The 71,780-nt window shown below is 49.2% G+C and overlaps 1 protein-coding gene and 2 pseudogenes across 5 annotated transcripts; 2 read left to right on the top strand and 1 right to left on the bottom strand.

Annotated features, from left to right (window-relative positions):
* The first annotated feature begins 22,012 nt into the window (after nt 1-22,012).
* LOC4336636 (anthocyanin regulatory Lc protein) lies at nt 22,013-28,102 on the top strand. Of its 5 annotated transcripts, none has more exons than XM_026024593.2 (10): nt 22,013-22,368; nt 22,437-22,496; nt 22,931-23,104; nt 23,441-23,704; nt 25,257-25,353; nt 25,585-25,599; nt 26,006-26,065; nt 26,300-27,037; nt 27,326-27,756; nt 27,866-28,102. In XM_026024593.2, exons 3-10 carry the CDS (start codon nt 22,989-22,991, stop codon nt 27,939-27,941), a joined length of 1,797 nt encoding a protein of 598 aa, XP_025880378.1. In that variant the 5' UTR covers nt 22,013-22,368; nt 22,437-22,496; nt 22,931-22,988; the 3' UTR covers nt 27,942-28,102. The 5 variants fall into 5 exon arrangements, with proteins under 5 accessions (XP_025880378.1, XP_025880377.1, XP_025880379.1 ...); XM_026024592.2 differs by having other exon boundaries at nt 22,437-22,539; XM_026024594.2 differs by having other exon boundaries at nt 22,015-22,368; nt 22,437-22,539; nt 23,441-23,695.
* A 10,108-nt stretch (nt 28,103-38,210) lies between these two features.
* Nucleotides 38,211-62,023, top strand: LOC4336635 (anthocyanin regulatory R-S protein-like; annotated as a pseudogene).
* Nucleotides 54,279-55,675, bottom strand: LOC136356309 (uncharacterized; annotated as a pseudogene).
* Nucleotides 62,024-71,780: the final 9,757 nt, after the last annotated feature.

The following is a 71,780-nucleotide window of genomic DNA, read 5'->3' as shown; positions in this document are numbered from 1 at the left end:
CTTAGACTCGGGTAGTAGCATGAGTAGCCTCCCCGTAGCTAGCCGGCGCCGCCCCGACCGTTGCCGCCGCTCGCCGTGTGCTCGCCGCCGTCGCCGCCCGAGCTCGGAAGCGCCGCTCGTCGCCGGCCTCGCTCGGCGCAGCTCCGCACAATCCAACGCTAGCATCGGATTCCCATAGCCGCGTAGATGCTCTCGCCGCCGGGAATCGGCCCCTCGTGACCTCGTCGCCGTTTCCCCCTTCTCCCGCCGCCGGTTGCCGCCGCCACAATTCGCCGCCGTCAAGCTCCCTCCGGCGAATCCGAGCCGTTGGCTCGTCTCCCCTCGTCCTGAGCAACCACCCGGTGTGCTCGCTTTCGCCTGTATCGCCGTGGTTTGCTCCGCCGCTCGCCGCTGTTGTCCGCCGTCCGTTCCGGCCAGCGTCGTCGTCTACCTCCCGCCGACCCGCGTGGCAGCCACGTAGGCGCCACGTCGGCGCCAGCTCGGCCAAGACCGGGTCGAGCCGACCCCAGTCAGCCCCTCCCCGTGCGCGCGTTCCACCGCGAGCCGTGAGGCTGCGCGTGGGCCCGCCGCATCCGCGTCCACCGCGAACCGCGCGCATGCACCGCGTCCCTCCCCCATCCTAGCGCCGCGCCGCGTGCTCCCTCCGCACGATGAGCCGAGCCGCTGACAAGCGGGTCCCACTCGGGACCACGCGAGGTGAGCCCGGTCCACCAGCTCTCTCTCTCCTCCCCTCCCGCGCGCGCGTGCCTTGTGCCGCCTTGGGCCGGCCGGCCCATTTAGCTCGGCCGAGCCGCCCCTTTTCTCTCGGGCCGCGCCCTAGCCGCCCGAGGAAAGTCTGATTTCCCTCCCTCTTTTCTTTTCTTTTCTTTTCTTTTCTTTTCCAAAAAGGATTTAATTAAATCCTTTTCCTTTAGACCAAAAATCCAATAATCTTAGAAATTCAATATCTTCCCAACCGTAAATCCGTTTGACTCCGTTCAACTTCCAAAATTCCTTAAATCTCGAGATCTATCTAATGGCACACTTAGAGGTCATTAATAGGGCTTTATTTTCGCCGTTTGTTGAGTTGTCCCGTTTTGCGCGTAGTTTCGGAGCCCGAAGACCCGCAGTGCGAGGATTTCGAGGATCAAGCTCAAAATCTCGAGCAAGGCAAGCCACCTTTGAACATCTTGAGCCTATATTTGAACTTAATTATGTTGCTTGAAAAATATTATGCATTGACAGGATCGCACTTAATCTGTTTGTCCCGTCTGCAAGGCAGATTGGCGGACCTACCTAGTTTGTTGCATTTGATCCTTCCTTTGTTAATTGTTATACCATGTTCCCTTGTAACCACCTAGTTGCGCCTCGGAAATCGTGCACTCTGCACGAGTATCGACGGTCGCCTTCAAACTTAAAATCTGAAAAACAACTTGGGTAAAACTTGGGTTTTACAAAAGGCTTGGAAAACCCGACACCTGGGTCGGTGCTTGCGAACTAAATGAATTTCCAAAACCGCGGACCGGGGAACGTACCGGGTGTACGGTTTTCCGCTCTTGCACTTAAGGACCGTTTCCTTGGAATTTCATCCAAACATAAGACAAGTACGACCACATGGGTGAAATGGGACACCCCTGACTGAGTAACTAGCTTATCAGGGGAGCTTTGATACCGAGAGACATGTGGATTCGCCGGGGTGGTGTCGGGGAGGACCCCTGGGCTTCCTGGCACAGTATGGTCTGGGACCTAACCTGTTGCTGGTCTGGGACCCCTCTCGTCGGCATATGGTAAACCTGTGTCGGCTTTGGAAATGCCTTATCATGAAAGCTTGGAGGTCTCCCGACGTGGCTGATCCCCACGGGCTGGGTGATTGTCGTGCCCCGAACTAGTCCCGACCGGAACTAGCCCGTGACGCTCCAAATTAACCTGTTAATCGATACCAGTCCCAGGAAACAGTGCTGGTATCACAGGGAGACAGAATATCACAGCAACAGAGGCCTCTTTATTATAGAGTAAATGTACAGTCATGTTGGGCTGCGGACAGATCCCGAGCTCACAACTGCATTACAAAAAGAAAGCGGAAGCCAGGACTTGGACCAATCAACACAGGCGCGACTTGGGAACTAGGCCAAAACCCTAAAACTCATCGTAGCCGGCTTGCTCCTGGAAGAACTCCTCATCAGCAGGATCCGCTTCATCTTCTTCAGCAACTGGGGTGGGGGGAAATTATTTATATAGAGCAAGGGTGAGTACGGGAGTACTCAGCAAGCCATGGGAAATAAGTGTTTAATGCGGGCTTCAAGGAAAGGCTGGTGTTTTTGCAATTAATTTTATTTGAACTCTTTTCTGAAACAACTAAGTGAGTGCTTCTCAAACGACACGGATGAGACAGTGCGTCTCGTCCGGTCGGAGTATGTGCAATGTATCAGTCTTTAGAATTTAAACAAGGTTGGCACCCGGCCAACAGCTTTTTCAACGGCCACCCGGGCCAACAACTTTTTAAACGGCCACCCGGGCCTAGCTGATCCCATCAGCTGCAGATTTTTCAAACACCGAACCTCTTTTCACACAGCAATTTCACAAGCAGTAGTCAAACCAAACTACGCTAGGAAACACCTCACATCCGCCCATGACCGTGGGCACGGCTGTTCGAACAGTTTGTTAACCTCTGCAGAGGGGGGTACACTTTACCCACACGACATTACTAACCCGGATCACCCAGCCCGTGGGGATCAGCCGCGTCGGGAGACCTCCAAGCTTTCATGACAAGGCATTTCCAAAGCCGACACAGGTTTACCATATGCCGACGAGAGGGGTCCCAGACCAACAACAGGTTAGGTCCTAGACCATACTGTGCCAGGAAGCCCAGGGGTCCTCCCTGACACCACCCCGGCGAATCCACATGTCTCTCGGCATCAAGGCTCCCCTGATAAGCTAGTTACTCAGCCAGGGGTGTCCCATTCCACCCATGTGGTCGTACTTGTCTTATGTTTGGATGAAATTCCAAGGAATCGGTCCTTAAGTGCGAGAGTGGGAAACGGTACACCCGGTACGTTCCCCGGTCTGCGGTTTTGGAAATTCATTTAGTTCGCAAGCACCGACCCAGGTGTCGGGTTTTCCAAGTCTTTTGTAAACCCAAGTTTTACCCAAGTTGTTATTCAGATTTTAAGTTTGAAGGCGACCGTCGATACTCGCACAGAGTGCACGAATATCGAGGCGCAACTGGGTGGTTACAAGGGGACATGATGTAACAATTAACAAGGAAAAGATCAAATGCAACAAATTAGGTAAGTCAGCCAATTTGCCTTGCAGACGGGACAAACAGATTAAGTGCGGTCCTATCAATGCATAATATTTTTCAAGCAACATAATTAAATTTCAAATATAGGCTCAAGATGTTCAAAGGTGGCTTGCCTTGCTCGAGATCTGGAGCTTGATCCTCGAAATCCTCGCACTGCGGGTCTTCGGGCTCCGAAACTATACGCAAAACGGGACAACTCAACAAACGGCGAAAATAAAGCCCTATTAATGACCTCTAAGCGTGCCATTAGATAGATCTCGAGATTTGAGAAATTTTGGAAGTTGAACGGAGTCAAACGGATTTACGGTTGGGAAGATATTGAATTTCTAAGATTATTAGATTTTTGGTCTAAAGGAAAAGGATTTAATTAAATCCTTTTTTTTTGGAAAAGAAAAAGAAAAGAAAAGGGGAGAGGGAGGGAATATAGACTTCCCTCGGGCGGCTAGGGCGCGGCCCGCGAGAAAGGGCGGCTCGGCCGAGCTTAACGGGCCGGCCGGCCCAAGAAGGCGGCCCAGAGCGGCCCAAGACGCGCGCGCGCGGGAGGGAGGAGAGAGAGAGCTCCTGGACCGGGCTCACCATGCGCGGTCCCGGGTGGGACCCGCTTGTCAGCGGCTCGGCTCACCGTGCGGAGGGAGTACGCGGCTCATGCGCGCGGGCGGGGGAGGGACGCGGTGCACGCGCGCGGTTCGCAGTGGACGCGGATGCGGCGGGCCCACGCGCAGCCTCACGGCTCGCGGTGGAACGCGCGCACGGGGAGGGACTGACCAGGGTCGGCCCGACCCGGTCTAGGCTGAGCTGGCGCCGACGTGGCGCCTACATGGCTGCCACGCGGGCCGGCGGGAGGTAGACGACGACCCGGCCGCGAAAGGACGGCGGGCGGCGGCGGCGAGCGGCGGAGCGAACCACGGCGATACGGACAAAAGCGAGCACACCGGGCGGTTGCTCGTGATGAGGGGAGACGAGCCATCGGCTCGGATTTGCCGGAGGAAGCTTGACGGCGGCGAATCGCGGCGGCGACAACCGGCGGGGAGGGAAGAGGGAAACGACGGCGAGGCCACGAGGGGTCGATTCCCGGCGGTGAGAGCATCTACGCGGTTTCGGGAACTCGATGCTAGCGTCGGATTGGACGGAGCTACGCCGAGCGAGGCTGGCGACGTGTGGGTGCTACGGAGCTCGAGCGGCGACGACGGCGAGCACGCGGCGAGCGACGACAACGGTCGGGGCGGCGCCGGCTAACTACGGGGAGTCTACTTGAGCTACTACCGAAAGCTAGGGGGAGGAGATGGAGCGAGAAGGAAGAACGGAGGGAGGCATCACCGAGATGAGGAGGGGCGCTGTGACGAGAGGCCGATGGCGCGGGAGTAATCTCTCCGGCCTCGGGCCGGGGAAGAGGATGGAGAGGGCGCGACCGAAGTCCCCTTCCGCGTCCTTGCTCGTGCAGACTCCTTCGACACGCGCAACAACGAACGGCGACGGCGAACAGAGCACGGGGGCGGCAGCTATGGCGAGGAGGCGAAAACGAGGGAGATTGGAGGGGAAGGAGCTGGGGTTTAAATGGGGCGGCAATGTCGGTTTGGGAACCGACTTAGGGCGGTCAAGGCGCGAGCTGGCGCTCGGCGGTCGCGGCCAAAGCGGCGACAGGGAGGATGACGCCGGCGGTGGAAAAGGGGAAAAAGGAGGGGGAGAAAGGGGCTTGCCCTTTTTCCGATTCGAGAAAAAGGAGGAGGGGAGCGGGGGCGACGCGGCAGAGGGAGGAGGGGCGCTGCCTCCGCCCTTTGGCGGCTTGCGCGCGGAGTGGCGGGGGCCGGGCGGTGACGACGGCGATGACGGCGGGCGGTTTGGAGCGGCGCGACGACACGGGCGACAGACGCGTGCAGAGGCTGACGGCGGCGGTGACCGGGCGGTCGGCCACTCGGCACGCGCGCGCGGCTTGCAACGGGCGGCGTCCGCGCGGGCGTGCGTACGTGAATACGGCGCGCGGGAAGTGGCAACGAGGGAGCGGAGAGGGAGGACTTGGCTCGGCGCGGGCGGCTTACGCAGGCGCGGCAGAGCGAGGAGAGGGGAAGGGGGCGCTCGGCGCGGCGGCTCACGCGCACGCGCGCGGGCGGAGCGGAGGAGGAGGAGCACTCGGCGCGGCTCTTCGCGCACGCGCGCGCGGGCGAGGCGGAGCGGGGGGGGGGGGTGGAGAGCGGAGCGCGCCGGGGAGGGGAGAGGGCCGGGGGAGAGGGAGAGAGAGAGCGAGGGCACCCGGGAGAGAGGGGGCCGGGGGAGAGATGGGCCGAGCGGGTTTCGGCCCATCGACCTCGGGGGAGGCAAAATAGACTTTTGCGGAGGAATTTGATTTGGAAGGATTGGATTCGGGATTGGACTCGACGATAGATCGGGGATTGAGATCTTGAGATGGCACGGACACTAGACAACAAGCAAAGAAACAAATTTCGCAATTAGGGTTTTTAAGAGATAATTTTCCCGCTAGGCGCCACGACGGAACGGGCGCTACAGACCAACCCCCCTAACAAGAATCTCGACCCCGAGATTCAGCACCTAAGGGAGCAGCTCCGGGAACTCGGCGCGGAGAAGATCTTCTTGCTCCCAGGTTGCCTCATCTTCAGAATGATTGCTCCATTGGACTTTGTAAAACTTGATGGTCTTCCTTCGAGTCTGACGTTCTGCCTCTTCAAGAACCTTGATCGGTCTTTTCTTGTAGGTTAGATTCTTTTCCAGCTCGATGTTACCCAGGGGGACTTGCTCTTCTGGAACTCGAAGACATTTCTTTAACTGGGATACGTGGAACACGTTGTGCACATCTGCGAGACCTTCAGGTAGCTCAAGCTGATAAGCCACCTCGCCACGTCTGGCGGTTATGAGGTAGGGGCCGATGTAGCGGGGTGCTAACTTGCCGGACATCCCAAACCTCTTCATACCACGGAGGGGTGATACCCGCAGGTACACATGATCTCCTTTTTCGAACTCAAGGTCACGTCTCCGATTGTCAGCGTAATTTTTCTGACCGTTCTGCGCTGTCTTTAAACGTTCTCGGATTAGCTTAACTTGTTCTTCTGCTGTCTTGAGTATGTCAGGACCGAATACTAGTGCTTCGCCCGCCTCATTCCAGCACAAGGGAGTGCGGCACTTTCTTCCGAACATTGCCTCATTCGGCGACATCTGAATGCTGGCCTGATAGCTGTTGTTGTATGAGAACTCGGCATACGGCAAACAACGATCCCAAGTGCCTTCGAAATCCAAGGCACACGCTCGTAGCATGTCTTCTAGGACTTGGTTTACCCTTTCTGTCTGACCATCGGTCTGCGGATGGTAGGCCGTACTGAAATTTAAATCGGTTCCGAGGGCTTCATGCAACTGCTTCCAGAACCTTGAGGTGAACTGAGTGCCTCGGTCTGACACGATTTTCTTGGGACAGCCAAATCTACATACGACACGGGTCATGTAGAGTTCTGCTAGTTTCTTTCCATCAAAGGTGGTTTTCACTGGCACGAAATGAGCTGATTTCGTGAGTCGGTCCACGATTACCCAAATGGAGTCGTACCCGCTGGGGGTTCTTGGCAAACCGGTGATGAAATCCATTCCGATCTCTTCCCATTTCCACTCGGGAATCGGTAGGGGTTGTAGCAGACCAGCTGGCTTCTGATGTTCTGCCTTGACTCTTTGGCAAACATCACACAGGGCTACGTATTCTGCGACATCTCGCTTCATTCCAGCCCACCAGAAGTATGCCTTGATATCTTGGTACATCTTCGTACTCCCTGGGTGAATGGAGTAGGCGGACTCATGAGCTTCCTTTAGGATGAGATCTCTTAACTCCTTCTTGGCCGGTACACAGATGCGTGGACCGCACCAAACCGTGCCTTGATCGTCTATGGAGAAATTGGTGTCTTTCTTCTCCTGTATTCTTTTTATTAACTCTTTTATCCCTTCGTCGTCTTTCTGGGCTTCCCGGATTTGCGACTCTAGGGTAGGCTGTACTGTCAAGCTGGCAGGGACACCTGACTGTACCACGGTCAGCCTCAACTTCTCCAATTCTCTGCACAGGCGATCTTGGTCAGGCCATATTTGAGCTACGTTGCAATAGACCTTGCGACTTAGCGCATCAGCGACCACGTTAGCTTTACCAGGATGGTAATGGATTCCAAGATCGTAATCCTTGATTAGTTCCAGCCATCTTCTTTGCCTCATATTTAACTCGGTCTGTGTGAAGATATACTTTAGACTTTTGTGATCGGTGTATACTTCACATCTGTTCCCAATTAAATAGTGCCTCCAGATCTTAAGAGCATGAACCACGGCTGCCAACTCAAGATCATGGGTGGGATAATTGACTTCATGAGGCCTGAGCTGCCTGGATGCATAGGCCACAACCTTTCGTTCTTGCATTAGGACACATCCTAAGCCTTGTCTTGATGCATCACAAAAGATCTCGAAATCTTTTCGGATATCTGGCAAGGTGAGAACTGGGGCAGTGGTCAACCTTTTCTTCATTTCTTGAAAGCTGTCTTCACAGGCTACAGACCATTGAAATTTCTTTTCCTTCTTTAACAGCTCGGTCATAGGTCTGGCTAGCTTAGAGAATCCTTCAATGAATCTTCGATAATATCCAGCTAAGCCAAGGAAGCTGCGGATCTCTGACACATTCGTGGGCGGGTTCCAAGCAAGTACAGCTTCAACCTTGCTGGGATCTACTTCGACACCGTTGGAGGAGATCACGTGTCCAAGAAATGCTACTCGGTCTAACCAGAATTCGCATTTCGAGAATTTTGCGAATAGTTGATGATCTCTGAGCTTTTCCATTATCAGCCTCAGGTGTTCAGCATGTTCTTCCTCATTCTTGGAGTATATCAGGATGTCATCGATGAACACCACGACAAACTGGTCCAGGTATTCCATAAAGATTTTGTTCATTAAGTTCATGAAGAACGCTGGAGCATTGGTGAGTCCGAAGGACATTACTGTGAACTCGTATAGACCATAACGCGTTGAGAAAGCGGTCTTCGGGATATCTTCAGATCTGATTTTCAGTTGGTGGTAACCTGACCTCAAGTCAATTTTTGAGAAAACTCTTGCTCCTTTAAGTTGATCGAACAAATCGTCAATCCGTGGCAACGGGTACTTGTTCTTTATAGTTACTTCATTCAGGGCTCTATAGTCGATTACCATTCTCTCAGAGCCATCCTTTTTCTTAACCAGAAGCACTGGGGCTCCCCAAGGGGATGAGCTAGGTCGCACATAACCTTTACTCTCCAATTCTTCGATTTGTCTCTTAACTTCTGCTAACTCATTAGCTGCCATTCGGTAGGGTCTTTTTGCAATTGGTGCGGTGCCTGGCGCCAGTTTTATGGCGAACTCAATCTCTCGGTCTGGTGGCATACTCGTTAATTCTTCTGGGAATACGTCGGGATATTCACAGACTATGGGCACCGACTCCAAGGTGGTGACTTGTAAACAGGTTAGGATAGACCGACTTGTGGTAGGGGTGTTAGAGGTAAAGCGGACTTGCTTTCCTCTAGGTCCTTGCAAGGTGATGGACTTTTTGGCACAATCTATCTGTCCTTTGTGCTTAGCCAACCAATCCATCCCTAGGATAATGTCCAAGCTTTGCGAGTCTAGGACTATCGGTTTGGCTAGGAAGTTAACTTCCTCAATTCTAAGGTTAACTTCCGGGCATATTTGAGTTGCCCTTATATTCCTTCCAGGGGAATGTATTATCATTGGTACACGTAAATTTTGGGTTTTCCAACCATTTCTTTTCACAAAAGCTTGTGATATGATGGAATGGGAAGCTCCTGAATCAAACAGAACTATCGCGGGTACGGAGTTGACAGAGAACATACCCATCACAACGTCTGTAGCATCCTGAGCGGTTTCAGCTTGAATGTGGTTCACCCGGCCTCGACCAAAGTTGTTGGAAACATGTGAACCTTGTCCACTTGCCTGAGAGCTAGGACGAGACTGAGCTGCCGCTGGGGTAGGAGTTCTGGCAGTGCTGCCATTCGCATGCCCTGAGTTGGTGTTGGTAGGGTTCTGAGGGCACTGTCTAGCATAGTGACCCATCTGGTTGCACCGGAAACACTGAACTGCTGACGGTCCCTGCGGTGACTTGAAAGAGGTAACGCTGTTTGGCGCAGTATTGCCACTAGGGGCACGCTGCTGTGGCTGAGGGGCCGGACGGTTCATCTGAGGACGAGGGGCGTAGCCTGGTTGGCGGTTAGCCTGAGTGACCGACTGGTGGTATTGCATGGGTTGTCCGTAGCAAGGGCGAGGTGCGCCTCGGGAAGAATTTCCCTTATGGTTAGACTTGCGTTTCTTGTATTCTTCGGTAGCCTCTTTTCTAGCATCCTCGAGTAGAAGTGCCTTGTTGATCATATGTTGAAAAGTGGGGAAATCATGAGCAATCAACTGGAGTCTCATTCCAACTACGATTCCTTTAAAGAATTTCCTGATCTTCTTCTTGTCTGTGTCCACTTCCTCAGGGGCGTACCGAGCCAACTTGTTGAACATACTTAGGTACTCATTGACACTGCTGTTGCCTTGCTTAAGTCTGTTGAATTCTTCTTTCTTCATATCAATAGCGCTTTCAGGCACATGAGCTGTACGGAAAGCCGTAGCAAACTCATCCCAAGCAATGTTAGTGGGTTCAGGGTGTGCATTGCAGTAATTTTCCCACCAATCTGCAGCGGGTCCTCTTAGCTGGTGAGAGGCGTAGAGCGTCTTCTCAACAGGAGTACACTGCACTAAGTTGAGTTTTCTATCAACATCTTTCAGCCAATCGTCAGCCTCGACGGGCTCGACGGTCTGAGAGAACTCTGGCGGACGAGACCTCAGAAAGTCTGTCAACTTGGATCTATTGTTACTAATGTGAGGGTGGCCATTTCCATGCGTATTATGCTGAAAACCGGCTATGGCTGCGGCTAATCCTTGCAAGATTTGTGTCTGAACTGCCATTAAGTGCTGCATGTTGTTTTCCACATGAGGTGGGGAAGAAAGGCGTTCTTCTCCAGAATTGTGACTGGCAGTGCGGTGAGAGCGGTGAGACTGTTCCATCTCTGCATCACGGGAAGCTGTGCGATGCGAGCGGTTGCTGCGGCGGGGTTGCTCAACTTCTGCATTGCGGGAAGCAGTACGGTGTGAACGGTTGCTGTGGTGAGACTGCTCATTAGCTGACTCATGATTTGCTTCCGGCTCGGTTCTACCATCTTCAAAACCAAAGCGGGCTGGTGCACGAGCTGCACGGCGGGGGCGGCTAGCCATCTAAACTCCCAGAAGAGGGCGGGGTAAGAGTCAGATAAGCACTTAGGAGGGCAGGGAGCAAAGTAAATAGCAACTCAGATAGCACACACTAGGCATAAACTGGATTTTTCAAATCATAAAAACACCTGATACAACAGGTGTGGACAAGTCACAGAGCTACGCCGAGCTTGACTGTGCGCACACCACCTAGGAGAACCAGACTACCAAACAACACCCGCAACAAACTCACGCACGCACTACCTCGCCACGACTCCAAAAGAGTTGGCGGCGGAACAAAAGGGCCTTACACATGGATGGCTGCTGAAGACTGCCTCCTCCACTCCTCGTCGGCCTGGCTGCCTCCAGTAGTCGGCTCCTTAGTCGAAGAAACGTCGATCGGCTGACGCGAAGGGACGGGCGGAACCTGTCGAGGGCCGGCAGCAGCACGGGCCGCTGGCGGTAGGGGAGCTGGGTAGTGGAAACGGAACACGGTGGAAGAACCAACAACACGCTTCCGCGCAGTGCGGATAAAGCGTGGGCCACGGCGGGAGGAAGCAGCTGGGGTGTGTCTGGGGGTGTAGGAAGGGCTAACTGGGTGCGGGTAGGGGGAGTACACTGGTGAGTACAGCGCACGCGAGCTGGGGGAACGCGGGCCACTGGGAGTGCGGGCAGAGCCGCGGGAGCTGTGGGAGGACAGGTGGCTGGCGTGGCAGAGGCGGCCTGAGTCCCAAGAGATAGTGTCAACTGAGGTGACACCCTCCTCGGCCAGACGGGCCTCCAGAGCGGCGTAGCGGCGGGCAAGGGAGCGGTAAGCCTCAAGGAGTAGGTCGTGCTGAGTGGCCTGAGCCTCCGAAAGCTCAACCATGCGAGTCAGTACTGGCTGAGACTCGCTGTACGGACAAGGGTACCTGGCGTCTGAGTGGCCAGAAGGAAGGCGTGGAAGCTGCCGGAAGGCGGAGCCTCCGAGACGGTGGCTGTAGTCGTGGGCCAGGCGACGAAGCGCAGTCCAGGAGAGGTCCTGGTACGCGATCTGGAGGGTGGGCCTGGCCACAGTGAAGTGGTGTGGGCGAAGGCCAGCTCCGTGTATACCTCCACGGGGGTAAAGGTACACAGAGAGCTCACAGTGAGGGGGAACACGGTCCACAGAGTACCCCGTGTACTCGGGACACGAGAAGCCAAGGAAACGGGCGAGGTCACGAAGCTGAGCGACGTGGTGACCCTCACCAAAACCGTGGGAACTGAAGCTGGCGTTCACTGCCATCTACAATTTTGAAAGAGGGAGAAGGATCAGTAACCATTTTAGAAACAAACTATTGAAAATAAAGAAAACAAAAGAATCCTTAGCTTTTCGCAAGTAGTTTTGAACTTAGTATCCTTAGGGTCGTCCTAAGCGTCGGGTTTCGCCCTAGGGCCAAGCCTGTGCTCTGATACCATCTCTTGTCGCGCCCCGAACTAGTCCCGACCGGAACTAGCCCGTGACGCTCCAAATTAACCTGTTAATCGATACCAGTCCCAGGAAACAGTGCTGGTATCACAGGGAGACAGAATATCACAGCAACAGAGGCCTCTTTATTATAGAGTAAATGTACAGTCATGTTGGGCTGCGGACAGATCCCGAGCTCACAACTGCATTACAAAAAGAAAGCGGAAGCCAGGACTTGGACCAATCAACACAGGCGCGACTTGGGAACTAGGCCAAAACCCTAAAACTCATCGTAGCCGGCTTGCTCCTGGAAGAACTCCTCATCAGCAGGATCCACTTCATCTTCTTCAGCAACTGGGGTGGGGGGAAATTATTTATATAGAGCAAGGGTGAGTACGGGAGTACTCAGCAAGCCATGGGAAATAAGTGTTTAATGCGGGCTTCAAGGAAAGGCTGGTGTTTTTGCAATTAATTTTATTTGAACTCTTTTCTGAAACAACTAAGTGAGTGCTTCTCAAACGACACGGATGAGACAGTGCGTCTCGTCCGGTCGGAGTATGTGCAATGTATCAGTCTTTAGAATTTAAACAAGGTTGGCACCCGGCCAACAGCTTTTTCAACGGCCACCCGGGCCAACAACTTTTCAAACGGCCACCCGGGCCTAGCTGACCCATCAGCTGTAGATTTTTCAAACACCGAACCTCTTTTCACACAGCAATTTCACAAGCAGTAGTCAAACCAAACTACGCTAGGAAACACCTCACATCCGCCCATGACCGTGGGCACGGCTGTTCGAACAGTTTGTTAACCTCTGCAGAGGGGGTACACTTTACCCACACGACATTACTAACCCGGATCACCCAGCCCGTGGGGATCAGCCGCGTCGGGAGACCTCCAAGCTTTCATGACAAGGCATTTCCAAAGCCGACACAGGTTTACCATATGCCGACGAGAGGGGTCCTAGACCAACAACAGGTTAGGTCCCAGACCATACTGTGCCTGGAAGCCCAGGGGTCCTCCCCGACACCACCCCGGCGAATCCACATGTCTCTCGGCATCAATGCTCCCCTGATAAGCTAGTTACTCAGCCAGGGGTGTCCCATTCCACCCATGTGGTCGTACTTGTCTTATGTTTGGATGAAATTCCAAGGAATCGGTCCTTAAGTGCGAGAGCGGGAAACCGTACACCCGGTACGTTCCCCGGTCCGCGGTTTTGGAAATTCATTTAGTTCGCAAGCACCGACCCAGGTGTCGGGTTTTCCAAGTCTTTTGTAAACCCAAGTTTTACCCAAGTTGTTATTCAGATTTTAAGTTTGAAGGCGACCGTCGATACTCGCACAGAGTGCACGAATATCGAGGCGTAACTGGGTGGTTACAAGGGGACATGATATAACAATTAACAAGGAAAAGATCAAATGCAACAAATTAGGTAAGTCCGCCAATCTGCCTTGCAGACGGGACAAACAGATTAAGTGCGGTCCTATCAATGCATAATATTTTTCAAGCAACATAATTAAATTTCAAATATAGGCTCAAGATTTTCAAAGGTGGCTTGCCTTGCTCGAGATCTGGAGCTTGATCCTCGAAATCCTCGCACTGCGGGTCTTCGGGCTCCGAAACTATACGCAAAACGGGACAACTCAACAAACGGCGAAAATAAAGCCCTATTAATGACCTCTAAGCGTGCCATTAGATAGATCTCGAGATTTGAGAAATTTTGGAATTTGAACGTAGTCAAACGGATTTACGGTTGGGAAGATATTGAATTTCTAAGATTATTGGATTTTTGGTCTAAAGGAAAAGGATTTAATTAAATCCTTTTTTTTTGGAAAAGAAAAAGAAAAGAAAAGGGGAGAGGGAGGGAATATAGACTTCCCTCGGGCGGCTAGGGCGCGGCCCGAGAGAAAGGGCGGCTCGGCCGAGCTTAACGGGCCGGCCGGCCCAAGAAGGCGGCCCAGAGCGGCCCAAGACGCGCGCGCGCGGGAGGGAGGAGAGAGAGAGCCGGTGGACCGGGCTCACCATGCGCGGTCCCGGGTGGGACCCGCTTGTCAGCGGCTCGGCTCACCGTGCGGAGGGAGTACGCGGCTCATGCGCGCGGGCGGGGGAGGGACGCGGTGCACGCGCGCGGTTCGCGGTGGACGCGGATGCGGCGGGCCCACGCGCAGCCTCACGGCTCGCGGTGGAACGCGCGCACGGGGAGGGGCTGACCGGGGTCGGCCCGACCCGGTCTAGGCTGAGCTGGCACCGACGTGGCGCCTACGTGGCTGCCACGCGGGCCGGCGGGAGGTAGACGACGACCCGGCCGCGAAAGGACGGCGGGCGGCGGCGGCGAGCGGCGGAGCGAACCACGGCGATACGGACAAAAGCGAGCACACCGGGCGGTTGCTCGTGATGAGGGGAGACGAGCCATCGGCTCGGATTTGCCGGAGGAAGCTTGACGGCGGCGAATCGCGGCGGCGACAACCGGCGGGGAGGGAAGAGGGAAACGGCGGCGAGGCCACGAGGGGTCGATTCCCGGCGGTGAGAGCATCTACGCGGTTTCGGGAACTCGATGCTAGCGTCGGATTGGACGGAGCTACGCCGAGCGAGGCTGGCGACGTGTGGGTGCTACGGAGCTCGAGCGGCGACGGCGGCGAGCACGCGGCGAGCGACGACAACGGTCGGGGCGGCGTCGGCTAACTACGGGGAGTCTACTCGAGCTACTACCGAAAGATAGGGGGAGGAGATGGAGCGAGAAGGAAGAACGGAGGGAGGCATCACCAAGATGAGGAGGGGCGCTGTGACGAGAGGCCGACGGCGCGGGAGTAATCTCTCCGGCCTCGGGCCGGGGAAGAGGAAGGAGAGGGCGTGGCCGAAGTCCCCTTCCGCATCCTTGCTCGTGCCGACTCCTTCGACACGCGCAACAACGAACGGCGACGGCGAACAGAGCACGGGGGCGGCAGCTATGGCGAGGAGGCGAAAACGAGGGAGATTGGAGGGGAAGGAGCTGGGGTTTAAAGGGGGCGGCAATGTCGGTTTGGGAACCGACTTAGGGCGGTCAAGGCGCGAGCTGGCGCTCGGCGGTCGCGGCCAAAGCGGCGACAGGGAGGATGACGCCGGCGGGGGAAAAGGGGAAAAAGGAGGGGGAGAAAGGGGCTTGCCCTTTTGCCGATTCGGGAAAAAGGAGGAGGGGAGCGGGGTCGACGCGGTAGAGGGAGGAGGGGCGCTGCCTCCGCCCCTTGGCGGCTTGCGCGCGGAGTGGCGAGGGCCGGGCGGTGACGACGGCGATGACGGCGAGCGGTTTGGAGCGGCGCGACGACACGGGCGACAGACGCGTGCAGAGGCTGACGGCGGCGGCGACCGGGCGGTCGGCCACTCGGCACGCGCGCGCGGCTTGCAACGGGCGGCGTCCGCGCGGGCGTGCGTACGCGAATACGGCGCGCGGGAAGTGGCAACGAGGGAGCGGAGAGGGAGGACTTGGCTCGGCGCAGGCGGCTTACGCAGGCGCGGCAGAGCGAGGAGAGGGGAAGGGGGCGCTCGGCGCGGCGGCTCACGCGCACGCGCGCGGGCGGAGCGGAGGAGGAGGAGCACTCGGCGCGGCTCTTCGCGCACGCGCGCGCGGCGCGCGGGCGAGGCGGAGCGGAGCTGAGCGCGGGGGGGGGGGGGGGGGAGTGCGGCGCCCGCCGGGGAGGGGAGAGGGCCGGGGGAGAGGGAGAGAGAGAGCGAGGGCGCCCGGGAGAAAGGGGGCCGGGGGAGAGATGGGCCAAGCGGGTTTCGGCCCATCGACCTCGGGGGAGGCAAAATAGACTTTTGCGGAGGAATTTGATTTGGAAGGATTGGATTCGGGATTGGACTCGACGATAGATCGGGGATTGAGATCTTGAGATGGCACGGACACTAGACAACAAGCAAAGAAACAAATTTTGCAATTAGGGTTTTTAAGAGATAATTTTCCCGCTAGGCGCCACGACGGAACGGGCGCTACAGTGATCCGGGTTAGTAATGTCGTGTGGGTAAAGTGTATCCCCTCTGCAGAGGTTAACAAACTGTTCGAACAGCCGTGCCCACGGTCATGGCCTTGTGAAATTGCTGTTGTGGAAAGGGGTTCGATGTTTGAAAAATCTGCAGCTGATGGGATCAGCTAGGCCCGGGTGGCCGTTTGAAAGTTGTTGGTCCGGGTGGCCGTTTGAAAGTTGTTGGGCGGGTGCCAATCTTGAACAATTCAAAAGACTGATACATTGCACATACTCTGACCGGACGAGACGCACTGTCCCATCCGTGTCGTTTGAGAAGCACTCACTTAGTTGTTTTCAGAAAAGAGTTCAAATAAAATCAATTGCAAAAACAACAGCCTTTTCTTGAAGCCTGCATTAAACACTTATTTCCCATGGCTTGCTGAGTACTCTCGTACTCACCCTTGCTCTATATAAATAATCCCCCCCAGTTGCTGAAGAAGATGAAGCGGATCCTGCTGATGAGGAGTTCTTCCAGGAGCAAGCCGGCTACGATGAGTTTTAGGGTTTCAGCCTAGTTCTCAAGTCGCGCCTGTGTTGTTTGGTCCAAGTCCTGGCTTCCGCTTCCCTTTTGTAATGCAGTTGTGAGCTCGGGATCTGTCCGCAGCCCAACATGATTGTACCTCTACTCTATAATAAAGAGACCTCTGTTGCTGTGATAATCTGTCTTCCTGTGATACCAGCACTGTTTCCTGGGACTGGTATCGATTAACAGGTTAATTTGGAGCGTCACGGGCTAGTTCCGATCGGTACTAGTTCGGAGCGTGACAGCTGCCTTGCCCCTCTCCCCTCTCTCCTCTAGCACGAGTGTGGGTCCCACCTAAGACCTGAGGAACTCGTAGCCAAACTTGGCTACTCGGACCTGAGCAAACTGCGCGGTTTGACGATGTGGCGTGGAATATTTGTTTTTTTTTGGTGTTTTTTGGTGTGGAGGCTGAATGCCACATAAGCCCACTGTGAATGGCCTTAGGACAAGATTTGATCGAAGTCACTAAAATTTTGATCATCAATAGTTTCTCAAATGCTTATATTAAAATTATATTTTTACATAAAAGTATACTATCTTAATATCATAAATTTATTGCAGTATAAAAATTAGATTGAATTTCGAACTAATTAAACGCCAAATATTTATGCTCATGAGTCACGACTACATGCTCACTTTTTCGGAGTATATACCGATGAGTTACACGGTTCTGCTAACTTCCACAGTTACAGTCTTACATACATGTACAGGGTATGGACGTATGGTTTCGTACTCATGCTCACCGACCGACGAACATCAGGGTGCAAGCACGAGCATGAGCAGACAGGTAAAGTACCAGTATGCATACTGCAGTCTGCACCATTCTCAGACAGCATCATCAAAACACACGTGGAGTATATACTCCCTCCGTCACTAAATATTTGACGCTGTTGACTTTTTTAACATGTTTGACCGTTTGTTTTATTTAATAATTTTTGTAAAATATGTAAAACTATATGTATGCATTAAAATATATTTAACAATAAATCAAATGATAGAAAAAGAATTAATAATTACTTATTTTTTTAATAGAACGAACGGTCAAACATATTTAAAAAAATCAACGGCGTCAAATAGTTAGAGACGGAGAGAGTATACGACTAAAATAATCCATCCATTATTGGGCACAACACATGCGCACAAGCAGGGCCGTGTGTTCAGAGACGTCTTCAGTCGTCCACGTCATGAATTCATGACACGTTGCTGTCACATTTAAACGTGCATTTTGGCTACTGTGCGTAGCACCATGATTCGATCGATCGTGAGGTTTGATTCGAGCCACGGCGCGCCGGCGCTTGTAACTAGTTTGGCGGCAAACTGGTGTCATAACATATTTAAAAAATTCAACGGCGTTAAATAGTTAGAGACGGAGAGAGTATACGACTAAAATAATCTATCCATTATTGGGCACAACACATGCGCACAAGCAGGGCCGTGTGTTCAGAGACGTCTTCAGTCGTCCACGTCATGAATTCATGACACGTTGCTGTCGCATTTAAACGTGCATTTTGGCTACTGTGCGTAGCACCATGATTCGATCGATCGTGAGGTTTGATTCGAGCCACGGCGCGCCGGCGCTTGTAACTAGTTTGGCGGCAAACTGGTGTTATATATCGACCCAACGCTAGCTCGGGCGGTGGTTGTGTGTGCTAAACTCTACTACATTTATGGTATAGGTTGTATTTGTTTTGTTTCTTAATTTTTTCCCGAAAGAGTTGTATGTAGTTTTATTAAGGAAAAAAAAGTCTATATACCCCTATAACAGGCTAGCTTTTAAAACCGAATATGCAACCCTTAGATCTTTACAATACCAACAACTCTGAACTCTCCTTAACACACCCAAACCTTAATTAAAATAGAAATCAGTAGAAAAATTTTGACCTCCACGTCCATTAAAGATTAACGGCATTCGACATACTAGCAAACTCGATCACACGGAGCTTCAAAGCTCCTGCCGCTGCCGAGCACCATAGTGCACTTTCATTTGTCACCGCTTGAAATTATTGTATACGGCAGGATTAAGCAAGGATGACGTTTGATTCATGCATGCCATAATTTTTGAGCATGGCATTTTTTTTTCAAAAAAGGCTAACAGACCACCTCGTTATATTTAGATATAGACAGTTTTTTGCTATCAAATTGCTGAAGATGAAACATATATACGCTTTGCTAACATTCTACGCCAGAGTGTGGATGCCATCGGAATATATAAGACCTTAATGCAACGTGACTATCATATCGACAACACCTAATCGACTGTAGATGAAGATTCGAGAGTACCACAGTCCAGTGAACGTGTCAGGAACAGTTGATTGAACCAAATTGGGCTATTTTTTTTTAAGTCGATTGTAAGCTAGCAGCACAAAAATGGGATGATTATTTAAATTGATTGGCAATTAAGGGATTATTGAAAGATGCTTATCAGCAGTGACAGACTGACAGTTGAACCAAAATCCAGCGCGCGACGACTCTACAGGTTTACTGTAAATCTGGAGAGTAATTTATCATCTTTTTTTTAAAAAAATATCATAAGATACTATATTTGTAAAACTTGTACCTTTAAGTACTAGTAAATCAGGTATCAAAATTTTTACTGTAGAATTTATGTACCTTAAGGTAGTAAATTTTTCTCAGGTCTGAAACTAGTTCATATCGAATTGGCCTTCCCAAGGCTTGCATGCACCGCAACAGGTTGGCAAATAAAAGGTACGTATATATAATTAAAATAAAAAAAGAAGGAATATACATATAATTAAAATTCAAAAAAGAAGGTATATATAATTAGTCCCAACTAGTTATTTTTATATGAACATCTTGCTCAATCTGATGATCCTTGATTGCAGATATTTATACAATCCCATCAAGGATTATTCCTAGCTAGAATATGAAGTTATTAATAATAAAGAGGTACCGAAATCCTAGCTAATAAATCTCCTCAAAAATTAAATAGTACTCCTGTATAGTTGGGTCGTTGGCCCCTAAGCACACAAGTATTCTCTCTCTAGTGCATTCTCATGTTCTTTACGTACTTCTTTTAGAAAGTGTCACTGTTGTCTGTTGGCTTACTATTTACCAGTGACACTTTTTCAAATACAATCTTTTGGCAAGAAATGCCATGTTTCGGAAAAAAAAACATGATATTGATTTCAATCCGTTTGAGAGAGCATGTGGAGACAAACAATTTAACTCGGACAATCATGCTGATTCATGCATGTGGTGGCCTCCCTCGTTTTGGGGCGCACGCAGCTAGCTAGGTGGCGGTCTCTAGCTTGCTGAACATTCTTAACTGCGAGAAGTCGATAATGGCTTTGACATCTTGGTATGTTGATAAAAATAGCTGTGAAAATGGCTAGCTAGCTAACATAAATAGTATGAAAGAAGCTAATTAACTTTGGTTTGATGGCTAATTTTGTCAAAACGAAAGGTGTGGCTCGCCACGGGATCGGACAATAATTGTCTTGATCAGAAAATTGATGGCTTTGTGAATAATTAATTGTACTGTTGCTGGTTCAAACGGAAAATCACGCGTACTACTATATATGCACGTATATACAAACAATAGTTTGGAAAAACGATATTGGCAAAAGTACAATTTATTTGATGGATGGATTATTGGTTACCGTTTGCATGGTTTAGACTGGTTAATCAAAATTCAAATTTATAAATACAAATAGATTTTTAACTTTAATTTACTGTTTCACTCGATCGGTTCCCCATTTTGGACTGGACCGTCCTATATATATTTCGGAAACCTAATTTAATTCGCTGCACAGAGATCTTGACTCATGGACCTAATTAAGAAATTTAGTAATCATAAAGTGCATAATCAATCGCTTTTTACATCCGAAAAACAGTTGAAAAGAAGCGGTCAATTGCACTCCGCTGTTCTGACACAATAGAGTACAATCCAATCTCAAATTTCTAACTCATTATAATGAATAAACATTAAGATTTGATATGTGAAAAACATTATTAGATTTTTCATTCGATCAATTCAATGGTTCAATTATATTTTAAACATTTTTATAATATGATTTGAAATTAATGACAATGATTATCAACACATTATATACAATTATTTGTATTGAGGTTAATTATTAAACGATCCGTCGTTTATGCAAGGTAGCTTTATTTCACTGATAGGTTTGTGTTGCATCCTGTACGTGATGGCAAAATAAAGGATGTCGATCGATCGGATTTCTTTGCAGTTGTGCGGCTGTTGTGGAATTAAGTCTATCGCTATATAATTGGTCATGTTGCTGCAATCAAGTAGTCAAATCCCTAGCTAACAGACACGTGCTCTCGATATTATAAAATGGTACTCCCTCCGTTTCAATTTTTTAAGATGTTTTGACTTTGGTAAAATTTAAACTGCTTTTAAGTTTAACTAAGTTTGAAGAAAAAAATAATTACATTTTCAAACCAAGAAAAATTTATTATAAAAATATATTTAATTATTAATTTAATAAAACTAATTTTAGTATTATAAATATTACTATATATGTCTATAAGCTTAGTCAAATTTGGTAGTTTAACTTTAACCAAAGTTAAAACATCTTATAACCTAAAATTAAAATGGAGAAAGTACTTGGTTTCTCTGTTCATGCATATATAGACTTCGTTCTGGGTATATATGCTCAGTCAGTCAGTCTAATACTCAAATCTGTTAAAAAAAACTCAATCCAAATTAAATCTTAACGTCCATTCCATCCATCACAGAATATAAGAACTTTATCAATCGTTTTAAAATATAAGAACATTTTTTAAAGCTAGCTATCACTTTAGCTACTTTCTCATTTCAATCAATCATAACTTTTGATCTATTATTTAATTTCTTTATCTACTCTTTCATATCAACCAATTATAACCATATTTTACTTGATTTTTTAATGGACTTTCTTATCTTCACCAATTACAATCATCTTTCATTTAAATCCTCATCAACCTTAATTAAAAACATCAAAATTAAGATAGCTGTATTTTAGGAAGGATGTCATTTATATTTTGGAAAAAAAGGGGTCTACGCAGGATCGGTCGAGACGCATTCATTACATCGAAAATGATCCCTGCTGGCTCTATGCATGTACTCTGTCAAATTAGTCCATATACATCCGCAGTTCTTTTACTGGAGTGAGGTCTTCCATCTATCCCTAAATATTATCTTTAATTTTTGATTAAATTTTTTTAATCAAGAGAACTTTAGCTTAAATTTTGTCTCCTAGAAACTGTCTTTTTTAAGTAGGGTTCATTATACCTCTTTAATAGTACTTCAACGTTTTTTTTATTCTCGTTTTAGCTTTGGAACCAATAGTATAGCAGCTCCATTTCTCTCCTCATTTTTTCTCCGTATATATGATCGAAAGATATGGTAGTTTCTTTGTCTTTTGCTTAATTTACCTTTGATTAGCTCGGTAAAATAATAGACTTTTAGGTATGGAGAAAGTACGAGTACGTTTCTCCATCAGCCATAAATACCCTTCTCGATCTGCCGCTCCCTGCTAGATCTCTCCTCCACATCCGGACTCTCTCTATCAAATTTACGTAAGCGCAGTGAGAAAAATAATTAGCTGGGCCACCAGCATACTGTTGGCGTACAGCTGCAAATACCTGTCGAGCTAATCTTGGTTAAAATGTTGGTTTAGTGCTGTTTCACAGGTGGTATACCCTGCTTTTGTTAATAGTACCTCGCGACTCTGCTGTATATTTCTGTCAGTGTCAAATACAAATCTACTTCAATTCGTCGGCACAGATTCTGTTGCTTAATTGCTGGTGAGGAGGAGCACTCACTATATAGCTCAATCCATCTTCCTCTGCAAAACGTACGCACGACACTACGACACTCTGGTTGCGATCGATTATCACTCCCTGATCGCGAGTTCTTGGTCTGCGAGCGTCTGCAATTAAGGTACGCTATACCCTAACTCCCTTTATTTTCCATATCTGTATAACTAAGTTTCTCTTTGTTTTTCTTAGGGAAGAGTTCCTCTTTGTTTTGACGAGGATCGAGGATTGTTTGGACGAACCAGCAGCAGCGTACGTGCCAATTTCATTGATAGTCGCTGTATCTGATTTACAGGTTATTGCTTTATTTCTTCCTATATTTTCAGTTTTTAGTTTGTTACTATTAGTTTTTGGTTTTTTTATTAAGAAACCTAACCAGCTTCATTGGAAGTAATTAAAGTTATGTAACTTATGTTCGATCTTTAATATAAGCGCATGCATGCACTAGCTAGCTTAACGCACATAGAGGCATACCTATTATTAATTGGAAGTAATTAAAGTTATGTTCGACCTTTAATATAAGCGCATGCATGCACTAGCTAGCTAGCCTTACACACATAGAGGCAGTCCTATCATAGAATGGTTACATATAAAAATTTGTTCATATATGCCTTATTCTACATATGCTGTTCATTTTCTTGCGTACTAACCTCAGTTTACTACCGTATGCATATATATACAAGCAGGAAAAATACATACAACAGTGTGTGGTAAAGTATACTACTATTACTGGAGTACTAATTAATGGAAGAGACCCCTCTGCCATCCGGGAAGAACTTCAGGAGCCAGCTTGCTGCTGCAGCGAGGAGCATCAATTGGACGTATGCCATATTTTGGTCCATTTCAACCAGCCGCCCAGGGTAATAGACCATATATATATATCATGCATGACACGCCTTAATTTCCACTACCTATAAATTCAAGAAATCTTTACATCTCTACATAATCCATGTTACCATGTATAAATATCTTGAAATTTTACAAAAGATGGTATAGACGATTATTCTGTAAATGCTGTAACCTTTTTTCGAAAAAAGTTTTGTAATTATTTGATTGATACATGAGAAATGACAAACAAACGGTTGTGCGCGCATGCATGTACAGTAGTGCGCGCGCGCGCGCGCGCACACACACACACTTAATTGGGCTGTAAAAAATCCAGTTCGTACATATAATTTCGTCACTTTGTTTTGTAGAGTTCTGACTTGGAAGGACGGCTTCTACAACGGCGAGATAAAGACGAGGAAGATCACGAACTCCATGAACCTCATGGCCGACGAGCTGGTCCTGCAGAGAAGCGAGCAGCTGAGGGAGCTCTACGACTCTCTCCTCTCCGGCGAGTGCGGCCACCGAGCGAGGAGGCCCGTCGCTGCACTGTTGCCGGAAGATCTCGGGGACACGGAATGGTACTACGTCGTCTGCATGACCTACGCCTTCGGCCCCCGCCAAGGGTGCGTATGGTAACTTCACTCCACAGAGCACACTATTTCATTTGCATATGCTACCAATTATAATCCACTATGAAGAGACTGCACCTATTTTATTTTATTGCATAAAACATGATAGTAGAAAATTATAATCCCTAAAGGCACTGAAGAGAAATTATACTTCTCACGCATTGGCTACACCCTTCGTAAAAAAAAAAAACTTAACCTAGTTGGGGGATGTCCTATCCTGGTTTTCCTTTCATGGAGGAATAACTAGAAAACAAACGTGCTGGTTGGCGCACCAATTAATATAGCCTGTGGTGGTATTGTTGGTCCTGTTCGAGATACATAAATTGATCATTTTTTTTCTTAAGAGATTTGAAGACTTTACACTATAGAAACAAAAACAAAGAGGCTAATAAAAAAAAGAAAATATTGGAATGAAATTTACCACCAGAACATATGGTAATAGTACCCATTGGAAATCATTTAGTTAGACAGATTCCACAAAGTTAAGTTAGAATAAGTGGTGTAAGATAAGTCAATTGATCACATGGATAGACCAACAGTATGTGAAATTCATATACTTAAGAGCTAGATTAAATGTATGGGGTTATCTACAAGATTAGTTTTATTTTTATTGATCAATTCTAAAAGATATATGAAATGTAATATTTGTGATATTCCAATTTGAAAAAAGAACAGTATGGAAAAAAGGTATAATTCTTACCAATATGCAAACGTATATCCTCTATAAGCAAGTTTTAAGGGGACCAGCATATGTGGGGGTACATTCTTTTGATCCCATCTAATCGGAATGTTCTGGATGTTGTGATGTTAAGGTACTACTTTTTTTTTAAAAAAAAGAACTATTAAGGTACTATTTGCTTATAGAATTATCCCTAAACACTTCTGTAGTTTTCTATTTTTCTTGATCTTCTGTAATTTTTTCCTTAAGACGAAATCCAAGATTTATTTGATAAGCCATGGGGGCCACATGGCCTAATCAAAAGCCGGCATAACCGTCGGCTTTAGATTAGTAGATTGTACTTAGTAGTATATTTTCTAATATCACAAAATTTTTGTATGTAGTTATATTAGAAAAGGAAGCAAGTACTATATTATTGAGACCATATAACGCGATCAAGAATTCAAGACTCATGTCTCCAGTTTTTTTTTTTAAAAAAAAGACGTGACCCACGACCACAATGTTCATTAAGAGGTTTGAAATTAAAAATGAGATTGGGGGAGAGATAAATTCCCCGATATTTTCTTTTTTACTAGATGAAAACTCAAATGGAAGATGAATTGAGGGTGTGTTTAGTTCACGCTAAAATTGAAAGTTTGGTTGAAATTGGAACGATGTGATAAAAAATTAGAAGTTTATTTGTGTAGGAAAGTTTTGATGTGATAAAAAAATTGAAAGTTTTTTTAAAAAAGTTTGGAAACTAAACTCTGCCTGAGGCTGCTAGCTGGTCAACCTGCAGGCTGCAGCCTGCTGCCAGTCTCTTACAGTATCTTGATATGATTGTGCTAGTATACTGTAACGAACTGTTGTTCTCTCGCTATTGATGAACCGTGTCAGGTTGCCAGGCAAAAGCTTCGCAAGCAATGAATTTGTTTGGCTGACAAACGCTCAGTCTGCAGATAGAAAACTATTCCATCGCGCGCTTATAGCAAAGGTACTGAGTTACTACTACATGAGTAGTACCATTTAGTACCTATTAATTCTTGCGCTCTGAATGGCAATATCTATGAATTAAGAATTTGTATTATATTCTTCTCCCTTTTCATATGTATATAATCTCCCGTTCACGCGATATTGCCACATCGTCTCTCGATTACTCTTTTTTTTTTGTTTTTAATTATGTATGACGACGATGGTGCTGCATGCTGATCTACCTACTTCACAGAGTGCATCTATTAAGGTACAATTTCATGCGTCATACTATGAAATACTGCATGCGTATAGCTACTCTCTCCATAGCAAAATAACGTCATTTTAAAATATATGTAGCCAATATAAGTTTACTACTCCCTCCGTCACATAATATAAGGGATTTTAAGTTTTTGCTTACATTCTTTAACCACTCGTCTTATTCAAAAAATTTATGCAAATATAAAAAAAGAAAAAATGTGTTTAAAGTACTTTGAATAATAAAGTAAGTAAAAAAATCTATTTTTTTTTTGAATAAGACGAGTGGTCAAATAGTGCAAACAAAAACTCAAAATCTTATATTATGGGACGGAGTGAGTAGCTGACTATAGCGCTGTAGCTGATGTATTGAAGTGTACTTTCACAGTTTCTTATTGCAGCTGTAACTTGTTTTACAGACAATCGTCTGCGTGCCATTTATCATGCATGGTGTCCTTGAGCTCGGGACCACTGATCCGGTAAGTTACAATTACTCCGCCTAAACATACAAGACCTAAAAATGCATTGATGCATGTACAGCATGATCGGCTGCTGATGAACAGCAGTACAGCACGCATGCATTCTCCTTGCTATTCTCTCACAGCAACTCGATCGATCGTGCTCCCCTGCCTAGCCGGCCATGATCAAATTTTCGACGGATATTGTTTCGAAATATTCGAATTAACAATCATTAGCAAATGTGAATTTGCTAGATTTCGGAGGACCCGGCTCTCGTCGACCGTATCGCGGCGTCGTTCTGGGATACGCCGCCCCGCGCGGCGTTCTCGTCGGAGGCGGGAGACGCCGACATCGTCGTCTTCGAAGACCTCGACCATGGCAACGCCGCCGTCGAAGCGACGACGACGACGGTCCCGGGGGAGCCACACGCGGTAGCCGGCGGCGAGGTCGCCGAGTGCGAGCCCAACTCCGACAACGACCTCGAGCAGATCACCATGGACGACATCGGCGAGCTCTACAGCCTCTGCGAGGAGCTGGACGTCGTGCGCCCTCTCGACGACGACAGTAGCAGCTGGGCGGTCGCGGATCCCTGGTCGTCCTTTCAGCTAGTTCCGACGTCTTCTCCGGCGCCGGATCAGGCGCCGGCGGCGGAAGCTACTGACGTCGACGACGTCGTCGTCGCCGCTTTAGACAGTAGCTCCATTGATGGATCTTGCAGGCCGTCGCCGTCGAGTTTTGTGGCGTGGAAGAGGACGGCGGACTCGGACGAGGTGCAGGCCGTGCCGCTCATCAGCGGAGAGCCGCCACAGAAGTTGCTGAAGAAAGCTGTCGCCGGAGCCGGTGCCTGGATGAACAATGGTGACAGCAGCGCGGCGGCGATGACGACTCAAGGAAGCAGCATCAAGAACCATGTCATGTCAGAGAGAAGGCGCCGGGAGAAGCTCAACGAGATGTTCCTGATTCTCAAATCAGTTGTCCCGTCCATTCACAGGGTAATACTAATTACTACTTCATCCGTTTCACAATGTAAGTCATTCTAGTATTTTACATATTCATATTGACGGTAATGAATCTACATTCAAATTGATGTTAATAAATCTAGATTCATTACCATCAATATGAATATGGGAAATGCTAGAATGACTTACATTATGAAACGGAGGGAGTGTAATTTTTTTAGAACCAAATTTGTCAAGGTAATTGGAGTAGTACTAGCTATTTAGTGCTTCCAAAATGGAATTTCAAGATGATTTGAATTCACGAGATGTCGCGTGCTGCAGGTGGACAAAGCATCCATTCTCGCAGAAACGATAGCCTACCTCAAAGAGCTGGAGAAAAGAGTGGAAGAGCTGGAATCCAGCAGCCAACCATCGCCATGTCCATTGGAAACAAGAAGCAGGCGAAAGTGCCGTGAGATCACTGGGAAGAAGGTTTCTGCAGGAGCGAAGAGAAAGGCGCCGGCGCCGGAGGTGGCCAGCGACGACGACACCGACGGGGAGCGGCGCCATTGTGTGAGCAACGTGAACGTCACCATCATGGACAACAAGGAGGTTCTCCTCGAGCTGCAATGCCAGTGGAAGGAATTGCTGATGACGAGAGTGTTCGACGCGATCAAGGGAGTCTCCCTGGATGTCCTCTCGGTGCAGGCATCAACATCGGATGGTCTCCTTGGACTGAAGATACAAGCCAAGGTCGTCATCTCAGCGGCTAAGTAGAGCTCGCAGCAGAAATGCAGCATCGTCTATCTATCTATCAATCTCTGTATCTATACGTCTGTTTGGAGTTCTGATATTGGCCATATTATTGTTGCATGGATGCAGTTTGCCTCATCTGCTGCCGTCGAACCTGGATGATTACAGAAGCTCTCCGGAAAGCTATAGCAAGCTAGCTAGCTAGAAGGTTGAGATCAGTATCGTCTTGGTCATTTGCTCTCATCTTGTTTAGGAGGTACCGGGAAATAAATCTTGTCGCTCTGATCAGTGCCTCCTTACTAGTCTCGTGATCTGTTGTAAGTAATAGTTAGACATGCATATATATCATACAACAACGTTTGATCTTGCATGGTAGCATATATATGTACACCACATTTCTTATATCTTTACTCCTTTAAAATTCAGTGAGGATGGTAAGTGATGAATCTGCCACCCCATCACCAACTCCCTAAAATTCTGACATGTGAAACGTCGACCACTGTCTATCTTCTCTCTAAACAAAACATACAGTAAAAAAAAAATAGAAGTCACAGATAGACTCTGTAGCTCTCAACCATAATCATCCTTACATGCTACTCCTCTAATAAATGGAGACTTTATGTGTAGTGGTGAAAACTTGCAACCAAAAATCTCTCTAGTTAATTCAGAAATTAATAATGCAAATTTGATTTCCTCTTTGCAATTTGTTTTTTTAATTCCGTAACAAATGTCTATTATCGCTCTATACTTGCATGCAATAGGAACTCTAGAGTATATATTGACACCACTATCACATAATTAACGAGGAGCGGAGGGCGAAATATGTAATCTAATCTGCATGCATATGATATGATGAGCACGCAATTTAGCTGAAATACTCTTGATTTTTCAGACCTACTACTGGTTAACCGGCCGGCCCATATCGGTTCTCAGGCCCATGGCCTCTTTTATCCCAACGCGAGCGCCTGAATTTGTTAGCCCACAAGCTCCCACATCTGTTGGTTCGTGCAACGATGAACCGACTGCCGAGACGGCGGTCGGCGGCGCTCCCCCCTTCTCCCTGCAGCGATCTGTCGTCTGCGGCGGCCGGAGCTAGGATCCCTCTCCGGTGCGTCTTTCGCTCCTCCTCTCCCTATCGCTTCTTTCTCTCTCTTGATGCGTGCTACTGAGATCGATCTCGCGAGCCGGCCGGGGTTGGATCTAATATATTGGTCGTCGTCATTAACAACCGAAGGACGACGACGCGGGCATCGGAGAGGCATGCATGCGGGTTGCCCTGCGAGGATATGTTGCTACCTCATCAGGATCGCGATCGAGGAGTGAGAGCGGCTGGCCGCGGGGATGGGCGGATTCTGCCGTTGATCAGGTTCGATAGTGGTGGGACGTGTGTTTTGCGTCTGATTTTCCTTTACCTTCCCATTCAAGCGCTTCCTTTACAAGTTAAAGTTTCTGTAGTTTGAGGACAAAAAATGAGCAACGTTAATTGTTGTAGTCATCGTATCCGGTTAATCTTACATGCCGAAATTTGGATACTAAGATTTTCGTTAACTTTGGATGATGAAGATGTTTATACCTAAATTTGGCACCTATGTACGAAATAGGGAAAAACTGCCAAAGTTTAGAAAGTGCCGGGTTTCCTTCACAGGGCCGGTCAGACCGTAGGTATGTGGGCAGTCTGATCGTGGTCTGAACTTCGGTATGATATGTGGCCCGTCAGACCGTAAGGGTCTGAACCCCGAGTCTATTTTCGTCGGGTCTCGGGTTTCCTTACTTGGAAAGGCATGTTTCAGGTTTTCTTTGGTTTCTATCTCGAGTTAGACGTGGAGGAGGGACTGTAGAGGGCAAGACCAATCCCTATTTAAGGGACAAGGCCGGTTCAATTGTAATCCCCAGAACACACAATATACTTGAATCACCTTTTCTTTTATCTTTACTTTTCAGTCATGTTTTCTACTTTACCCTAGTTTTAGTTTATCTTTATCGATTTGCGCCATAAATTGTCTGCCGCCGCTGCGAGAGTGCGACACCTCTTTGTAGGTTTGTCATGAAAACTTTCCGTTTTGCCCACAAGATGGGTAGTTATCCTCATATCGATCTAAATCAATCTAGAGGCTGATTTTGATCTCTAAATCGGCTCCGCTAGCCGGTTTAGCTGTTTTTCTACAAAACCTATTTTGATTTGGCCTTTTGGCTATATCGAGGTGGTTGGCGACTCCATATCACCGTAAGACTTTAGGTGTTGCGATCGTGCTTGTCGACTTATTACAAAAAGTTGCCAACAGAAGATTTTCTAATAGGATTGTCGTCTGAATAAGTTATATCCCCTCTTTGGGTGGCAGAGTGGTTATTTGCTTTAAGCCAATAATTATGTATTTGTTAAAGTGAAGGCCAGATTAATTTCATCAATTGCTTAAGAAATATACACGTAATCATCTTTAATTAGTAGACATTTATAACTATCTTTGGTTTATAAAATTCTGAACCATATATAAGTATATGGATCTTGTGTGCTCAATGATAAAGCTGAATGATTAGCTGTTAAAATGACTTGTCTCAGTTTTTTTCGGCTTATTCTGAAATTAAGATCACGCGGGCGCTGTGTGAATATCTTTTATACTCTAGCTGATATCATGTGCTAGCAGTATACAGTGTACACTCAGGGATAATGCTACCTCATATATGCTACCGGAGGAAAATGATTACCATAGTACGCGTTATTGGTGCATTGAATATTTACACAGCTAAATAACTGGAGATGATTATAACATAGGCTGTGTTTAGATCCAAACTTTGGATCCAAACTTCAGTCCTTTTTCATCACATCAACCTGTCATACACACACAACTTTTCAGTCACATCATCTCCAATTTCAACCAAAATCCAAACTTTGCGCTGAACTAAAGACAACCATACTCCCTCTGTTTCGCAATGTAAGACTTTTTAATATTATCCACATATATTCATATAGATGTTAATCAATCTAGACACTATGTCAGTATAGCGACACACTGCTGGAAAAACGATCTTTAGTCGGTTGGCCAAATTCCACAATAATCCCGGTTCAACTAAAAATGGGGACTAAAAACCATTTTTAGTCCCAGTTTAAAAGTGCAGCGGGACTATAAAATGATCTTTAGTCTCGGTTCTATTTGTGTCAGAGGATGTCAGGCCGCCGGGGATCTATAGTCCCGAATAGTAACACTAACGGGGACTAAAAATCCATCTTTAGCCCCGGTTGGTGTTACCAACTGAGAGTAAATATCTCCCTCCCACGTCCCCGATCAGTTAAGTCCCACAGCGAGACTTCCTCCTCCTCTCGATCTAGATAAGACTTCCTCCTCTCTCCTCTGGATAATCTCGATCTGGATGGATCCCCTAGCTTCCTCCTCTCCCGGCCCTCCCCTCTCCTCCTCCCCTTCCTCCTCCCTCGGGCCCTCCCCTTTCCTCTCCTCCTCCTCCCCTCCCCTCCCCTCCCCTCCTATCCGGCGGGCGGCGGCAGCGGCGGGCAGGTAGGCGGGGCCGCGCCCGGCGGCGGCCCGCGGGACGTTTTTCCTTTTTTTTTTCTTTTTTCCTTGTTAATTTGTGAATGATTGTTTGTTGAGAAGATCTGTGACGATTGTTTGTTGAGAAGGTCTGTGATTTAATTTGTGAATGATTGTTTGTTGAGAATAATTTGTTCATTCAATCTGTGATTTGAGGTTGAGAATGTTGTTGTGATTTGAGAATGAATATGTTGTTGTGAATGATTTGATTTGAGAATGTTGTTCTGGATGATTTAGGATGTTGAGAGATGATATTTTTGTAATGATTTGGAGATATCGGGCACGAGATATGTGAAATAGAAAAAAAAAGAAAAAAAAAACTTACTCCGTCCGGGACTAAAGATTCATCTTTAGTCCCGGTTATTTTAAGAGATAATTTAAGAAATGCCATTGACAAGCGTCTAAGTCCAAATGCAATCGATAAGTGTGAGTTCCAAAAAATGCCATCGTATAAACGACTTTGTCCTAAAAATGCCATCGCCGTTAGAGTTCCGTCCATCGCTGTTTGTACGATGGCATTTCTTGGAACTCACACTTGTCGATAGTATTTCTGGAATTTGGACACTTGTCAACGGCATTTCTTGGATTATCTCTTATTTTAACCGGGACTAAAGATGCCCATCTTTAGTCTTGGATTTGTAGCCCCGGTCATACCCCCGGACTACAGGGGGTTCCCAACCGGGACTACAAAGCCTTTCTCCTCTAATGATACGTAGGATACTACGGTACTAACGAGCAAAACGATACGTGCCAGTTCTACTATCGTTTTCCTGTGGTATCGCGCTAGTTCTAGATACGGAGCGTAGGATCGTTAGAATCGTGCTAGGATAGAGATACTAATTGTTTCAAACTAGTATATATTTGAATTCAAAAATCTGAATGCGCGCACTTGTGTTCATGTACCTTCAAAATCAATGTTAAATAAAACTATTAGTACTAGTGGATGGTTTTCTCTCGATAAATCTCTATTTTTTATGCTATATATCATTACTACTTTATTTTCATAGAATGGCTATATATAATTAATATAAATATTAAATTAATTTTAAAAATGAAAATCTCATAGTACCCCAATAATACGATACGATACTATGATCCGATACTACTTTAAAAATTTAAAAACAATAGTATCTAAAATCTTGATACTAACAATTTTGTTCTTAGCTCATGCTCAATGAATTCTAGATATTTCAACACTATATTAATCTGGAAGGACTAATAAGTACATATCTACTTTTTCTTCCCAAATACTAAGCATTTGAAAATGAATTAATTAGGCAATATAAGTGATTTTGGTTGGTTAGGTAGCTTTCTTCAAGATACCTTTATTATGTCTATTCGTCTTTCATCCTGTCCTTCAATGTGGAAATGTCCAGATTCTAGACACGCAAAATCAATTGGTATACAGATACAGAAGTTCACAGGAAAATGGGAGATCCTTTATAAGACTAACGTGACAAATTTTAATAATAACCCTCGCGTACCATATCAAATTACCAAGTTGATATCCCATATCGACTTTGAAAAGGAAAGCGCAGAGACGTGGACACCATACATGTAGTGAAGGATCTTCTTGGCATCTTTCTCTTGTGTGCATTTTTATGCTTCGCTTTACATAAAAACACATATATTGCTACGGAATAATTGATGGAAGATGGTCCGTGCTAGTTTTCCACTCCATTTTTGTTTGACAAAATTTGGTTCTAGAAGTCAAGGGAACAAAAGGACTACAAAGACTGATGCCTGCACTACCACATAACTTGGTAAATGTCTAACGCTCTATTAGTGCTGGTTAAAAAAAAGTCGGCACCAAATAGGGGTTCTGCCCCCTCCCACCACGGATCCGTGCTTGAACTTGGCAGACGAAAACCGAATTGATGGTCCCAAATTAGTTCTGGTTTTGCAGACCAACCGGCACTGATGTGGCGTGAGTTATTAGTTTTTCTTTTTAGGGAATTGTGAGTTATTAGTGCCTCCCTTTTTTTTTAATAAACCGATATTGATCTAATTATGTACGTATATAATTGAGGCTTGGTCGGCATTGAGGCTAATCCATTGTTCTCCCTCCTCCTGCCAACTCTCCTGCGGTCAACGCCTGGCTGCCACACCACTCCATCCACCCACTCCCCCTCTGTTGGCCAGCCGAAGTGAAGACTTGATCCTACGCCGTGCTCACTTCTCCTCTACCTCACTGCTACCGCTTCATTGCACCCCTTCACTTTCTCCGCCACTAGCTCTAGCTCAGGGCCACTGGATCTGGCTCGCCGCCACCCTTTGTTATCCACTCGTTGTGTGGTGGGCTTACACTAGATTTGACAGAGTGGAGGAGGCACATTTCACTTGTATCTTGGTCCTTGGAGGCTACAAACTTCTGATTTTCATTCCTTGCATGCTTTTAAATCTGTTCTCTCATTTTTCTAGCTTTCGTTCTATTCTTCCTTCTCTGACTATGTTCTTATTCTCATTTGTGCAATTCCTTTCTAGGGGTTCAGGGATGAATATCGAGTTTTTGATCTGGATTTTGCTAAATCATGTATATGGACTTAGCAATGCCTTTTTTATTCAAGATTGTATGAATCAAGATTCATCTGTTGTTGATTCGAAGTATACTACTTAATGTGTACTATTCAATACTGTGAGACGTTCTACTTACGCTAAACGGCATACTACGCTCTATATTGTGGTTCTCATAATTATTTTTTGTATTTTAAATGCTAATATATTACTTTTTTATCACTATTGATTTAAAATTTTAAGGTTTGACTACACGTATTTTAGGACGACATTTTTGTTAAGAACTGATGTAGTATATGTGAAAATAATATTGTGAGAAATACAAGGGTCTACCATTTGGAATGGATGGACCGGTTGGCAAGATATCAAACTCATATTGTACCAAATGGATTTTCTCTCAAAGCATCCAGAATTGGTATGATGATTTGATACAACACATAAATGTAATGACACTTTCGTGCTGACCCACCAACGAATTGTCACCTGTCAAACTAGGACATACTAGCTTTGGGTTCACATCGTCTGCCGTTTTGGCTGACGGCAAACATTGCCGTTCACCCCCCATACATGGGTACGTTTTCCTTTTTTTTTTAGTTGAACAGGGGTACGTTTTCCAGGATTGATCAAACAAGACATTCATTGCATCGAAAATTCGAAATTGACTCGACAATGCGCTGATCATACGAGAGGGTTCTGCAGGACCAAACAAGACATTAATTGCGTTGAAAATGATCCTCATGTGTGTCCTGTCACTTCTTATGTTATTTAAGAAGTGTTGTCAATATGTTTATACTGTTCGCTAATTATCAACTTCGAATCTCATCGCTAAATTATTACATAAATATTATATTCATATTTAAAAATCTCCTCTAAAATGTACTCCCTTGATAAAAAAAAACTCAACCTTTACATGTTGATACATTCTAATACTACGAATTTAGACATATGGACTTAATTATTCAGATTTATAGTACTATTATGTGTCAATATCTAGTACGAGGTTTAATTTTTTAGGACGGAGGAAGTAAGACGGACATTACATTTATAACTCTTGACTTAAAAAAACAAACTAATAGCATATATTGGATTCCTACATAAAAAGACTTTCATATAAATTGTTGATGATAAAAATAAACTTCCCCAGTCTTAAAAATACAGAAGACATCTATAATTTTAAGAAACTCATTTTTTATATTTTTTGACTAATAGTATGATTGTTTAGTGTCCTTCATGTGATACCAATAGATTATTCCTATTTAAAAATATATCATACATTATATGTTGATACAGTGGGAGTACTAAGAAATTAATGGTTAAAGCATGTTAGACTGTGTTAAAAAAACGCATTATATTTTGGGTGAGAGAGTACTAAAATGAGTATCTTGGACGGTAAAACTTTCATTAGAAAAGGACGGATATAACTTCATATTTATTAATTCAGAAAATTATAACTACTATATTACACCTAAAATTGTTGTATACCTTAGAAGAAGACTATATATAGTACGACATGAGGGTAAACATTTTAGTATTTGTGTATTGGGTATAGGCCTGGTTTAGTTCCCAATTTTTTCTTTAAACTTTCAATTTTTCCATCACATCAAAATTTTCCTACATACACAAACTTCCAACTTCTCCATCACATCGTCCCAATTTCAATCAAACTTCTAATTTTGCGTGAACTACTCGTGAGAGGGTGTGTGATATATTATGGTGCACTGTTGCGTGAGTTTTAAAATTTAAAATTATTACACTTAATATAAAAAATATATTCTTATCCCAGTACTCCATTCGTCCCAATAAAAATTACTAGCCTAGGATTTTGGTTTCAGAAAATCTATCGTACGGTATTCCGTGGAGACGAAATAGTAGTACTGCCTTATCTCCTCTTCCCTTCTCTCTGTGTCTCTTCCCCTCCACTCGCTCGCTCTCTCTCTCTCTCTTCCCCTCCACTCGATCTCTCTCTATGTGACTACCACCCATGAGCATGGAGGCGGCGACGGCGACGACGACGACGACGATGGCGGTGCCGTCACCACCAGCCCCCGCGGACGACCTGGACGACAGCCGGCGGGGCTCCCGACCACCACGGGCGACGGCCGCCGTCGAGAAGCCTCCCCATCAAGCTCCTCAAGCCGCTCCTCCTCTTCGTCGTTCTTGTCGCTGGCTTCCTCGCCGCTGCCGCCCTTCTCCTCCTCGGCGGTGCTGGCGCCTCCTACGGTCGGGGAGCGGTGGATGCGGCCACCAAGGGTGAGCGCTTGGCACAACACGAGCGACGAGAAGCTGCTCTAGGCGGCGTCGATGGAGCCACGGGTTCGACGGTTTGGAGCGAGGCACGACGACGAGCGACAGAATGGCACAAGGTAGGCACTAGATCTATCGCTTCCTCTTCCTCCGCCGCCGCCCCACTGCTCGACCTCCCCGACCCGTGACTCCTCCTCCTCCTCCTCTCTCTTGGGATATTACGCTGATACCTAGGTACAAAGGTCTGATACTCATGTACCAGCTCGATACCCATGGTACCAGGTATCAGTCGATACCTAGTTACTAAGGCCTGATACCCAGGTACTAATGTCTGATACCTAGGTATCAGCTCGATACCCCGGGTACCAGGTACCCGTCGATACCAGGGTACCAGCTGATACCAGTGTACTAGGTACCACCTCGTTACCTTACCCAAGGTACCAGGGAGGATTGGATAAGATGGAATCGCAGGATATATAGCGTGGGCCTCCCCACGAAATTGACGATGCGTATTAAATCTCTCGGGATTTTAGTTATCCCGTGACTACTAGGAGCAACGGAATTTTATGGGGTAGCAGCCCTCTTTTGGTTTTTGTTGCGATGGAGGGAGTTCAACTTAAACTTATATGAACGGCCCAGCCCTGAGGACGGGACAGCGGTGTTAGGGCCCCATCTATCCACTCGATTAGGAACGTAATTAGCCGATGAAATCAGCGCTGTCGCCGCGTAATGACCGAAGCTATCGATTCTCACATGTCAAAAAAAAAAGTTATCGATTCTCAGTCCGCTCAAACAGAAAAAAATAAAAAAGAACAAGTACGATAGTCAAATCTCAAATGTGCTGCCTCCACAAGCTTGCAAACCACAACGAGCCGTGGCTAGTACTCTATCTGACATGATCCGTGCGTCTATCGGTTGAGTGATCCTAGATCAGTAAGAGAAAGACGTAACCGGACAGAGACTCCCTTGCTTTATTCAGTCATGACCGCATGATTTAGATTTGTTTGATTTTTTTTAATCTGCTGCTATATGTAGTAGTATGCCGGCAGCTGGCTTCTGATCTCTTATCTGTTGTGGCCTCGATCTAATCATTATATATACTAATAATGTTTGCTTTTTCTTCCAACATATTAGTAACATGCAAATTCTTTTCACGTTAGCATAAGAAATGATTTGTTTGAATTAATTCTATGTTTTTTTTAAGTTCTGTAATCTATTTGAGTTCAACCATAAATACACTAAAATTTTCAATTTTTAGCCTGTTCTTTATATCATGTCATCGAGAAATTAAACAGTCTAACGATTTGACAACTTTACGCCGTGAGAAGAAATGCTAGATACTTTTGTAAAATAAGATTTTGCTAAGTATAATATTGATATTGATACCATCGATTCGTATCCATAAATATGTGAATAATTTAAGGCAATGCATTTATATGCCGATGGGTTGTATCCGTATAAGGTATTCGTAAAGTATGAGGATTTTTTTTAACGATCACGCGGATGCGGTTTTAATAGTATTTTAGTGAGGCTAGAGAAATTTTCTGTTAATTTTCATCTCTTTAGGTGTGCTCGCGGGTGTGTGTGACGTGCGCGTGTAGTGGTGTCTGTCCATCATATGCGTCCTTGGTGTAATCGCGAGTAAAGAAAAAACTATAGTCTATATAACCAGCATGTATACTTGGATTATATAGCTCCTTCCTCTGGAACGACGACGGGTTGCAGAAGAGAGTGAAGTAGAGCCTTGTGGACAGAGTAAGCTAGAGTTAATTTTCCATTGTTTTTCTCCATGTATGTGGGCTACCTTAAATTCAGGTTATTTCTTTAATTTACTCAGTCCAGAACCTTCGGCTAGCTGCTTGTTCTTGATCTCCATGAATCAAGAGATCGAGTAGCCACTGCAACAGTGCTTCTATTGCTGCTATTGTTCTTGATCTATTGCTGCTACTGCCCCGGTGCTGCGCGATATGCTGCCGCAGCAAATGCTGCCGACCGCAGCCTATCTCACCATGTTCTTTTAGGGCAAAACTACGAATTATGTTGTATAGAAGAAGATTGAGCTATGGTGCTCTTCCTCCAATACTTAATAAGATGTAGAGCTTCCTTGATTCTACGCTTATTTGCTTGCAAACGTACTAACTAACAGTAATAACTTCACCATCTGCCTCTCAGCTTCTTTCCTTGATTTTGCACCATATATCTGCAGGAAATTAAACAGTTAAGTTCTAGATTTCTATCGTGGTGATGGCATCTGCTCCTCCAGTTCAGGAAGAAGCCCTACAGCCAGGGACGAACCACTTCAGGAGCCGGCTTGCTGCTGCTGTGAGGAGCATCAGTTGGAGTTACACCATCTTTTGGTCCACTTCAACCAGTCTCCCGGGGTAATAACAATATAATTAGTTCATTTTTTTAGACTATGAATTACTCTAGTTCATTATTATGAATGCAGTTGCATAGGTCATCATTAGTTTCCACTTGTGCCAACCCGGCCGCCATTCCCAAGGCTCGTCTTCTTCTCATTCCCGAGCCGACGTTGGGCTCCCAGTGCCTTCTCCGGTATCGGGTCCTTCTCCACGTGCGCTCGGTGGTCTGCCTCTCGGCCCCCTCGGCGTCTGGCGATGTCGACCCGGCCGGTGGCGGTGGTGCTAGCGGTGAGGGTGGTGGCGCTGCGAACGATGGTGGTGGCGACCTCGGCGCTCGTTTTTCGCGAGGTTTGGACGGGGGTAGTCGGCACGATGGCAGCCGGCGCGACGGTGCTCCGCAGCGGCGCTCGTCGGGCGTTCTCGGTGGTGTGCGCCTTGCGGAGGTCGCCGGCGCGGAGGCGCGCTCCCCGGCGTTGGCGGCGTGCCCGGCGGGGTCTGCCGACGCGGCGGTGCGGTTCCCAGTGCTGCCAGCGTGTCCAGCTGTGGGGCCCACCATTCAAACGGCTTCACCTGACTTGGTGCCCCCCCTGGCGTCTGCGGCTGTGGCCATCTCTCCTTTTGAGGCCGTTTCTCCTTTTGACCACTCTCTTTTTGCTTCTTCTTTTGTCTCCTCTCGCGATGCTCGGGCGTTGGATCCCATGTTGATTCCCCCATCGCTTTCCACGTCGCTCGCTGGCTCTTTGGACGCGGTGATGGCAGGCGCAGAGAGCGCGGCGGGTGCGGAGAGCGCGGCTCCCCCTCCGCACGTGGCAGCGGTGGCTCTCTCTCCGCGCGCGGCCTCGCCAGCTGGGCTGCTCAGTCCCGGCCTAGTCTCTTCTTCGCCAGCTGGGCCGCTGGGTGGGCCGTCCCCTCCCCTTAGGCTGGTGGACTCAGCTGGGCCGACGTGTGACTTGGAGGAGTCGCCACCTCTTGTGCCGCTTGGGTCGCCGCCTGCGCTGGCCCATGCAGCCCATGCGGCCACCTCATTTTCTCCGTTGGCCGACGACGGGCGGGGCTTGCTGCTGGCGTTGCCGGACGCCACGGGTTCGCCAGCTGCTGCAGACGCCGTCACGGCCTCTCCGGTCGACGTCGTCCCGCCGGTCGACGCGGGCTCGCCAGCTGCCGATGTGGCCACCACGTGCTCTCCGGCAGCCGCTGGCATGCCGGCCGCCGCCGTGGCCGCTGCTGGCTCGACGGCTCCTGCTGTGGTCGCCCCGGACTCGCCAGTTGCTGCCGTGGCTGTCTTCAGCTCGCCAACTGCAGTGGCTGCCTCCAGCTCGCCAGCTGCTTCGCCGGTTGACATCGTGGCCGCCTCTTCTTCGCCGGCTGCCGCCGTGGCCGCCTTCGGCTCGCCGGCTGTCGTGGTTGCCTCCAACTCACTGGTTGCGGGTTCACTGGCCGCCGTCGTCTCTCCGGTTTGCGCCACTTCGCCGGTTGCTGCCTGCTACCCGCCGACCGCATCTTCCTTGCTGTCTGGCCCTTCGGGTGGCGGCCCGGCGTTCCCTGCCTCGCCACTGTGCTCGCGACGTTCGCCGTTGTTGGCCGATGGGATCGCGGCCTCCTACGCCGAGCCGACTGGTCTCTTCTTCGACGAGCTCGACGCCCTGGCCGCGGAGTTTGGTCCGGCTGTGCCTTCGCCGCCCAGGGTATCGCCTGTGCCGCCGTCCGCCTCCGGTGCAGGCACTTCTCTGCCGAGGACTACCTGCACACCGCCTACTGGTGGGGAGTGGCTGAGGCCTGAGTCGCCGCTTCCTCAGCAGGCTCCAACTTTGGTAGTTGATGTGCCCGACGGCGTCCTCTACGATGTGCCGATGGTTGTCCTTGACCTCGATGGCCGCCCACTGGCGCACTCGCTTCCATCTTCTGTAGCAGACAACGCCGCTCTTCGCGCCTTCCTCACCAGCTGCTCCAGGCCTCTCCCTCCTGTGCTCCTATCGCCGCCTTTGCTGCTGCAGCCTCTCGCCGCCAAGGCGGTGGAGGTTGTGCCGAAGCGCGGTGAGCGTATCGCTGCTAAGATGGCACTTGAGGCGCTTGAGGGGCCGATCCACGCAGTGTCGCGCGCCCAGCGCAACCTGATGCGGAAGCTCGGCCTAGTTCCGGAGAGGGGCCCGGTCACGGCCGAGGCGGTTGCGGCTTACAACGCCCTCTTCTCCAAGCCACTTTCCCAGGAGCACATCATCGCGCTCTCCTCGCTCTTCTCCAGCTCCTTGCCCCCGGCCAAGGCTGCGGAGGAGTTGGTCGTGTGCGGCTGATCGGTTTCTTCTCTTCTGCTCTCGGTGTGGTCCCCCTCAATGGGATCATGCAACGAGAACATTTTGGTGTGGAACGTGCGAGGTCTGAACTCGCGCGCCCGCCGGGATGCTGTGCGTGATGTAGTCCGTGATGAGCATGTCTCTCTTCTCTGTCTTCAGGAGACTATTATGGATGTAATCCCCTCTCGTACTATTCTAGAAATGCTAGGCCTCGACTTTGATTATTCTTTCTTGTCTGCGGTCGGTCGGAGTGGGGGGGTGTTGCTTGCCTGGCGGACGACCGTCTGGTCTGTCTCAGATGTTCACCTTGCGGATTTCTCTCTTACCGCGTTGGTTTAACACTCTTCTGATGTCGCCCCCTGGTGGCTCTCCATCGTCTATGGGCCACAGGAGGAGCCGGACAAGCTTCGTTTCTTAGATGAGCTTCGTTCGCTGCGCTCCTCTCGCACGGGGCCGTGGGCCGTCGTAGGCGATTTCAACCTCATTCTCGAAGCTCAGGATAAAAACAACCTTAATCTCAATCGTCGTATGATGGGTCGTTTTCGTCGGCTCATCGACGAGTTGGAACTCCGGGAGCTGCCGCTTGACGGACGTCGCTTCACTTGGAGCAATGAGCGTGAGTCGCCCACGCTTGTTAAGCTCGACCGCGTCCTCTTCTCTGCGGATTGGGAAGAGCTTTTCCCCTCTTGCCTCCTCCAAGCGGCCTCTTCTATCGCCTCTGATCACTGTGCTCTTCTCCTTCATACCTGCGTCACCTCCCCGAAAGCGCATCGTTTTCGTTTTGAGGCCTTTTGGCCCAAGTTCGACGGCTTTCTTCAAGTCGTGTAGGACGCCTGGCATCCCCCTGCCAACCTACCCCCTCTTGCCGCTCTTGCTTGGTGCTTCTCTACCATGGCCAAGCGCTTACAGAGCTGGAGTGACCGTCACATTGGCAGTGTTCGTCTGCAGCTTCAGATGGCGAAGGAACTTGTCTTCCGGCTTGATGTTGCGCAGGAGAGTCGGTCTCTTTCCCCCTTGGAAACCTGGCTGCGGCGAGATTTAAAGTTGAAGTGTCTTGGTCTTGCCTCGCTTGAGCGTACTATCGCGCGTCAGCGTTCGCGTTTGGTCTGGCTTAAGGAGGGTGACGCCAATACCAAGTTCTTCCACCTGCACGCCAGAGCTCGTAGGCGGAAGAACTTCATCACGCGCCTTTATGATGGTGACCAGCTTGCCGTCTCCCATGATGCGCTGCAAGAGCTTGCCTCCTCTCACTTTTGCGCCATCTTGGGGACGAGCGTCGAGCGTGAACTCGCCCTAGACCTCCACTCTCTTGGCCTCCGCCCTGCGTAGCTTGAGGGGCTGGACTGTCCCTTCACAGAGGATGAGGTCTGGGCGGTGATCAAGTCCTTGCCCTCTGATAAGGCGCCCGGTCCTGACGGTTTTACGGGCCGTTTCTACAAGTCTTGCTGGCCGGTGATCAAGGTCGAAATTCTGGCGGCTCTTAACTCCTTGTTCCTGACCAACGGCCAAGGTTTCGCTTCCCTCAACGACGCCCTAATCTCCCTCTTGCCGAAGAAGGACGAGGCTGTTGACGTTAAGGATTTCAGGCCGATTAGCCTTATTCACAGCTTTGGGAAGCTGTTCTCCAAGATCTTGGCCTCTCGTCTCTCTCCTCGCCTGGACGAGCTTGTGGCGCCTAATCAGAGCGCTTTCATCAAGGGCCGCTCTCTCCATGACAACTTTCGCTATGTCCAGCTTGCGGCAAGGGCGCTCCACGCCAAACGCGTTCCCCGACTTCTTCTCAAGGTGGATATCGCGAAGGCCTTTGACACGGTCAGCTGGCCTTTCTTGCTTGAGGTGCTAGCCCAGCTTGGCTTCAGTCAACGTTGGCGTGATTGGATCTCCCTCATTCTCAGTGCCTCCTCTTCCCGGGTGCTGGTTAATGGGGTGCCAGGTCCACGGTTCCCCCATCGGAGAGGTCTTCGCCAAGGAGATCCTCTTTCCCCCATGCTTTTCATTCTAGTCATGGATGTGCTCAATGCGATGCTCCGCAAAGCCTCTGACTCGGGTGGTTTTCTTCCCCTCAATGATCGTTCTATTCGACATCGTGCATCCCTCTACGCCGATGATCTAGTTCTCTTCCTTTCCCCCGTTCGGCAAGACCTTGAGTTCATCCAAGGCATCCTCTCTGTCTTCGGTGCCGCTTCCGGGCTTCGGACCAACTTCACCAAGTGCTCGATTACTCCGATCCGCTGCTCGGTTCTTGACCTGGAGCTGGTTCAGTCCTCTTTTCCTTGCTCGATCTCGGAGTTTCCCTGCACCTACCTCGGCATTCCACTGTCAGTTCGCAAGCTGCCAAAAGCGGCCCTGCAACCGCTTGTGGATAAAGTCTCCCATTGGCTCCCCCCCTGGAAGGGCTGTCTAACCACTCTGGCGGGTCGCTCGGTTCTAGTCCAGTCGGTTCTCTCTTCCATTCCGGTCCATGTTTCTATGGCGATCGGCTTGCCAAGCTGGGTTATCAAAGCCATTGACAAGAAGCGTCGCGCCTTCTTGTGGACAGGTACGGACTCGGCCAATGGGGGACAGTGCCGGGTGTCCTGGACGAGGGTTTGTCGTCCTAGGGATCTCGGTGGACTGGGCATTCCGGATCTCAGGGTGGCTGGCTTTGCCTTGAGAGTTCGCTGGCTCTGGCTTCAGCGCTCGGGACACCCCTACTGGTCTGATCTGAAGGCCCCTGTTGAGCGGAGCGTCTCCGACATGTTCGTAGCATCCACCTTCTCTATCCTGGGAGATGGTCAGTCCACGCTCTTCTGGACTGATCGGTGGATCGATGGTCGCTCGATAGCTTCTATAGCTCCTGACCTCCTCCACGTCGTGCCTCCACGCTTCCGGGGATCGCGCACAGTTGCTGCTGGGTTAGCGAACAACTCCTGGGTTGGTGACATACGTGGCGCCCTCACTGTCCCGGTCATCTCTCAGTTCCTGTTAGTCTGGGACGCGGTGGTTCCTACCCAGCTCTCGCCGGGTGTTGAGGATCACCTCGTCTGGCGTTGGACGGGTGACCAGTGCTACTCAGCGTGATCAGCGTATCAGGCGTTCTTCCTTGGCCAGCACTCTTTTGCCTGTGCCGACTTACTCTGGCACGCGAAGGGCCCTGCTAAATGCAAGTTCTTCCTTTGGTTTGCATTTCAGCAGCGCTGCTGGACTGCCGATCTTCTCCAAAAGCGTGGTATCGATAGCCACTCTGCTTGCCCCTTTTGCGCTCAGGAGCTTGAGACAGCGAACCACATCCTCATCGATTGCGTGTTCGCTCGGCAGGTCTGGCTCCGTGTGTTGTCCCCTCCTGGCTGGGCTGCCCTCTCTCCCCCTCGTGGCAGCTGGCTCCAGGATTGGTTGTCATCCTCCAGGGTATGTTTACCTGAGCACCTTCGCAGCGGCTTCGACTCCTTGGTACTCCTAGTCTCCTGGCAGCTGTGGAAGGAACGAAACTCCAGGGTTTTCGACTCTGCGCTCGCTTCGGTCGCAGTGGTTCTAGAGTCCTTCCGCTCGGAGGGCCAGCTGTGGTCTTTAGCCGGTGTTACTTGTTTTGGGGATTTCTTGGGAGTGAAGCGTGGCTCTGCCCCCTCCCGCTGTTTGGAGTTGCGTTTTTAACCGTCGTAGTAGTTCCTAGCTTCAAGTCCCCCCCTTTAGACATAAGCCAGTCTAGCTGATTGCTTTGTGTAACAAAAACTCTTTTCCTGCTAATATTTTGACGTGCAATCCTTTTGCGCGTTCGCAAAAAAGTTTCCACTTGTGCATGCCATATATACTCCATACTAGTATAACTAAACATGCATCAGTGATCAGTCAGGTCTGCATCTATAATTATATTTCACTTCATTTTGAATTAAAGATCACAAATGAACCTATATGTTACTCCAACTATTTTCAGGTTATGAGACGTTTTGACTTTGGTCAAAATCAAGCTGTTTTAAGCTTGACCAAGTTTATAGAAAAAAATAATAATAACATTTTCAACCCAAAACAAATTTATTATAAAAATAAATTATTATTGATTTGATGAAAATAATTTAGTATTATAAATATTACTATATTGGTTTACAAACTTAGTCAAACTTAGAGCAGTTTGACTTTTAAAGTCAAAACATCTTATAACCTGAAACGGAGAGAGTATTTAATTAATTCCCGTATTACGTAGGACACTATCATACTATGTCCATCGTATTAATTCATACAATATGTATAAAACACTACATGTAGAGTTCTGACTTGGAACGATGGATTCTACAACGGCGAGGTAAAGACGAGGAAGATATCCAACTTAGAGGACCTCACCGCTGACCAGCTCGTCCTGCGGAGAAGCGAGCAACTGAGCGAGCTCTACTACTCTCTCCTGTCCGGCGAGTGCGACCACCGGGCAAGGAAGCCCGTCGCCGCACTGTCGCCGGAAGATATCGCGGACACAGAATGGTACTACGTTGTCTGCATGACCTACGCCTTTCGACCCGGCCAAGGGTGCGTATCTCATCTGCTAATTGCTGCCAGCCAACGCACACATGCATGATGAGATGATCCGTTGATCTGCCCTACACATATGACTGATCACTTGTCGGTTGATCTGCTAGCAACTCCAATAATACGTTTATAAAAAAAAAACTCCAATAATACTCCGTAGGAGAGAACACAAAGCTTATAGCTGGGTATAAGCTCAGTGACGCAGTCAGAAAGATTTTTAAGCCCGAACAAATTTTGATATAACTAGTATTTGCTATTAAAAATTTTATTTACTCATTAATATTGAAATTTAATGTAGTTTTCACCAGTGAGTCCGGGAAGCTGCCCAGGCTAGCCGGGCGGTGGCTTCGCCACTGCAGCCTAGCAATGTTCATAGGCGGATCTAAGGGTGGTTCCGGTGATTTCGGGACCACCCAAAAAAATTCAGCCCAATGTATATATATACATATGTGAAAAATAAACTTTTGAAAAAAAAACTCATTTCATCAATCTATACTTTTAACTTTATTGTATTTAAGGTATTTTAAAAAATTATATAAATTAGATCACCTATATAAAGATACGTCACTTCACCACTGGCAATGTCTCTCATGAGTCCCATGTTGACAAGAATTTGCTTTACCGTGTTGTTGTTATTGATCTGCTGGGGTACATTCTGCCAGGTTACCCGGCAGAAGCTATGCAAGCAATCGATCTGTTTGGTTGTGCAATGCTCAGTCTGCAGATAGCAAAACCTTTCTACGTGCGCTCTTAGCGAAGGTACATATATATTTCCCATGCTGTGCTAGCTGCTCATGGCATCGTCCCTTATGCCTCCAAAGAATATAATGTTCAGTTCCCGAGAAAAAAAGGATAATGTTCATGCATTCTCCTTGATCTAATCATCATATTTAGTTGTTATTTATCTCCCTGTCATGTCATGATCTAACTCGCATGCTCTCTCTCTCTCTCTGTGTGGTCCAACTCCGTCCACTAATAATATCGTATGCAAAGAGCGCGTCTATTCAGGTATGTAGGTACAGTTGTACATAGTACGGAGTATTTCAGTTTTCAAATTGATGTATACTGTACGTGTACGTCGATATCTCTGACTCCATCTGAAATATCTATACATTTTACAGACAATTGTCTGCATCCCCTTCATGAGTGGCGTGCTTGAGCTGGGAACCACTGATCCGGTAAGTTCATTGGATCACTCAGCACGAAAAACTATGGACCTATATATATGTAGCTAGCTCAATCGCCTAGTGATGATCGACCAACATAAGAGTATACTAGTATGTTATAACAGAGTATCACATGCTTGGTATATGTTATAGAGAGAACCTATTATATGTCACTGAGTTTATCACAGGTCTACGATTTGTCATTGATTTTGTCACGTTCTATAATATGCTATCGATTTTGCTTAACTTTTATGATTTACCATAACCGTCAGTTTAACCTTCGTTTGTATTGTATTTTTTTCAAAATATGATAAAAATTGTAAAATATCTGTCGGTGACATGGGACCGGGGGTATCGTGACTAGAGGCTTGGGCAGCCGCGGTCACCCACGTGGCCTGACCCCCTCGGGGGGGTGGGGGGGCGGGCCCGAGGGTGACGTGGCCACCCCTCCCTCTGTCTCCCCGAGGGGTCGGGCCGCTCCCGTTTCGGCCCCGAGGGCTGGGGCGCCCCGACCCCCTGTGGTATTGGTGCCACGTGTGTGGGTTAGGTGGGCACAACGGCGCTCACCTAACCGCATTTATAGCGGATTGGACGAGCGCGTCACGCCGCATTTAATGCGGCGCAGCGCACGTTTATCCGGTCCGTGACCAGTCGCGGTGTGTGACCGGTCACAGACCGGTCAGATCGCGGGTTAGGTGGCAACAGGCGGCCTGTCACACGCCTCGCCCCGTCCCGTCGGAATGATGAGAGCTTCCTGGCTCTCGTCCCTAGCCGGAGCCGGCGTGCTAACTCCTGGAGTTGGTATGTCAGTCCCGGTCAGATTCATTCCAGGCTTCAGCGCAAGTATGGCAAGGAAGTCGCCGGCCATTAAATGAAGTTTGAAATGGGCGTCCTCCGGGAAAGCTGACGAGCGGGGCAGGAGACGTGCGCTCTGCTTGTCAAAGGTCACTTCCGGCTGTAGACTAGCCCTCATTGTAAAAAGCATGTTTCCTTTCTTAGGCAGCTAGAGGCCCATGTGGTGACCCCTGACCAGATAAAAAGGAGGCCCAGGCCTAAGAGAGAAGGGAGGAAGACGGGGGGCTAGAGCGGAAACTCTGTCTGGCTCTCCGGCACTCTGTATTCCTTCACACACAGATCCACCAGAACACAGGAGTAGGGTGTTACGCTTCTCAGCGGCCCGAACCTGTCTACGTCGCCCGTGTCTTGTGCGCTTCCTTTCTCGCTGACATTCCTTAGATCGAGGGCGAAGAATCTCACTTAGCGCCCCCGGCCGAACCGGCAAAGGGAGGCCTGCGCGGTCTCCCGGTGAGGAGCCCCACGCTCCGTCATCTGGCGCGCCAGGTAGGGGGCGCGCGTGTCTTTCTAAGCCCTCGTCCTCTTTCGTGTGCGCCAAGCTTCTCCCGCTCAGCCCAATGGCCGAACGGGCAGTGGCGCATAGCCTCTCTCCGAACGCTAGCGGCGACGACGGGGAGCAGAACCCACGCCGTCGGGCTCGCACCCCACCGTCCCCCTCTCGTCGAAATCTTGGGCGGGGGGAGGCGCTCGGGGAGGTCGGAGGATCCGCGACTTCGCCGCCCGCGGGCGACGGGGGAGGACGGCGAGACGGGGCGCGTCGCCGCCTCGTCTACGGCGATGGCGGCACGCCCCAGGGCGCGCTCCAGGCTGCGGGCGCGCTCCTGCGTCACCCGCCCGTCGTCCCCGATCCAGAGACTCCAGCCCGGCGTTGGCTGGATGACGTGGCCGACTTGGTCATGACGGCGCAGCAGAGCCTAGGCGCCGGCGGGAGGTCCTCCGCCACCGAGGCCTCTGGCGCTGCCGCCGCCGGCTCCACGTCGTCGAGGCGGAGGGCGCGGCGAGCGGCGGCCGTTACCCGCCGTTCGTCCGCCATTCCCTCATCAACGCCTCCGACCCAAGAAGATGTGCGTGGGGGGTCGGATGCCCGCCTCGATATCGAGCACCGGCGCGACGCTCGTCGCGCCGCCCACGCAACGGAGGGCGCTTCCTCGTCCGGAGCGCCACTTCGGTCCGGGCACGGGGGCCGGCCCCCCGTGTCCCCGGTTGGCGGTGCCGGCTGTCGAGCCTTTGTGGCGAGCCTTCGGAACGTCCGTTGGCCCCCAAGGTTCCGGCCCACCATCACCGAAAAATACGACGGAAGCGTCAACCCCGCCGAGTTTCTCCAGATCTACACGACCGGGATCGAGGCCGCCGGGGGTGACGACAGGGTCATGGCGAATTTCTTCCCCATGGCCCTGAAGGGTCAGGCGCGGGGTTGGCTAATGAACTTGCCACCCGCGTCGGTCCACTCTTGAGAGGATCTGTACCAGCAGTTCACCACGAACTTCCAGAGCACATATCCACGCCCAGGCGAAGAAGCGGACTTGCACGCGGTACAGCGAAGGGACGATGAGTCTCTTCGCTCGTACATTCAGCGGTTCTGTCAAGTCCGCAACACCATACCGTGCATCCCTGCACACGCGGTGATCTACGCGTTCAGGGGGGGCGTGCGGCACAACCGCATGCTCGAGAAGATTGCCTTCAAGGAGCCCCAGACCACCGCGCAGCTTTTTGAGCTCGCGGACCGTGTGGCTCGCAGGGAGGAGGCCTGGACCTGGAACTCCTCCGGTTCTGGTGTGGCAGCTCCGGCCGTCCCCGGGTCCGCCGCTCGGTCAGGGCGGCGGGACAGGAGGAGGAAGAAGGGGTCGGCCCGTTCCGACGACGAGGGTCATGTCCTCGCCATCGAGGGTGCTTCGCGGGCCCCCCGAAAGGGGAGGCCAGCGAGCGACAAAAAGAAGGAGGCCGGCGCTCCCAGCAGGGAGCGCCCGACCGGCAAGTGGTGTACCGTGCACAACACCTCCCTCCACGACCTCGCGGACTGCCGCGCGGTCAAAAGTTTGGCTGAGCGGACGAGGAAGTGGGAGGAGGAGAAGAGGCAGGAGCGCCGTGAGGGCAAGGCCCCGGCGGCTCCCGCCGGCAACCGGCGAGGTGAGACCAAGCAGAAGGCCACCGCCGAGGACATCGACGATGGTGACGATGACCTGGGGTTCCAGGAGCCCGAGGCCACCGTCGCCACCGTCGATGGGGGAGCGTGCGCTCACGCTTCTCGCCGGAGCCTCAAGTCCATGAAGCGCGAGCTTCTGGCCGCGGCCCCTACCCATGAGGCGACGCGGCGGGCGCGGTGGTCGGAGGTTGCCCTCACCTTCGACCAAACCGACCACCCGCCGTGCGTTGCCCGGGGAGGACAGATCGCGATGGTGGTTTCCCCCACCGTTTGCAATGTCAAGTTGGGGCGTGTCCTCATAGACGGGGGTGCAGCCCTCAACATCCTTTCCCCCGCAGCCTTTGACGCCATCAAGGCCCCGAGGATGGTGCTCCGGCTGTCCCAGCCGATCATCGGTGTGACGCCGGGGCACACCTGGCCGCTGGGTCATATCGACCTCCCGGTCACCTTCGGTAGTTCCGCCAACTTCCGCACGGATCGGGTGGACTTCGATGTGGTGGACCTCAGTCTGCCCTACAACGCGGTCCTGGGGAGGCCCGCGTTGGTGAAGTTCATGGCGGCGGTCCACTACGCCTATCTCCAGATGAAGATGCCGGGCCCCGGTGGCCCCATCACCGTCCATGGCGACCTCAAAGTCGCGCTTGCTTGTATGGAGCAACGCGCGGACCACCTCGCCGCGGCGTCCAAGCCCGCGGGTGGCGACGAGAGGCTCAGCACCTCCGTCCCGGCCGCCCCAAGGCAGCGGATGGTCACGTGCGACGAGGTCCCGGTCAAGGAGGTTGCCCTGGGCGACGTCCCGTCCAAGACCACACGAATCGGTGGTCTTCTGGACGACAAATAGGAAGACGCGCTCGTCTCCTTCCTGCGGGCAAACGCCGACGTCTTCGCCTGGAGACCGGCGGACATGCCCGGGGTCCCTAGGGAGGTGATTGAGCACCGTCTCGCCGTGCGGCCGGGCGCAAGGCCGGTCCGGCAGAAAGTGCGGCGGCAGGCCCCGGAACGTCAAGCCTTCATCCGTGAGGAGGTGGCGCGACTTCTGGAGGCCGGATTCATCCGTGAGGTCATCCATCCGGAGTGGCTGGCGAACCCGGTCGTCGTTCCCAAGGCGAATGGCAAGCTTCGGATGTGCATCGACTACACCGACCTTAACAAGGCATGTCCTAAGGACCCTTACCCCCTGCCACGCATAGATCAGATTGTCGACTCCACCGCGGGGTGCGACCTTTTGTGTTTTCTAGATGCATACTCTGGTTATCATCAGATTCGCATGGCTAGGGAGGATGAGGAAAAAACTGCATTCATTACCCCCATAGGAACTTATTGTTATACGACAATGCCTTTCGGGCTAAAGAATGCAGGTCCTACTTTTCAACTTACTACTCGAATTTCTTTGGGTAGCCAGATAGGACGCAATGTTGAGGCCTATGTTGATGACTTGGTTGTGAAGACGTGCAACCAAGAGACCTTACTCTCGGATCTAGCGGAAACTTTCGAAAGTCTCCGCTCCGCCCGCATAAAGCTGAACCCCGATAAGTGCGTGTTCGGCGTGCCTGCGGGCAAGCTTCTCGGGTTCTTGGTCTCTGCCCGAGGCATCGAGGCCAACCCCGAGAAGATACGAGCTATAGAGCGGATGCGCCCCCCCAGCAAGCTTAGGGATGTGCAGTGCGTCACCGGCTGCATGGCCGCCCTAAGTCGGTTCATATCAAGGCTGGGAGAGAAGGCAGTACCCCTATTTAAGCTCCTCAAACGCTCCGGGCCGTTTACCTGGACGGAGGAGGCTGAGCGGGCCCTCACTCAGTTGAAGGCGTACCTCAGTTCTCCCCCAGTCCTGGTCGCCCCGGAGCCAGATGAGCCGTTGCTACTCTACCTGGCGGCAACCCCGCAGGTGGTCAGTGCGGCGTTGGTCGTGGAGCGCGACGAGGACAACCCTCACTCCGCGCATGCCTACCCTGTGTCGACTCGACCCGGGAGAGAGCAGGGAGGAGAGGCCCCCGAGCCGAACGGTGGCCCAAGGCCCCCGACGGCCGGAGTTGGCCCTCCGCCTGCTTGTCCGACGGTGCCAGGCGCCCCCGACCCCCAGGATGGCCCCGGGGCCACTGCGGGAAGGCCGCGCCTGTCGCCCTCCGACCCCGAGGTCGTCGGCACAGAAGCCGAGTGCGCCCCGCGCGGCCTCTTGGACCAAGAGCGCCATGGAGATGCGGCCCCTGGCGAAGAGGATCGGCCCCGCCGAAAGGTGCAGCGGCCCGTCTACTTCGTTAGCGAGGCTCTTCGGGACGCCAAGACCCGATACCCTCAGGCCCAGAAGATGCTTTACGCTATTCTGATGGCTTCGAGGAAGTTGCGCCATTATTTCCAGGCGCATCGGGTCACGGTGGTTACGTCGTACCCCCTCGGCCAAATCTTGCATAACCGAGAGGGTACTGGACGGGTGGTGAAATGGGCAATCGAACTCTCTGAATTCGATCTGCGCTTTGAACCACGCCACGCGATCAAGAGCCAGGCCCTCGCCGACTTTGTAGCGGAGTGGACCCCAGCTCCCGAGCCCGTCTCCGCCCCCGAGGCCAGCTCGGGCCCCTCGCAGTTGCCTCACACCGCCTTCTGGGTGATGCAGTTCGACGGCTCCCTGTCTCTTCAGGGCGCCGGTGCGGGGGTCACGTTGACCTCGCCGAGCGGAGACGTCCTCAGATAGCTGGTCCGCCTCGACTTTCGGGCGACCAACAATATGGCGGAGTACGAGGGACTCCTTGCGGGACTCAGAGTGGCAGCTGGACTGGGGATCCGCCGCCTCCTGGTGTTAGGCGACTCCCAGTTGGTCGTTAACCAGGTCTGTAAGGAGTACCGGTGCTCTGACCCGCAGATGGACGCTTACGTGCGCCAGGTTCGGCGTATGGAGCGCCATTTCGACGGGATAGAGCTTCGGCACGTGCCCAGACGGGATAACGCGGTCGCCGACGAACTCTCAAGGCTCGCTTCCTCACGAGCCCAGACCCCACCGGGCGCCTTTGAAGAAAGGCTTGCCCAGCCGTCGGCGCGACCCGACCCCCTAGGGGAGACGGACGCGCCTGAACGGCCCCTGAGGCCCGTCGGAGTCTAGGCCTCGGGACCCGAGGGGAGCGCTCCCAGCTCCCCTAGATTGATTGCTTGGATCACTGAGATCCAGGCGTACCTCGCAGATAAGACTCTACCCGAGGACCGCGAAGGGAGTGAACGCGTCCGGCGCATCTCCAAGCGCTACGTGCTGGTGGAAGGGACCCTCTATCGGCGCGCGGCTAACGGAGTCCTCCTGAAGTGCATTCCTCGGGAACAAGGCGTCGAGCTTCTCGCCGATGTCCATGAAGGCGAGTGCGGAGCCCACTCCGCCTCACGCACCTTGGTTGGCAAGGCCTTTCGCCAGGGTTTCTATTGGCCGACGGCTCTCAACGATGCGGTCGACCTGGTCCGGCGGTGCAGGGCGTGCCAGTTCCACGCTAGGCAAACCCATCAGCCGGCCCAGGCCCTGCAGACCATACCTCTTTCGTGGCCGTTTGCTGTCTGGGGGCTCGATATCCTTGGTCCGTTCAGGCGGACCCCGGGCGGTTTCGAGTATCTGTATGTCGCTGTCGACAAGTTCACTAAGTGGCCCGAGGCTTATCCGGTCATCAAGATCGATAAGCACTCCGCGCTTAAATTCATCAGGGGCATCACTGCTCGGTTTGGGGTGCCTAACCGTATCATTACGGATAACGGCACCCAGTTCACTAGTGAACTCTTCGGTGACTACTGCGAAGACATGGGCATCAAGCTCTGTTTCGCCTCCCCCGCCCACCCCAGAAGCAACGGCCAAGTGGAGCGCGCCAACGCGGAAATCCTCAAGGGCCTCAAAACCAAGACCTTCAACATCCTCAAGAAGCACGGCTACTCGTGGATCGAGGAGCTGCCAGCGGTGCTCTAGGCAAACCGAACCACGCCAAGCCGAGCAACCGGGGAAACGCCTTTCTTCCTTGTCTACGGCGCGGAGGCGGTCCTCCCATCTGAGCTCACCCTGAGGTCCCCTCGGGTCACCATGTATTGCGAGGCTGATCAAGATCAGCTTCGCCGAGACGACCTCGACTATTTGGAAGAGCGAAGGCGGCGCGCGGCCCTCCGAGCCGCGCGCTACCAGCAGAGCCTGCGGCGCTACCATCAGCGCCACGTCCGGGCCCGATCACTCTGCGTCGACGACCTCGTCCTACGCCGCGTCCAAACGCGTGCTGGACTGAGCAAGCTCTCACCAATGTGGGAGGGTCCGTATCGAGTGATCGGCGTCCCCCGGCCGGGCTCCGTTCGGCTGGCCACGGGCGACGGCACAGAGCTGCCTAACCCGTGGAACATCGAACACCTTCGTCGCTTCTACTCCTAGTGGGGGTCGGGTGTTATGTCTCGGGCTCGGGCCAACCCCGCGCCTCCCCTGGGCGTGCAGGGTTGGCCGGGGGCTACCACATGCATATACTTATCTTTTTTCTCTTCCGTATTTCAATAAAAGCATTTTCGATTTCCTGAGGACTGTGTCTGTGCCATCGTTTCCTTTTGAAGAATCTTGGCTTGAATTAGCACGCTCGTGCTCGACCCTGCCCTCGGTGGCCCGGGCCGGCTAAAATCGCCAAACGGGGCCCAGAACCGAGCCGTGCCCCGGGGCGTGGTGAACTCCGGGGGGGAATCGGCAAAGGCCCACAATCGGGTCATCCATAACCCTCGGTCACCGCGCTCCCGGCCTGGCCAGTCTCGACACGTGGATCTCCCCAGGCACTAGCCCCGACCCGCACCGTTTGAGGCTGGGACCTGGGCACGAGCCCTTGTTCAAGCTAAGACACAGAAGGACCGTGGCACAGACCATCCTCGTCTCAAACACACAACAAACAGAACTGACGCAGAAATTTCCTCCTTACTTGATTACAGATTAAATCAGTCTATACAAGAAGGGGGCCCGAAGGCCTCGGAAGAAGAAGGAAAAGTTATTAAGATTGGCGGGGGCCTGGGGGCTCACTCCGACGCGCCCGGGTCGCCGGCCTCGTCGTCGCTGTCGTCCGCACCGTCGTCACCACCCTCCTCGTCGGAGTCGAGGGCGAACGCGAGCCGAGGGGCCGTACCCTCGAAGCTGTGGACGATGTGATCGGCGGCGTCCCGGACCTGCGCGCGCGCGCCGTCCTCGGTTCCGGGAGGGAACTCTTACAGCGCTGCCCACGGAGAGAAGTCAGGGTCCCTGGCCTGGTAGCTTGCCAGTACGAGCTCCACCGCCCCCCGGGCGAGGTCCCTCGTGGATAACTTGATCGTCTCCTCGAGCTCCTCGGGGAGCCGCTGGAGGGTCCCGGCCATCTCTGAGAGGCGCTGGGCGAGGCCCCCCTGGTTGGCGGCGTACTTCGCGGTCCGCCCGCCCTAGAGGCCCGCCTGCCGCCCGGCGCGGTCTAGACGGGAGACGGCGTCCCGAAGCATGCCGGGTCCTACCTCGCTCACCAAACGGAGGGCCTCGACCTCCCTGGCGGACGAGTCCAGTGCGCCCTGCAGCCCGGCGATGGTGTGTTCGGCGGCTGCGAGGCGGGCGGCTAGGTCGCCGTCGCCCGCGGCCGCCCCGCCGCTGTGCGCTCTCGCGTCCAGCTCCTTCGCCCGCGCCTCGAGCTCAGCGGCCCGCTGATCCAGTGCGGCCCTCTCGGCATGGGCGCCTTCCAGATTGCGGCGCGCCTGCTCCTCCCGCGCTGCTTCGCGGAGGAACAGGCTGTCCGCCAGCCACTGCGCCGCGGCCTCGGCCTCCTCGAGAGCTCGCTCCCGCTCGGTGAGCGCGTCCTCGCGGAGGCGGAGTGCGGACTCCTCTTCGGCGCAGGCGGCCTCGTGCGCCGCCAGTGTTGCCTCCCGGGTGGCGACGGCGGCCTCGCGGTCCGCCAGGTCTTTCTCCTTCGTGTCCAGGGCGCGGGCGCGCTTCTCCAGCGCCGTGGCGCGAGCCTCAAGGGCCTCTTCGCGCTGCCGGGACGCCGCCTCGATCTCCGCCGCCCGCCGTTCCCGGGCAGCGGCGGCGTCAAGGACTCCCCGGGCGGCGTCGAGCTTCTTCTCTAGCTCCGCCGCCCGGCTCCCGTATTGGAGGCGGAGGTCGTCCCGCACCTCGTCGAGCACGGCGATGGCGATGAGGGCAGTCTCCCGCTCCTCCTCCACCTCCCTGGCGATCTCCGCCAGGTCCCTACGACGGGCCTTGAGCTCGGAGGCGTGCCGGCGGTGTGCCTTGCGGCCCGCCTCCACCATGGCCTCCACCGAGCGCCGCCCCTCCTCGACGCGCGCCCACGCCGCGTCGAGCTCCGCCCGCTCTGCCTGCAGGGCCTCCATCTGGGCACTTAACCCGTCCAGCACCGTGGTGTTCGCGGCGGCTAAGGCCTGCAGGAGGGGCTCCGCACTCAGTGGGGCAACGGAAGGCAGAGGGGAGAGCCGCCTCGGTGTGGGTGCCGCGCGGCTCGGCCCGCCGATCGACGTGCCGGACCCAGGGGTGTCCCCCGAAGCTGGCTCGTCCCAAGCATCGCCCGAGGGGTCGGGCCCGAGCGGCGCGTCCGCGGCCTCGTCGTGGGTGGCCTCGGAAGTCGTCGTCGCCTCGGGCGGAGTCGGGTCGGGGGCTTGGCAGGCCGCCTGGCGTGCACGCGCCGTCTCCTCCTCCCGGACGGACTCCCCGGCCCGGCGGAGTCTGGCCTCCTCCCGAGCGGCCTCCTCAGCCTGGCGAACCCGGACGGCCTCCTGGGCAGCCTCCTCGGCTTCCCGGAGGCGGTCCGCGGCTTCTCGCCGGTCAGCTTCCCGCCTCCGGGCCTCCGCGATCGCCGTCTCCTCGGCCTCGGACCGGCCGGACTTGGAATGGCGGGGGGGGGGGGGCGACGGGATCTCGCTGAGGCAGAAGAAAAACCAGAAGACAAAAAGAAACGGGTGAGTGAAAACTCGCCTTGGGAGATGGGAGAATGAACACGGCCGCGGTGGGCGCGGGGACGAACCTGCGGGGAGGTCGGCTAAACGACCACCTCGGGAGCGAGATGAGGTTCCCCCGGCATGGCTCGGTCCCCCCCATCTTGCGGAGCCGTTTCTTCTTTCGCTCCCCCTCAGGCTGTGGCGTCGGCACGGCACCCTCCGGGCGCCTGCTGCTGGCACGCACCGCCTCGCCCTCTCGGGGAGGAGATGGGGGGGTCGTGCCCTCCTGCTTCCTCTTCCCCCGGGCGTCGGCAGGGCGGCTGCCCCCCGGGCCCCCGTCGCGGGGCCCAGAAGCATGACCCCCTCCCAGGGTAGATTGTTTCCCCCTGCGGCTCCCGCCCACGCCATCGTGGCCTCGGGGGGGCCGCTCCCCCGACGCCCCGACCGCCTGCATGATGGTCAGGATGTTGGCGCGATCTGGATCGCTGCAGAGGGGGAGGACACCTTGGGGGATAAGGGATGCCTCCACGGAGCTGAGATTCAGCACCCGTTGGACCACCATCCTGAAGTCCTCAGGGACCCAGTCCCATTTGCGCCCCTGGTGGGTCCTCATGTAGTCCTCGGGCCCGGTGTACTCCCAGGCGCCCCGGGCGCGCCGCTGGAGCGGCGCGATCTGGCGACGAAGGTAGTCGCCGAACACCATGGCCCCCGTGAGCCCCTGGGATCGCAGACCCGCCAGGCGGTCAAGAACGGCGTCGTAGCCGTCTCCCAGATCTACCGTCGCCCGCCAGCTGGAGGCCTGCGCCGGGGGCTGGCTCGGAAGTCGGAGGCGCGCTTCGTCGGCGAGGGGGGTGTAGAACCAATCGCTCTTCCAGTCGTCCCACTTCTTGCGGAGGACGCAGGGAATGTAGCGGTGCAGCACCTGCCCCCGCGGCTGGAAGTAGCAGCCACCGACTACCGTCGGCGGCGACACCAGCTGTACGGTGAAGAACCACTGGAACAGCCGGAGAGATGGGCGCACCCCGATAAACATCTCGCACAGGTGCGCGAAGATGGCCAACGTCATTATTGCGTTGGGGGTGAGGTGCGCCATCTGGAGATCATAAAACTCCAGAACATCCATGAAGAAATTAGAGAATGGCGGGACCAGCCCGGCCATTGCGAAAGAGAGGAAGAAGACGGACCGCCCCGGGTAGTGTGGCACCGGGCGTCCCTCGCCCAGCTCGACCACCTCCCGGCCGGTGGCAGATTCCGGCATGAATCGGCGCGGCAACCCGGCCTGCCTCTCGCTCACGATGCGGGAAGGCGGCAGCACGCTACCGTCGAGCGGTGCGGAGCCCCGTGCCATGACGCCGGCGGAGGAGGAGCTTGAGAGCGAGCAAGTGCGGCGAGGGTAGGGCACAGGAAACGAAGAGTTAGAGCGCAAGTGGCGAAGGCAAGGGGAATAGTGGCGAGAGGAAGGAAACGAATCTCTTCCTCGGCGTCTTTATACCCTTGCCAACGCTATGCCCGGCTCCTCGCTTCCCGCGCCCACTATCTCGCCCCCTCGTTTCTCGCGCCCACGCCTCCACTAATCCCACTCGCCCCTTTGCAGCGCACGCGGCAGATGTGCGGCCGTGGCGGTTGAGATGGGACAGATCGTGCGCGCATTAACTACGTTCGCCAACCGAGAAGAGCGCCATCATCATGTCTCCAGGCGAAACGAACCGGCTCGTCCCGATTCGCGCGCTGCTCGAGTAATGTAGCGGTCTTGAAGAGACCGCTCATTATTGTCGGTCGGTTTTTCCCTTGCCGATGCGCGCGATTTGCGACCGCTGGGTTTCTGCCCGCCTGTAGAGACCGGCCCCGCCTGTCACCAGGCCTAAGGAGTGGCGTCACGCCCGAGCGCTTCCCTCGAGGGGGGTGATCGCCCTGGCGTAACGCCGGCGGCTACTGTCGGTGATATGGGACCGGGGGTATCGTGACTAGAGGCTTGGGCAGCCGCGGTCACCCACGTGGCCTGACCCCCTCGGGGGGTGGGCGGGCCCGAGGGTGACGTGGCCACCCCTCCCTCTGTCTCCCCGAGGGGTCGGGCCGCTCCCGTTTCGGCCCCGAGGGCTGGGGCGCCCCGACCCCCTGTGGTATTGGCGCCACGTGTGTGGGTTAGGTGGGCACAGCGGCGCTCACCTAACCGCATTTATAGCTGATTGGACGAGCGCGTCACGCCGCATTTAATGCGGCGCAGCGCACGTTTATCCGGTCCGTGACCAGTCGCGGTGTGTGACCGGTCACAGACCGGTCAGATCGCGGGTTAGGTGGCAACAGGCGGCCTGTCACACGCCTCGCCCCGTCCCGTCGGAATGATGAGAGCTTCCTGGCTCTCGTCCCTAGCCGGAGCCGGCGTGCTAACTCCTGGAGTTGGTATGTCAGTCCCGGTCAGATTCATTCCAGGCTTCAGCGCAAGTATGGCAAGGAAGTCGCCGGCCATTAAATGAAGTTTGAAATGGGCGTCCTCCGGGAAAGCTGACGAGCGGGGCAGGAGACGTGCGCTCTGCTTGTCAAAGGTCACTTCCGGCTGTAGACTAGCCCTCATTGTAAAAAGCATGTTTCCTTTCTTAGGCAGCTAGAGGCCCATGTGGTGACCCCTGACCAGATAAAAAGGAGGCCCAGGCCTAAGAGAGAAGGGAGGAAGACGGGGGGCTAGAGCGGAAACTCTGTCTGGCTCTCCGGCACTCTGTATTCCTTCACACACAGATCCACCAGAACACAGGAGTAGGGTGTTACGCTTCTCAGCGGCCCGAACCTGTCTACGTCGCCCGTGTCTTGTGCGCTTCCTTTCTCGCTGACATTCCTCAGATCGAGGGCGAAGAATCTCACTTAGCGCCCCCGGCCGAACCGGCAAAGGGAGGCCTGCGCGGTCTCCCGGTGAGGAGCCCCACGCTCCGTCAATATCATATTATAAACATAAGATTGGAAACATCCAAAATTTGACCAAAAATTTAAAATCTGATATTTCAGAATTTTTGCCCAAATTTTGGAAGTTTTTGTTTCAGGGGTAGTCATTTGGACAAAATTGTACATTACTAATGAAAGCTAATCGGATGGCAATGGTAAATCATAGAAGTTAAGTAAAAGTTGATGGTATATTATAGAACGTTATAAAGTCAGTGGCAAATCGTAGACATGTGACAAACTCGGTGCCATATAATGGATTCTCTCTATGTTATACCATGTCCGGGGCATTTCGTTGCTATGCTGGCAGGGAGCTGCTAGGGGCAAGCTAGTATAGTGCAATGTTCCGTAGCATCCAAGATTCCCTCATTATTTATAGCGTGTATATCAAACTACTAGTATATATAGCATGTGCCGCATCCATAATACGCATGTAAGAAATCAAGCTACAATTCAAGTTTATGTGCAGCTAGCTAGACCACTAATGTTACCATCATATATTTTTTCTAGAATCTTTTACTGAAATATATGAATAGAGGCGCAGCCACTGTGGTGGGATGGGGTCTGGCCTTCCCCAACAGCCCAGTAACAACCAGCCCCTCCTTTCCTACACCCCAATAGTTTACTTTTGCTTTTAAATACTACCTTTTATCAACATATAAGTAAAAATAACCATGTACTATTTTCTTTTTAAAATATATGACACCGTTAACTTTTCGCATAACGTTTGATCATTAATCTTATTTAACAATTTAGTATAAATATGTAAAAGTATAAGTTAAGATTATATTTTATTTGATGATAAAACAAGTCATAATAAAATAAATGATATATATATATAATAAAACAAAATAGTCAAACATTATGTGAAAAGTCAATAGCATCATACATTTTTAAATGGAATATATTTTTTATATCATTAGTTGTCTAACACTTCAAAGGTATAATTTCACCTCTCCAATTAAATTTCAATTTTTCTAAAATATTAGTTAATACTTGCATGAAGATGCGTATATAGTTTGTTTCTCATTTTACTAAAATATAGTTTTTTTTGGATTGCTTGTCAATTTATTTGGAATTTTAGCTCGGATGATACTATCACCGCTTATGATTGTCTGCTTAATACTCATAGGCTAAATTGAAATGAATAAATATATTCGGTATATCAACATACCTACCTTTTTTATTATCATGTGCTATTTTTTAGTTGATACGATATATTACGTACCTTTGGGAAACATTACGTATATTTTTTACACTATATTTTTAATAATCATAATCGCTTTGTGAAGTTCGTCTTCCTCGTATCTAAATCCTAGCTTCACTACGTTGCATGTACAAAATGAGGGGACGTACCCTTAACTTTAATGAACAAAACGACATTTTACGAACTACTGAGCTACGAGCAAAGACACTCCACGAAATCGAAATGTTAACTTATATATTTTTTTTTTTTGAAAACTAGAGGGTGCATGCAGCGGTCGAAGATGTAGTTTTTGCTAGTCTCATTATAGTCTCTTACACTCATTATAGTCTCAGTTCTTCACAATATATATTGATTACTATTGAATTATATTCCCAGGTTTCGGAGGACCCAAACTTGGTAAACCGAATCGTTGCATATTTGAAGGAGCTTCAGTTTCCGATATGCTTAGAGGTACCGAGTTCTACTCCTTCTCCAGACGAAACAGAAGATGCCGACACCGTGTTCGATGGCCTCATTGAAGAGGACCAGATGGTCATACTCCAGGGAGAAGACGAGCTAGGCGACGTCGTCGTCGCTGAGTGCGAGACCAACGGCGCCAACCCCGAAACGATCACCATGGAGACCGACGAGTTCTACAGCCTCTGCGAGGAGCTGGACCTGGACCTCGGTTCTTATCAGCTAGTCCCGACGTCGGCACGGGAGACGGTGGCTGCGGCGGCGGCGGCGGCTAACGATGTCGACGGCGTTGCATACTCTCACGCCTCGTGTTTCGTGTCATGGAAAAGAGCGAACCCGGCGGAGAAGGTGGTGGCCGTGCCGATGACTGCAGGCATAGAGTCACAGAAGTTGCTGAAGAAAGCTGTAGGCGGCGGCACCGCATGGATGAGTAATATTGATGATCGTGGTAGCGTGGCAATAACGACGACTCCAGGAAGTAACATCAAGAGCCATGTCATGTCAGAGAGAAGGCGCCGAGAGAAGCTCAACGAGATGTTCCTCATTCTGAAGTCACTACTCCCCTCCGTCCGCAAGGTTAGTTAACTTAGCGTTCCATACTGAAAGTTATATAGGAGTAGTATTATTCATCGAGCTGTGGATTGTCCCTGCAGGTTGACAAGGCATCCATACTTGCAGAAACGATAACCTACCTCAAAGTGTTAGAGAAAAGAGTGAAAGAGCTGGAGTCCAGCAGCAGGGAGCCATCGCGTTGGCGGCCAACCGAAATTGGACAGGGGAAGGCGCCGTAAGATCACCGGGAAGGAGGTCTATGAGATCGGTGTCAGTGGTGGTACCTCGTCGGTACCTCGTCAACACCGTACGTATATGATATGCATGTATAAGATCACCGGGCAGGAGGTCTCTGAGATGGATGTCATACGGTGTTGACGAGGTACCGTACGTATGATATATAGTTATCGTTTTCATTATGGAAAAAAAATTCCGAATTACCTCGTGTACTATAAAAGACGCGAATATTAGGGAAGAATCTAATATCAAATAATTAGAAGGGGTGAGGTTTCGAATCCAGGTCGTCTATCACACCACCTTGTGAAGCTAGCCGGAAAACCCTTAAGCGTTTCTCTACCTCCATGTACTATTGGTGCCATCTGAATTACCGCTTACTAATAGACTCGATTCTCTCCACACAAGCTCAATATGATTTCAGCACATCTGCTAGGTTTTGTCCCTTTTATTAACGTCTATTATAGCTAGGGATGCATTTACGAGTGCATGCATGTGTAAACATCTTTTATATAATTGCAAATAGAAGAATAAATTCCATAAAACTATAGACTGCGAATAAAGTATCGCAAGTTCACATAATTAAGATGATGCATCACTTTTATTACAGATCGAACTACATATATAAGATGGAGTGTTAGAAAGCTACAGATTTAATAATAAAATTACCATGAAACTACAACATTTATAAATCCAACATAACAATGCTTTTATATTTAAACTCTAAAATATATAGTTTTGTGATAACTTAATTATTAAATGTGTAGTTTTGTGATACTCCGCCAATTTGATATATAGTTTCATGATAAATTTATACTAAGATGATACACTGTCTCAAATATATATTTTTCTATAAAATAATTTTAGTTTCTTAAATTTTACCTATTTTAAATAATATAATGGCTATATCAGTTCTTGGAGACAAAAGGAAAAAGCCAGGAAACTCAAGTTGGAAAAGACCTCACATTTTCATAATCTAGGAAAAGACCTCACATCTATTATATAATTAAAGGAATATAAAAGGAAACCTCCACGTTCGCTCTCATGGCCTAGAAATTCTCACATTAATCGGAGAAAAAGAAAAAACAGAGTCCATATAGAAATACAATTTAGAAATAGCTGAAATTCGGAATTAAAAAATAAGGAATATTAGAAGAGGAGACTAGAGTCCATATAGAAATACACTTTAGAAATAGTTGAAATTCGGAATTAAAAAATAAGAAATATTAGAAGTAGAGTATAGAGTCCATATAGGAATTTAAAACTAACTAAAATTCGAAAAAAAAGAGCCTCCACGTTCGCTCTCATGACCTAGAAATTCTCACATTAGTCGGAGAAAAAGAAAAAGCAGAGTCCATATAGAAATATAATTTAGAAATAGCTGAAATTCGGAATTAAAAAATAGGAATATTAGAAGAGGAGACTAGAGTCCATATAGAAATACAATTTAGAAATAGCTGAAATTCGGAATTAAAAAATAGGAATATTAGAAGAGGAGACTAGAGTCCATATAGAAATACAATTTAGAAATAGCTGAAATTCGGAATTAAAAAATAAGGAATATTAGAAGAGGAGACTAGAGTCCATATAGAAATACAATTAGGAAATATCTGAAATTCGGAATTAAAAATAAGGAATATTAAAAGTAAAGTATAGAGTCCATATAGAAATACAATTAGGAAATAACCAAAATTCGGAATTAAAAATAAGAAATATTAGAAGTAGAGTATAAAGTCCATATAGAAATACAATTAAGAAAAAAAATAGAAATTTGGAAATAAAAAAATAAGGAATATTAGAAGTAGAGTATAGAGTTTATATTGGAATTTAAAACCAACTAAAATTCGGAATAAAAAGGAGCCTCCACGTTCGCTCTCATGGCCTAGAAATTCTCACATTAATCAGAGAAAAAGAAAAAGCAGAGTCCATATAGAAATACAATTTAGAAATAGCTGAAATTCATAATTAAAAAATAAGGAATATTAGAAGAGGAGACTAGAGTAATTATTACACATTAGTAGTTTTGAAAAGTTATTGCAAAATTTAAAATTATGTTGTTATTGTAATATATTTTAATAATATAATGAGAAAACATATATGCTATTATATAAGAGAAAATATAATGATGCTAGCCGCGCAATTTGCGCGGGCCACCATGCTACTTTTCATAATCTCACGAGAAAACCCTCATATTTAGGGGGAAAAAAATATAAATATACTTTTTTTTCATCGATATAACATAAATATACAAGTTTAGAAGTAAATGGCAAAAATATATCATTATCACATTATTAGTAATTAATTAATTACTAATTAGGATTATTAATTACGTCGTTCCAGCCGTGTCTCTTCGGCAACAAGTGAGACCGAACGGACTCGCACTCTCACCTGGGTACGCCTAATGGGCGATCGATCGCCGTAGGGATGCGGTAGCGATCAGATTCGCTCCCCACCTCCCCCCTCCCTCCCTCCCTCCCCCTGGTTTCCTTTTTTTGGCACCGCATTACTTTTCTTTTTTAGTAAATTTATACACCTAAAGTTTACACATCTAAAGTTTAGAGACCAAAAGTTTATAAGTCAAAAGTTTATATATCCGATTTAAATTTGAATTTGAATTCAAATATTTTTTTATATATAGTATTTCTGTACATCTAAAGTTTATAGACCTAAAGTTTATAAGTCAAAAGTTTATATACCCGTTTCAAATTTGAATTTGAATTGAAATATTTTCCATATATAGTATTTCTATACATTGAAAGTTTATAGACCTAAAGTTTATATACCCGATTCAAATTTGAATTTGAATTATATCTAATTCAAATTTGAATTTGAATTCAAATATTTTCTATATATAGTATTTCTATACCTCTAAAGTTTATACAGCTAAAGTTTATAGACCCAAAGTTTATAAGTCAAAAGTTTACATACCCGATTCAAATTTGAATTTGATTTCAAATTTTTTATATATAGTATTTCTATACATAAATTTTTCTAACTTTTGTTTTTCCAAAAAAAATTGTGTGGTCTACTGTAGTAGAAAGAGGAGAAGGAGAGGAGGAAGGGAGAGAAGAGGGAGGATACATCTAGTAGTATTGGGGAGAGGGTGGGCGGGTGATCGCTGGGCGGGTGGGGGAGCGATCACCCGCCCATTAGCCTTTCCACTCTCACCTTGCGAGACTAATTGCGTCATCATGCCATCATCACTAACACGCGTTGGTTTTGCGATTTCGCACTTCCAAATTGCGATGATGGTCTATTCGTGTAACTTCCTTCGAATCTCGCTTGTTTCTGAGAAAAAAAAACTTCAACAGTATAATTTCAGTTTTTTTTTCCGTATTTGCCGTGATCTCAGGCTCTCTCAGCTGTCAAAAACACCCTGATCGGCCAGATTTCAAGCGCACGATATGATGCCTGACTCGTCCGTCATGCGCGACGCGGCGCGATGTGCCCGCTCGCTCGTGGTGCAATAATGCAAACCGCGCGCGCGCGCGCGCCCGCGCCCGTCCACGCGCACGTCCCTACCTACCGGCTCACGCAGCGCACCGGGACGCGCGTGTTTTGACGGCTTGACGCGCTCGCGCGCAGTCGCACACGTACATCCGGCTTGTGTGTGGTTTTGCCTGATTGGCTCCGTCGCCGCCGGTTGTCCCGCTTGCGGCGCGGAGAGGAGACACGGGGTCGTTCATCCGTTTAATTATTTGTTGGTTTCCTCCAGCGCAGAAGCTGGAGAGTGACCGATCACCGTTCCGCCCTCTCCAGGACCGTTCTCGCCACGTTCTAGTACTACCTACCGCGTGCAGAAGATTGCTGTACCAGTTTTTTTTTTTCTTTTTGGAGCCACATCCGTCACACCGTCCTCTCTCATCAATGGCGACATGTCTGTCGGATCAAGACGTTGGCCTGCAGCAGAGTAGACCATACATATGTGTCGACCATTCGCCCGGGGTGGCACTGTCACTAGTCTTCGCCAAGATTTGTACTTTGTAATTGAGGAGGAACATATAGAACGCTAGCTATATAGTTAGGTCCAACGAAATACTTTATATGGACTGACATCGATACAATACCTAGGTACCATACGGATGTTAACATAAACCTCACGTTTCAATTAATTGCATACTGTACATGTTGCAGTATTTCTATTTGCAATCGGCTAAAAAACAGTCAAAGGGTTGCTAATGAAATTAGAGGGAGACTACAAAAAGGATCCCGTTAGAACGGGATATTTTAAATGACTCCTTCCCTTTCTTTCTGTTAGCTTCCACATGTGTTTCTCCTAGCACCTGGTACCTTGGATACCAGCTAGTACCTAGTACCTGGTAAATTTGGTACCGACCGATACTTGGTACCTGGAACCTTGGTACTGGCTGGTACCTAGGTATCACAAACTTTGGTACCTAGGTACCTGGTACCTTGGTATCGGCTGGTACCTAGGTATCACAGACTTTGGTATCTAGGTATCAAGCATGATACTTGTGGGTAACAGGCTTGATACTGAGGTATCGCGATTAATACCTGATAAAGATGGCCGTGGCACGGACACAGAAGATGGTGAGGTTTGGCCATAAGTCGGCGGCGACCATCTACAGGAACATGCGCGGCAGCAACTTCATCTTGAAGTTGATGGCGAAAGAGAGGAGGTAGAGATTCTAGAGTAGGTTATCGTCGGCGTTGCGGCGACAGAGGCACCGGGACCGCCGACTTCTTCTTCTTCTTCTGCGGCGGAGGAGGAGCCACCTGTGCTCACTAGCAAGGAGGCGGCGGGAGCAGCGGGCAAGGACGATGGTGCTGGTGGCTCGCGAGGCAACGGAGACCTTGGCGAGGAGTGTGAGGGAGGAGGGGAGAGGCCTCGACGCCTACAGTGACGGGGAGCGCCAGTGGAAGAAGCGGCGCCGCAGCAGGCGGAGGACGGCGTCGAGGAGGCACGGCGAGATCACCCTCGACACTGCCCCGACCTCGCCGACGCCGGGCCGTTGTCGTCCACCTCGGCCGCCGGAGACGACGACGGCGACCCCTTCCTCCTAGCTGGCTTCATTTCCGCGCTCTTGGAGAGAGAGAGAGAGAGTTTGTGGAGGGGAAGGGAAGGAGATAAGGTAGAGGAGACCTTATCCCGTTGTGACGGGATACTATTGTGTAGATTCTCTTTTTATTAAACAAGTGGTCAATTACCCGTGCATTGCTACAGAACAATATATATCAAGAAAAATGTATGATTTATTTTGCTATAATATTTGAAACATTTTTAAACAAAATATTAGTTGTGCATAGGTTAAGAATGGTTTCTCAGTAGGACTGTATACTGCTCATACGACCAAAACAGCACCCCGGATCTGTCAAAATTTACGATTTGTCACATCTAAAATATACAAATAATAAAAAAACAAATGGGCCGGCATACTGTGAATATTATTACGGCCCAAATGAAAAACCCAAATTGAAGCCCACTCATAAAACAACTTAAACATATTAAAACAATAATAGGCCCATCATACAAAGAATTTTGAGCCCAATAAAAATTGTCCAGATTAAAAATTCAAAAAATATTTGGATCAAGGCCAATTCATCCAAGCCCATATGGAGGCCAATTATATAAGAAAAAGAAAGATAGTAGCATTTTCTTAACATGTGTGTTGAGTTGTTGATCGACTAAACATGTGACGAAATACAATTTAATATTAGAGGTGGTGAAGGAGGTACACCAAGGATCATGCAGGGCACATCAAGCTGCACGGGCGGTAGCATACTAGCAACCAAGATATTTCGCCAATGGCTATACTGGCCAATCCTGCTACATAGCTCCGAAGAGCATATCACGCAATTCGTAGGTGCCAAAAACATGGTATATCTCACTCCGTCCCATAGTACAACCTTTAGCTGATCTTGCCGGTCTGGCCGTTCGCACACTGGGAGCTACTCCGGATGTGGATTTTCATCCCTCGAGGGGACATCTCCTCGTTGTTTGCATGTCATCTAAATAGTTATCAAAAAATTTTAAAAAAATTGGCAACATAGATTAATACGAAATATATCACTCCACAAACATGCGAGACCATATTCAACTTCTATAAGTTGCAACAAAAATAACAAACTAAACTGAAAATAGTTATCGCACATTCGCAACTATATTTGTTATTTTTGTTACAACTTGTAGAAGTTGAATTTAAACTTGCATGTTTGTGGAGTGATATATTTCATATTAATCTATGTTGCCAATTTTTTTCATATTTTTTGATGACTATTTAGGTGACATGCACGAAACGAGGGGATATCCCCTCGAGGGATGATTTCACTTTCCCGAGCTACTCCCTATGTTTCACGATGTAAGACTTTCTAGCATTACTTATATACTATACATATAGATGTTAATGAATCTAAATATATATATTTATCTAGATTCATTAATATCTATATAAATGTGGGGAATACTAGAAAGTTTTACATTATAAAACGGAAGAAGTAGATATAATTGGTCCTTTCCCAACGACAAAGAATAGCTACAAGTTGCAATCAAGTACTTTTGAAGGTGGATTGAAGCAGAATTCTTGGCCACCATCACTTCAGCCACCGTATAATGATTTGTGTGGAAGAAAAACATTATATGTCGCTTTGCATTGGCGTATTGAAATAATTCACCGCGAAGGGTCTGGCTCATAAACTGGAAACAGGAAGGCTTAATATAAAATAGTTATTGCCAACTTAATATATTGACATTGGATTTATCCTTGTTCAGTTGCCAGCTTGGTTTTCTACTATAGTATATACGATTAAGAGCCTTACCTGGTGAAGGTAGGTGGGCCTGGCTCACCACAAAACCTTTATTCTTTCTCATGACGTAAACTAGTGGAGTCCTATCGATATCGATCTTATGTTGCTATATACTTAGCATTTGTGTCTACGTAAACCAACATAAAAGAATGTAACAAATAATTAATGATTGCTTACCTTGGGGAAGATCTTTTTAGCTCAGATCTTCTTCGTATGGTCACCTGAACCACTATTTACATGTGCGATGCAATACCAGCTTAAGCATAACGAAATTCTCAGTAAACTACGTTGTAGGATTCTATGTGGCCCGTATCTAAATTGGTTTTCTTAAAACACGATCTACTGTAGTGCCGTGATATAGAATAAACCATATTGCCTCCGTTTCATAATGTAAGTCATTTTAGCTTTTTTTATATTTATATATTGATGTTGATAAATCTAGACATATATATGAATCTAAATTCATTAATATTAATATGAATATTAGAAAAGCTAGAATGACTTACATGTGAAATAGCTTACATTGTGAAATAGAGGAAGTATATAGTAAGCATGTAATTCAATTTTCCTTCGCCTCTTTTCTTTCTGATGACTGGTTGTCTTTCCATGACGCAAGCCACCCCACGGAGAGCTAGTTTGCACCTAATTTATCTGTCTATAAATTGTAATGTAAACAATGTCATATCAGGCATAAACCTTCTGCACCACTAAGCATAAACGATGTCCTGGCTTGCTTTAAATGTCTTATCCAGCGAACACTAACACACAAACGTTGCTCCGAAAGTCTATCTTATCCGATAACGATTAGCATAAACTAACCTTAGGCCGGTGTCTAAATGACTTTAACATCTCATGTGATTTCTTAAGTGCCGTCAGCATATAGGCAATACCAAGTGATTTTAGATGGTTTGGACGTTTGGTAGTTTTCAATTTTCATCCAGATACCTCTCTTGACAATTCCATCCACTTGTCTATTCCTGTCCTGTGTGGAAATGATCATGTCTCGATTCTAGATAGGCAAAATCAATAGATATGCAGTTACAGAAGTTAATAGGACGAAATGGTAGGTCCTATATAAGGATAACGTTCAAAATTATATATAAGCCCCTGCGTACCATGTCAAATTATCAATTGAGACTTTGAAAAGGAAAGCACAGGTCTCAACATGGCAGATATGGAGTGAAGGATCATCGTGGCCTCTTCCTTTATTTCTGTGCATTTTTATGCTTCGCTTTTCATATACTCGGACAGGACATTGCTACGGAAGAATAGAAGATGGTCCCTTTAGTTTTACACTCCATTTTTTTCTGGTTTGTTGGATGCCACTGCTAACATTAAACTATGCAAACAGAACGTTCACCAAAGAAATTAAAAAGAAAACCACACTAACCTCCGCAGATCGACTCTAGCTAATCCATTTTTACTAGTATGATGTTCAAAGGCCAATGGTAAATATATGGTGAAAATCCCAATTTAAGTAGAAACTAGTGTAAACCCATCAATAAAAAATGGAAACCAGATATTTCAAACTGTAATTGGAATTCCACCTCTAATATTAAAAAAATGATAGATCCCTTAATATTCTTGAAAAACCATGGATAACTAGTAGCTTGAAAATTGTTTACTTGCCCGTTCGATAGTAAACAATTTTTTGCTCAACTTACAGCCTTATTATATCAAAATATATTTCATCTTTCTGTCAAAATAATATATATTTCATCTGAGATGTTGGTGGCCTGATTGAACTTATTTCTACAATTTCCACTTGATTTTGATTCTAAAAAACGTTAACTTTTCTTTTTAGACCAATACTATACTACGGGTTGGTTTGGTTTGTGGCCTAAATAGACCTTACCAAATTTTGTCAATGCCAAATTTAGGCAAGTTTTGGCATGACTAATTTTGGTAATGCAAAGTTATGTTTGGATTGAAGCCAAAATAGCCTAAGTTCTCTATTGAAATGGCCTATTTTTTTAGGCATGCTAAAATTTGGCTTCAAACCAAATAGACACTAAACACTATTGAAATTGCTAAATATTGGTAAGCCTAATTTAGGCATCAAACCAAATCAGCCCTACAAAATCATTTAATAACATACGCGGATTGACGTGGATCACAAACACATAGTGCAAGACACCTACATCTCTGAGTTTGCGTCTTTATCACAAACGTAGTTTTTTCTCCACATCTGTGGTATATACTTTTATAGACTGGGGAGACCTGTGTCACTATATTTGATTGTAGTCACATCTATGACTTGACTTTTCCGAGCAACTCAAAAAAATGTCGTATTTTACTAGATATACTAGGTACTCCAAGTATTCATACACATGCGCAGGTCACATGATCTTTCTCGAACCTCCCAGATAGGTGGCTTTTCCTATGACTCAATTTTGAAATCAAAAATAAATTTGAACACCTTGACTCCTTTAGCCTCGCTTTTGTTTGTAGGAGTCGTCATGCATTCATACTATAGCAATAACATAGAGACTAAAACTTGCACTTTGTCCTCAATAAACATGTTAATCCCTTAATTAGTCGCATTGTTAACCCACCAGGGGCTAGATGCACTTCTAGCGAGTAGATTGCATTGAGATCTACAATTTTGATATATAACATGTCTCTGTCTAATATAATTTAAAATTTTTGTTTTTAAAAATAGATTTGAGAACTTGTAAGGATACTGAGACAAAAGTCTATAATGAAAAGTACTTAGAGACACAGGTATAACCTGTGTCCGTCATAGATATCAGGCACACTTTTTATGGAACCAAGTTTGTGATGATAAACCTCATTCATTGACACGTTTTCTTTATCCACATCTATGATTTCTTAGCCCATGTGTTTTATTTCGACATGTATCTGATAGCTTCACAGACCTACATCTCTATGGTCATTTCAGAGACACAGCGTCACCAATTTCGTATTTTGTGGTAGTGGATGTTAATTGTCATGAAAATACCATAACAAGTTAACAACAAAATCCTCAGCTGAAACCCCCACATAGCATGAATGATAACATCCCTCTGCTAGAATGATGGATATATCAATGGGGTCGTGACATCAAACAAGAGAAACAGGGAAGGCATTAAACACTCTTCATCCTAATTACATGGGATAATTGAAAAGATGATTTGTTAAAATAAAGTGTATCCAACACATTGCATAACAGACCGTTGAAATATAGGCAACTCTAACCCTAGTTTGTTGCCTCCACTACTTTCCTCTGTCCTTGCCACCGCCAAAGGGGTGCCCTAGAATCTGGCTGCCCTCGAGGAAGGTGGTGGCGGGGTCTCTTCCTTTTCTGGCGTGTGCCCTCTTCCGGTGGTATCGTCACGAAGTTATCTTCTTTTTAATCAAGGCCTTCACTCTAACCTACAAACTAGAGTCATCTTGGTT

The sequence above is a fragment of the Oryza sativa genome, chromosome 4, assembly GCF_034140825.1.
Source record: "Oryza sativa Japonica Group chromosome 4, ASM3414082v1".
Lineage (NCBI taxonomy): Eukaryota > Viridiplantae > Streptophyta > Magnoliopsida > Poales > Poaceae > Oryza > Oryza sativa.
Note: the sequence above shows the minus strand (reverse complement) of the source record. Positions and strands in the feature narration are given on the sequence as shown.

What these genes read in the sequence shown, in the direction of transcription:
- LOC4336636 (XM_026024593.2), top strand. Translation starts at nt 22,989, where the DNA reads ATGGAAGAGACCCCTCTGCCATCCGGGAAGAACTTCAGGAGCCAGCTT. An exon ending in ATTTCAACCAGCCGCCCAGG is followed by an intron (nt 23,105 to 23,440) that starts GTAATAGACCAT and finishes TTTGTTTTGTAG; the next exon opens with AGTTCTGACTTGGAAGGACG. An exon ending in CCCCGCCAAGGGTGCGTATG is followed by an intron (nt 23,705 to 25,256) that starts GTAACTTCACTC and finishes GAACCGTGTCAG; the next exon opens with GTTGCCAGGCAAAAGCTTCG.